The sequence below is a fragment of the Zalophus californianus genome, chromosome 1, assembly GCF_009762305.2.
Source record: "Zalophus californianus isolate mZalCal1 chromosome 1, mZalCal1.pri.v2, whole genome shotgun sequence".
In the NCBI taxonomy this organism is placed as follows: domain Eukaryota; kingdom Metazoa; phylum Chordata; class Mammalia; order Carnivora; family Otariidae; genus Zalophus; species Zalophus californianus.
The window spans coordinates 197,261,170-197,333,258 of NC_045595.1; the positions used below are offsets into that span (position 1 = coordinate 197,261,170).

A 72,089-nucleotide genomic window follows, 5' to 3' on the forward strand; every position below is an offset into this window, starting at 1 on the left:
CAACTAGACTTCTTCAATTACCTTACCATAATCAAACATCAAATTGTTTCAATATCTACAATTATTTAAATAAACGTAGTTGAAGTGAACTGTCATTGCTTAGCATCATTTGAAGAAACTGGGCTGTTTCTTCCTACTGCTTTCCCCAATTCCAATTCTGCACATCTTACTGGTTTAATCACAGCTATTATCATTAGGAAATATTTATAGGTCTTTTGGAAAAGGTATTCCTAAGTGGGTCTGATTTCAGCTAGACTGGCACAACACAGTAAAAATCTATTCTTTTGAAATGAGCTAAATGAGCCATCTACAGTAACTGAGATTTTGACATGCCTGTTAGGTCACCTATCCAGTGCATTATTTGCTGGGTCTTCCATCACTTGGGCAAAACCACACCATATGGCTTCATCTTTCAAAGGAGTTCCTTTGGAGAACCCCCACCCCACTCTCAGCTTTCCTTCCGCTGTCTGTGGAGCACAGTACTAGCCTCTGATCATAAACTGCAAGGGAAGAGAGGGCCCCGGGCTATTAGGATAAAAGCAGTTAGTATTTGAGGAGATGGTAGTTAAAACACAATGGATGCTCCTGTTTATGTTCAAACTTAACTTGAGTTTCCTGGAAAAGTTATAATAAAAGGTTTATAAGCCATTTCTTTATATTCTGGGAGCGGATGTAACATCCTTCTGCAGCAAACATTCCTTAGGTCAGAGTGGCTCTCCTCAGGAAGCCTCCACGAATAAAAGGTAGCCCTGCACAGACTAGAGTCTGGCCGGTTATGGGCAAGTTGTAGCCAATTTATCCAAGGTCTCCACCTGATTCATTGTAACTAAATGGGAGGATTTAAAAATGATGCCGAGACACAAAATTCAATACACTCAACTGTACGCCCAACATCACCAAATAATTTATTTGGAATCAGAATTAAAAGAACACTTGACAGCTGAGAAATGTATGTTTATTCTGATACAGTTGTACAACTAATCTAGGACAAGTTACCAAATAAATTTTACATTCTTTCTTCAGGACTGGGGTTTTTCGATGACTTCAAATTTAGGATCTAAGAAAAGGAAAAAAAAAGGTTCAGGCTTAGCCATATTGCAGTAAAATGCATTACATAGAAGGCTTTAATATTTAACTCATCAATCTTCTGATTTTTTTTAGTGAATACTGTTTTTAAACACCTACATGGAAACATAACAATTGCTAAAGATTTATTCAGCACTTACTATAAACCAGGCTCCCTATTAACTGATCTCACATACATTATGTCATTTAATTACAACCACCACAAAGAAGATATAATTCTCCCCAAAGATCAGGTGACAAACAGTCACCAGTTAACCAGTTAACTATCCAAGATCACACACTTCATAGGTGATCTTGTTAAGATTCAAGATCAGGGAGTTTGATTTCAGAACCCCACCATTTAACCTGTTATATGATCTCCTATACCAATGGCAAACATTTATACCAGAGCTTCTCATGCAAACGTCACTGTCCTAATAAATTTACGTGTGATTGTCATTTAATCCTCTGAACAATCCAAGTAAGTATAAAGTAGAAATATGCTCAACTTAAAATAATCTCCCACAAGACTGAATCCATGATTAAAAACACTTACCTTCAAATTTGAAGTCCGGGAACGTATTCATGTCTGCTTTACCATACATTTGCTTAAGCTTAAAAAGCTCCCTCTCTAGGTCTTGCTGGTACTCTGGGCCAATATCAACGGGTCCTCCAGATGCCCTGTTGTGTAAACGAGCTGGTAAAAACTCATCTTGTACACTAGTTTACAAAAACAAAATTACTTTTCACCATCAAGTTTCAATATATCTTTTAAAAGTATTCACATGGGACAAATACTCTTTCTGAAAAAAAGTATATCCATTTGAATTTTTTTTTTTAAAGATTTTATTTATTTATTTGAGAGAGAGAGAATGAGAGATAGAGGAGAGCACGAGAGGGAAGAGGGTCAGAGGGAGAAGCAGACTGCCTGCCGAGCAGGGAGCCTGATGTGGGACTCGATCCCGGGACTCCAGGATCATGACCTGAGCTGAAGGCAGTCGCTTAACCAACTGAGCCACCCAGGCACCCTATCCATTTGAATTTCAACTCAAACTTTTTTTATGATGTTTCACATAAACAAGGCAACTTCAAACTTCTAACATGCAAGGTTTGGATTATCAAGGATGTTTATTAAGTCAGAATCTCTTGAGGTCTAAGTTGCTGTAAGATATGATGGTTAAGTCCATGGGCTCTTGGAGTCAATGACTGCTTCTGCTTGAATCAGCTCTATAATGTATTAAAACTGCATAAACTGGAGCAAGGCATGAAGTGCTCTAAAATTTTAGTTTCCACATCTAAAACTAAAGGTCCTACCTAATGGTGGTGTTATGAGAATTAGAGAGATAATGCACATGTACTACTTAATATAGGACCTGGCACATAGTGAGATGACATAGTGGTCAATAAAAGTGTTATCTCTTTTTATTACCTGATTTAAATCAGCCATCACTAAATGGCTTCTAAAAGGTCTCAGCAAAAAATTTCCTACCTCAGAGATTTTGCTGTATAGGAAAAAAAATAACATGTTTAGAAACATTTGTGCTGTAAGAGTTATTGATAAACTTCAGGGCACATGGGTGGCTCAGTTGGTTAAGCAACTGCCTTCGGCTCAGGTCATGATCCCGGAGTCCCAGGATGGAGTCCTGCATCAGGCTCCCTAGTCAGCAGGGAGTCTGCTTCTCCCTCTGACCCTCTCCCCTCTCATGCTTTCTCCCCCTCTCCCTCTCTCTCCCCCAAATAAATAAATAAAATCTTTAAAAAGAAAAGTTATTGATAAACTTCAAAGACAGACTATCAAACAGCTACTCAAGCTGAAGAGAACGCACTTTTGCTGAGCTAATTGGGAAAAATTTCATCTTAAAAAGGTGGCATATGTGACAAATCATTCATTTGGGTCAGATTTTAATTTCATACATTCTAAGACTGAAAAAGCAAAGATATGGAGGTAATAAAGATCTAGCTGTATGTGGAGAACATAAGCCATCTAGATGGAAAAGCCAGCAGGACCCAGGTCATGAGAGGCCTGGAATGTTAAGTCTGGGAGTTTGTATTTTATTTACTAAGGAATAAAATGACAACATTAGAGTTGTGCTTTGGGAAGATAAATATAGCATCACAGACCAGCAGTGGGGCCAATGAGATGTAACTAATTCTTTGCGTAAATTCTGTTTGTCATGTTACTGCCTGCCTACCAATGAACAATAAACTTTTTAAGTGAGAATTCCAGGAAGGGTAATAATATTTTCACATATGACTATGATAAAAGTATAGGGCCTTACTTATGTTACAGAATTTCCACAAAAAATACAGAAACAGCTCTAATTTAAGAACTTGTTAATGTTTGTTGTCATGGACCCAATTTTCTTCTAGATCAGCCCATGCAATAGAACCTTCTATAATGACAAACATGCTCTGTTATCTACACTGTCTCATAAGGTAGCTACTAGCAAAATCTGGCTAGTGAGCACTAGAAATGTGACTAAAGTGACTGAGGAACTGAATTTTTATTCATACTTAATTAATTATAATTAGATTTCCATAGTCACATGTGGATAATAGCTAATGAAACAGACATTGCAGGTCTAGATAAGAGCCTTCAACCAGATACTTTAATGACTGTCTTCCAGCTCTGGGACCACAAGTTTAGAAACTGCTTTGAGAGGAGCCAGCCAGTCTCACCAATATACTGGTTACTTTTTTTTTTTTTTTTAAAGATTTTATTTATTCATCTGAGACACAGAGATAGAGAGAGAGAGAGAGAGAGAGAGAGAAGACAGAGCCTGAGCAGGGAGAGAGGCAGAGGGAGAAGGAGAAGCAGGCTCCCTGCTGAGCCAGGAGCCCGATGTGGGGCTCGATCCCACGACCCTGGGATCATGACCGGAGCCGAAGGCAGACGCTTAACCATCTGAGCCACCCAGGCGCCCCAACCAATATACTGGTTACTGATAGATGATGGCTGTTTTAACTTTAATATGTACTCTTCTGAAAAAGAGGCAAGGTATCACCTATCTCCTCAACTGTCTCCCAGCCCATCTTACTACATCCCCAGAACTTAGCATGGTGACCAGAACAAAGGAGACACTCAAAAGATACTTGTTTATTTGACTTAAAACATACTGAAGATTTATTCAGCACTTACTCTAAACTAATTTGTTGAATCACTCAATTTTAATAACATCCTATGAAACAGTGCTGTTATTATCATCCCCACTTTACTATGAATAAGGTACAGAGGTTAAATAACCTGCCCAAGGTCACAGCACTAGTAAGTGTCAGAGCTGCATTCCAGGCCAGAATCCATGCGCAGAACACTTCTCCACACCATATGCACAAATGAATGAACCATAGGCTCCTTAGACTGAGTACACCTCAGAGACACCTGGCTGTCTCAGTGGGTAGGGCATGCAACTCTTGAGGGTCCTGAGTTTGAGCCCCACGTTGGGTGTAAAGTCTACTTTGAAAAAAAATAAGAAGAGTTCACCTCAGGATTGACTTACTGGATAGCTGAAGTACAAACAGCATCAATACTAAGACACTAAAATACCTCTGGACAGGAGACACTCACATTCCCCAACCAGCCCTGCTCATCTGCTTACTGAACATTGTGATTTTAGACAAATTCTAAACTTTTAGCCTTGTTTTTCTCAAATATAAAATGAGGATAAGCTCTGTAAGATTGTTGTCAGAATTTCATTTTAATCCCTTTGCTCTCTCCCTCCTTAGTTTTTGAGAAGGACAAAACCTTTCTGTTAGTTGCCCAGTCTCAAAGTCTCAGAGTTCTTTAACGGTTCCCTCTCCTCTGTCTCTCCACCAGATAACCAAGACCAGTTCTCAGTCTCTCAGTGTCTTGACTGTCACTTTTATATTACCACTGCTATAAAGTAAGATTCTCATCAACCAATACTTGGATTATTACATTTTCCTACCCTGTCTGTCTTCCTTTTCTACTTATTGCAATTGTTGTAATACTGTGATTAAATTACCCTAATAGAGTACTCTTAATCTTGTTCCACCCCCACCATCCTGCTCAGAAACCTTTAATTCCTCATCAGTTCCTATCATATGACACCTAATTGCCCACCTATAATCAAGGCCTCTCCTAAGCCCCTCATTTCAAACCCATTCCTGTTCTTACTGCTCCCTACGCTCCCCGTATACCCTACAGTCCTGGGAAACAGCATGACACAATTTCCCAAATATACTTTGTGGTTTCAAGTTCTCATGCCTTAGCTCACACCATTCTTTCCTCCTAGAAGATGTCCTCCGCCCACTCCCATTTATCTGTCTGAACTTCACACCAATTGTTCACAACCTGAGGGAGACTGCTAGGTATGGATGTCTACTGATGGCCTTCCATGGGTTTGAGAACACTTTCAAGCTATAAGCAAAATCATGTGAGTAAATTCTTCACTTTTTTTAAACTGAGAGGATAATCCATAGCTATCCATATTCTCAAAAGGGATAAAGGACCCCAAACAGTGCTTTCAAAGCCAAAATAAAAACAATCACTCTCGCAAGCTACCTTCCAAACTGCCTCCAGCTAGAAAGGAGCATTCCTTCATGTGAACTCCCCAAGCACTGACTCGTGTCACTACCTCAGCTCTAATCCATTTTACCTTATACATTACTTTATACATACCTGTAAGCTTTCTACACTTAGATTTCAAGATTATGGAAATGCAGTATGGCTTCTTTCTGTGGCCCACCAGTTAATACCCAGTGCTTTGCACATGCTAGACAACTAAATAAAACAGAACACCGAACTGATGTATGTTACTTTTCCTAAGATTTGGGGGTTGAATTTCATGGCTAAGGTCATCATTTATCTCCAAAACTGTGTGGTTCTGCAATCATGTTTATCCCAAACTTGCTTTATGCCATTTCTGTCTTTTGTCCTTTGATCTTCCCAAAAATATGTAACTATGCAAATAGCATTAAAGAAAAAAATGCTGTGGGGGCGCCTGGGTAGCTCAGTCATTAAGTGTCTGCCTTCGGCTCGGGTCATGGTCCCAGGGTCCTGGGATCGAGCCCCGCATCGGGCTCCCTGCTCAGCGGGAAGCCTGCTTCTTCCTCTCCCACTCCCCCTGCTTGTGTTCCCTCTTTCGTTGTGTCCCTGTCAAATAAATAAATAAATAAATCTTTAAAAAAAAAAAGAAAGAAAGAAAGAAAAAAAATGCTGTGTTCATACATTCCCCCCCAAATCATGATGTCATAGAAAGGCCACTAAATTAAGAGTTAGAATACTTTGATGTTTTTCCTCTGATTAGTTTTATGACTTTGGGCTAATTAATGTCTAAGGGACTTAGTTTTTTCAAATATAGTTCCTAAATGATTTCCAAGATCCCATGTGCTTCTAAGAACTGACTCCACTTTATAATAAATGACATTATAATAACGATACATCTAAAATGACAATAGATTTAATGGAATTCTCCCTTGGAACCCATATAAGGAAAATAAAATTTGGGACTTAACATCAAGATTTTTATCTTCTTTTAGAGCACCTAATGAACCTCCATACCAGGGATCAGCTCAGTGAAGATCTCAGACACTTTGAAACACCAAGTAATTTTTACCCCCATCTCAAAACTTACATACTTTTAATATTTATATTTACACCATGGTTGATTATCTACCCACTTACTGTCGCTTAGTTCTGTATTCTCTAATCTTGTCCACGAAGAGTTTCTGTACAGGATCAAGTTCCTTATTAAATGCCACTGCTGTAACACCAATGTTCCTCCTCAAATGAACTGAGACTGCAGACTGAATGAGAGAGGAGAACCTGAAGAGCCTCTGAAGAATCATGGTGATTCTGTTACTGAAAACAAGCACCAGAATGTTAATATACTTTAAAATACATATAATTGTAAAACACCTCTAAATATATCACATAGTGGGAATCTAACTCCACTAACTGCTACAGAACTCAATCATAAATCATACCAGAACTCACTAAATGCTAAGAACAGTCAGTCACTGGACCAGAGCTCCCTTCCCCTCACCACTCCCCACTGTAAGTTTTTTGCTTCTTAACCAAAAGGCCCTGGGACCTAGGAGCAGTTAGGAACAAATCAGGCCTGTGCGCTGGGTTAAATGCAGAAAGAAAGCAAAAATCCGGGATGAGGTGTTTCTTCTCCATAAACTTAGTCTTGGACCACATGGCATAGTTGAGGTAGGATGTTAGAAAACTGCCCATCCAAGGCAGAAAAGAACACTGGCCCCCAAATTAACGTGCCAGTTTTCCCTGACCCCCTCAAAAGGCCAAAAGGGAGCTGAGCAGAGACTGGAGATAATCTGTGCCTCAGCCAGGATTGATAGCCTGGAAGTTTCTACTTCACAGGCCCCACAGCAGGGGAAACTGCTGTCTGTTACAACTGCAGGATTCCAGGCATTCAAGAATAGTTTAACAACCACATCTAAGTCCAAAAGAACCAGCCCAAGGGAGCCCACCAACAAGAGAGAATCAAGCGGTACAACCTAATCAATAAAACAATGAAAAATAAGGACTTAAAGATCTCCAAGTCCTTAGACTTCCCAAAACTAAAATACATGATTTTCTAACTAAAACACTTCAGCAGATAAAACAGAAGACAATCTCAGTTGAGATCTCATTTAGTATTATGAAAGATCAAATGCAAAAAAAAATTCCAAATTACAATACATGCAAACAAGAATTCCCAAAGAAAAGGAATAGACAAGGAAGCCATAATTAGAGAAGAAATTTCCCTCAGGTTAAGAAAGATGCTGTCTATTAAACAGAGTTTACTCAACCTTATGTTGGATGGGAATAAAAGATTCACACCTATATAGCTTGGTAAAATTTCTAAAATCACGCTAACATGATTCCCATGGCGTTCCAAAATTACCTGTTAATAATAATCATTGTCATCCTGACACTGAACTTCTGTTAAAGTGCTCAAAGTGTGGTCTGTGGACCAGCAGTGGTATACGAATCATTACTGAAACTTTTATAGCAATTTGACATAGTAATATATATTTGTTGAATAAATCAGTTTGTATTTGTGTGTCTTCACCCTACTGTCTTTCATCTAATTTTTCCAGTAACTCATTTTTATTGTATTCTTCCAAAGTAGCTGCAAGGGTTGGGGGAAAAAATGGTCCTCTACCACTAAGAGTTTGAGAAGCACTAAGTTAGAAGACTGTAGAGTAGCACAGTGGTTCTTGAGTAGGGGTGGCAGTATCCCCCAAGAGATAGTTGACATTTTTGACATTTTGGTTGTCCTGACTTGTCCTGACTTGGATGTTACTTGCCCCTAGTGGGTAAAGGCCAGGGATATAATAACAATCACAAAGATAATAATCGCCTTCCCACAACATAGAAATATCGGGTCCAAAATGTCAATAGTGCTAAGGTTGAGAAGCCCTGGACCCGCACATAAAAACCACCAAAAGAAGAGAACAAACTTGAGGGCTGATGGAGGGAGGTTGGGTTGGGGGATGGGCTAGATGGATGATAGTTATGGGGGAGGGCACTTGTTATGATGAGGACTAGGTGTTGCATGTAAGTGATGAATCACTGAATTCTACTCCCGAAACCAATATTGCACTGTATGTTAACTAGAATTTAAATAAAAACTACCAAAAGAACTCCCATAATAAACAAAATATCCTTCACCTACCAGGATGAAAGCAAGCTATCTAAAGAAATTAAAGAATTCACCATATATCACACTTACACCTCATCAGAGAAATATACTTGAGAAGACTACAAGCAAACAACAAATAACCTTAAGGTGCTACTTACTCTCATTCCCATTTTACATACAGAGAAACTAAGGCTTAGAGATTAAGTATGTGGCCCAAGGTTACACAGTAGAATCTGACTGGACACAGACCTATTTTAAAAATTGTGCTACTCAAGGTATATTTTCCCTTCTGGAAACTTAAGGACATGCTAACAGTAACCAATAAGGTCACCTAACATTTGTTCAGCCCAAAATACTTTGCAAAGCACTGACATATATATTCTCTTTGTACCATTAGGGTAATACTGTTAATAATTAGAGGAAAGTGTTCTTATCCCTCCTTTATAGGTAATAAAACCATGTCTAAGGAAAGTTATTACATTGCCCATATTCCCACAGTTAATTTGCTCCGACTCTTGCAAAAATTGTGTTATTCCTACTCGGTAAAATCCATTTTCATTTTTTCAATTTCTATCATCTACTTTTTTTTTAAGTAAGCTCTACACCCATCGTGGGGCCTGAACTCACCACCATGAGATGAAGAGTTGCATGCTCAATCGACTGAGCCAGACAGCCACCCCTCTATCATCATCTAAGTATTAATGATTTCCAAATCACGTCTCTAATTTTGGCCTTTTCCCTGAACCCCAAATCCATACAACCAACAGGTCTCTTCCCTTCATAAGTCCTCAAATTCAACTTGTCTAAAAAATGAACACATAATCTATCAAAACTTGTTCCTTCTCTTTTATTCCGTTTTTTCACTGATTAACATAGGAGTGTCCACTATCAGTCCACTGTCACGCAGAAGATACGTTATTACACAGCTAGGTGTAAAATACCAAGTGTAGTTAAGTTCTCTAATCAAGTACTATGGGGTGCCACGAGAAGCCAACAGCAAGAAAGGGTACACATGCGCAGAGAACCTGTGCTGAGAGGGTGGGCGGTTCTCCAGTTAACGGAGATGACTGACCAGCCACAGATGAGTCCTTTCGCCGCCTCTTCCGTGCATATTCCTGAGGTCAATCCACAACCCGCCTAAACGACCCGTTCTCTTTCTTCTCCTGGAAACCCTGTTTTGTCCCGCCTGCGAACTTTGGCCTCACCCCTAGTTCAAGCACCCTCTTGGCCCCCAGTCAACATCTCGTTTCTTGGCGTTGAGGTGTAGGATGTGCTGCGAAATGAGTGGAAAACAAAGCTGCACTATTTTTAGGTGGAATGCAAACTTTTAAGATTACTATCACCCATTTCCCTCATTCTGCCTTAAGCAGCTGGGCACAATCTCCCGTGCGCCCCGATAGGGCAGGCCAGGCTGCAGACCCGCCCTAAGGGAATGACCTTGGGCTGCCCCAGCTGGGCCGCGGGCCCATGAATCCCTGGTCTCCCTGCCTCCCGTGCCACCCAGGTTTGCCCTAAGAGCAGGTATTGCCAGGCCTGAATACCGAGTCCACCGCAAACTTCAAGGCCTAAAAGCGGCGAGGTCAACAGTGACCCTGGGCCAGGCGGTGAAGGTGCCCGGGACAGAGGGCTACTCTGTTCTCCTGAAGGACAGAGGTACTAGGCAGCCCAGGCGCCATAAGAAACCCAGAATCTTGAGTCCCAAGAGGCCAAGCTAGTCTAGCTACCCTCCCAGTCACCTTGCACTCAGTCCCGAGCTGCCAGAGCCTCCGCGGCCGCGACCGTTCTACTTCCGGCCCTGGCTCCGCCCCCACCCGCCCGCCATCGCAATGCATTATGGGCCGCCGTTTCAGTCGGTCGACACTCACCGGACAGGAAACGTCTCGGAGGCGGTCTACGACCGGACGGCTCTAGGTGAGACAGAAGCTAAACAGGAGGAGGAAGTAGAGGGTAAGTGCTTCCGGGTCCCTTGGCGAAGCCTCCGCCATCTTTCCTTCGCCTAACTTGACCGGCTGTCTTTTTAGCTCCTGGAAGCTTTCATGTGTACGCATGCGCACTTTGACTGGCCTTTTCCCTAGTTCAATTCTCCCGGACCCAAGTCAATATCCTGTTCTTTGGGGTTGTTCAGGTGTATGATTATGCCCGGAAAGTCAGAGTGTAAAACAAAGCCGGATTGGGGCGTTGGGCTCTCGTGTGCCTCGTGAGCCTCCGTTGCCTCGGGCGTTCGTTTCGCGCAACCTGCTGGGAGTTGTAGTCCCGGACCCGGGGGTGCCTGGGAGGCGGGAGGGGGGGTTGGAGTTTCTCAGCGCCGATTCCGCGGGAAGGGCCCAGGGGCCTCACACTTCGAATCGCGGGAGCTGCGGGTCTTACTGGGAGAGACGCTGCACGTGGAGCCCGCGCCCCTGCTGTTCTTAACCGGCTCTGGAGCGCGGGTGGGGGCCACGGGGCCGATTCCGGAGCGGGTGAGTGCGGCCGCGGGGGAGGAAGGGAGCGCGGGCCCGCGCGGGCCGGCCTCGTTCCGGGGCCTTCTCACCCACAGCGGCCCCCCCGCGGCCGCCTCTGTGTTTTGTTTCCGCTGGTCCCCGGCGCTGTGACTCCCATTTCCGTTCGTGGAGACTTGAGGGAGCCGGGTGGGGAGGGGCGGGTGAGGCAGTGCGGGGAGCGGAGGGGAGGGGCGCGCGGCGCGGGGCCCTGGGAAACCGCGCGCCCCCGGGCCCCGGGCCGCCCGTGTCACCCTTCGCTGCTCCCTTCCCTTGCTGTCCCCTCCTCGCCTGTCCGGCGCTGCCGCGGTCGGGATGAGATCCTGACGCCCCCGGGATTTCAGAGGAATGTGCAAAACCAGTCTCCTCGCCAACTCAGCGTTGCGCTCTCACTCCATCTCAGTCTTTCTAGAACTGCCCCACAGTTGCATCAAGGCCATTTATTAATGTATATGGTGTCAGTAGTGGTTTATTTTAGAAACGAGGAAGTAAGAGAAGGGGAGAACGATGGGTTAATGTAGCTTGCCAACATTTTTAGTATTTTGTGTACTGGAAGATAAATCGTTTGTGCGTGTTTGCAGTGTATTTAGTGATCCTAGTTTGATTAGGTTAATAGCAAGGAGAACAGTGCCTAATATTGCCTTGCAAGATGATGAGTAGTGATTTAGAAATAGTGTCCACTTCATAAATAGTTTTCCACTAACGAATTCTACTAGCAGGAATTCCAGGTCTGACTCATGGGAGGAGCAAAGATTTAGAAAGGTTCCCAGCAGCAAAGAGCTGGGCAGAGATAACATTCCTAGGTACTGTGTTGTCTTAAGCTTAAGAAGAAATTGGTCAGCTCTTTAGGAGCAACGTTAGGGGAATAACCTGTCTGTCTCGGAGTTTTGGTCCAGGTTTTCCAAGCTTTTTTTTTTTAAAGACATATTCTGACACTAGGTGGTCATAAGGCGTTTTTACCTGAATTGCATATATGCGTGCCATGAGGGATATATAGTGTTGAAGTAACAAAATAAGGAGCTAAATGTTAAATTGAGGTGAATCATAAGACCATGGGGAGGCTGGATCCTAAATTAAAACTGTTGTGTTAAATCTCTCTCCAACTTTTATTTATAAAACTTTAAATCCACATGGAAAACAAATTATATGGTGAAAACCTCCCCGGGCGGGGGGGGGGGGGGGGGGGGGGAGGGGGAGGTGGTCACCAAGTGTTAACCTTTCTCCACACTTGCTTTCTCACTCTCTCTACACACACAGATGTATGTACTTTATTTTTTCTTAACTGTTGATTTTATTTTTAAAAACAAAAATGTATTTTAATTTCTCGTGATATTCAAAAGTATTTATCTTGGGAAAATGTGCTGTCAGTCTTGCAGGTACTCCCATACTATACTTCTGTTTAGGAATCCTATATTTTCCTTAATTGGGCAAAGTTGTCCTAACTTCTGTAAACTAATAATGCATTCCAATGAAGAAATACAGTCCTCAAATTTGTCTGTGGCTTCAAAAGAGAATGTTATAAACATACTGTATTTTAAAGAAAACTAGCCTTTCTAGGAATTTTTAGTTAATTTGTATGCATTTTGTGAAGTGTTCTGAACCCCAGGTTAGATTTAATCTAGGAGAAACCAGGGCATCAGGGGGCAGCCCTTAGGTGAAGAGGCTCCATTTTCTTAGGTATTGACATAGAATTCTGGAAAATTGGTTCCAGAAAAAAAGCTAAGACCCACTCTGATATCAAAGATTTGGATTTTGGATAATTTCCCAAACCTCTCCACTGCTTCTCTAGACTAGATTTAGAGTGAGCGAGAAAGATGAATTCAGAGACCGTGAGTAACGTGATTTTTTTTCCAAAAGTGTGTAAGGCTCATTTTTTGCTTTATTGGGCACCTTGTGGGCAACTAATCTGTAACTTTTTTTGGAAGATCACAGGATAAATTTCTTTTAAACAACTCCATGTTTTAGTGCTTGTATTAAGTCCAGCTACGGTTATCCCTGCTGAGAAGCCTGTAGGGCCATTTCTCAGCTTCTGGTCACTTCCTCATTTCTATTTTTCCATAATTCCCAGAAATTTCACTTGTTTTCTAATTTTTCTTTTTTCAAATTGGCTATGGAGGGGCACCTGGCTGGCTCAGTTGGTAGAACGTGTGGCTCTTTTTTTTTCCCCCCAAGAGCGTGTGACTCTTGATCTGAGGGTCATGAGTTCAAGCCTTAGGTTGGGCGTGGAGCCTACTTAATTAAAAAATAATAAGTAAGTAAATAATGGAGGTAAGAGTGGATGATGAGTTAAGGCCTGAAAATAAAACATAAGTGATCTTTTTTTTTTTTTTAAGATTTATTTATTTATTTTAGAGAAAGAGCTGGGTGTTGGGAGGAGGGAGTCAGGCAGAAGGAGAGAGAGAATCCACGGACTCTTCACTGAGCTAGAGCCCGCTGTGAAGCTCGATCCCAGGACCCTGAGATCATGACCTGAGCGGAAACCAACAGTCGGCCACCCAACCAACTGAGCCACACAGATTACTCATAAGTAATCTTTTTTAAGTGTTGTTCTTCTCTAAACCTTATTCTGTTTCTCCCTTTTCCTATAGGGAATAATTTTTATGATTGTGTGTGTATACATTATTTTTTTTGTTTCTACCTGCTAATAAAGTTTCCTAGCATGTGCTGCTTTCTTACCATGGAACTCATACTGGTTTCAGCTTCCAGCTATCACCAACAAAGCTGTCCTGAACATCCTACTATCATTCAGTGTGAAAATGTCTGTAATGCTTACCTAAGGGCAATATTGCTGAGTCATAGATACAGGCATACTTGAGCAAGTGCTGCTAGATTTTTTTTCCAAAATAGCTACACTCCTGTCTGTACCCCATCACTAGTGGCAGAGGATTTTTACATCCTCACATCCCTACTAACACCTCTATAGTCAAATTTCTAATTTTTTCCATACACACATCAACACACATGGTATAGAGTTATAGTTATTTGTTTTAAATTGCGTTTTGGGGGGTGATTTGAATTTGAGCACTTCATATCCTTGGCTGTTTTACTTTTCTTTCATGTGAATTTCCTTTTCCTGTGCTTTACTTTTGTAATATGTCCTGACTTTTTTGAGGTTATCAACTTGCAGGAATTTGTTGTCTAATATTCCAGTTATTATTCCCTTGTCACTTTTGAATATTGGAAATATATTTTTCCACTCTGTAGCCTGTCTGTTGAACATAAATCTTAATTTTTATGTAATGAAATCCATCAGTTTTTGTCTTTGGAGTTTTTATGTTTGTAATTTTATTCAAGAAATCTTTTCTATCCTAGATTGCAAAAAAATCCCCACCATTTTCTTCTATTAGCTTTATAGTTTTACCTTTCATGCTTAAGCCTTGAAGGCATCTGGAGCCAATTTTATCTGATGTGTAATAGCACTTATAGCTTTTATTTTTTCAACACATATTAATGGAATTCCAACTAAGGGTAAGGCACCATTTTAAGTACTTTGTATACATCTGTAAACAAATATCCTTAAGTTGTCCTGTAAGGTAGGTCCCTACTGGGCCATCAGTTGTTTTGCAGTAGTTCTCAGTATGAATTCCACAATTTTATACATAGCATCAGTTAAGGGATAGGCTTTACTGGGGAAAGGGAAGATTCAAATAGTCCAAAGTCAACAAGAAAAGTCCTTAATCCTTTCACCATCCAAAATAAAAGTCTGCTGGGGCCTAGGCAGTCTGCTGCGTGCGCATGTTGTGTATCCACCCCCATCCCCTTACTGTTCTTCCTTTTTATAGGGCAGGTGTGAGAGCAACCTTGATAATGTGGGGAAAATCCGACCATTTTATACCAGACAGTCTGGATTTAGGTGCCAGCTGTTTAGGGACTAACTTGTCAGAAAACCTGCTCCTCAGCTGCTGGAGACTGTGGGACCTAAGGAGAGTTACAGCCCTTCTAAAGTGGGAAAGAAGATAGTTTTCTAGTACTACTTTGTGACAAATTACTATACATTTAGTGGCTTAAATATACCATCAATTATATACAGTTCTGGAAATCGAGTGTGAAATGGGTCTTTCCGGCCTAAAATCAAATATTAGCAGAACTTTGTTTTTTCTAGAGATTCTAGGAAAGAATTTGTTTCTTTTTTCAGCTTCTAGAGGTTGCCTGTGTTCTTGGCTTGTGGCTCCTTCCCTCCATCTTCAAAGCCAGTCACAGCCAGTTAAATCTTTCTAGCTTTGAATCACTCTGGATCTCTTCAGATTCCCTCTTTCATTTTTAAGGACTCTTGTGATTTTTGTTGGATCCAACTAGATAACCCTGGGTAATCTCTATTTTAAGATCGGCTGGTTAGTAACCCTAATTGCCCTCTGCCATGTAACTTCATATATTCACAAGTTTTGGGTTATTGTGCCTTCCAGAGAGTTTGGTCCCTAGAGAAATTGAGACCTGGCAAAAGTCCTATTTCAGGAAGCTGGCAAAGTCCCTAATCTAGACAAAACCATTTAAGTTCCTGAAGTCACTCTTGGACGATTTGGGTCTTTGTCCTTTGATGATAATAGAACAGAGGAAGAAAGATAATGAGTGCAGAAATTAGTGATAAAGTATGTTAGAGGGACGGGTGCTGTGGCCAAGAAGAAAGAACAAACGGGTAAAGAGGAGGCCGGTTACAGAATTAAATGGGGTGGTCGGGGTATATATACCTCATTGGGAAAAGGAGATTTGAGCAGACATCAAAGAGGTGAGGGATTTCGCCAGGAGGACAGCTGAGGGAAGTAGGTGCCAGGCAGACCGATCAGCAAGACCAAAGGCTGCAGGGCAGGAAGATGCAAGGACTAGCAAGGAGGCTGGTTTAGGAGTGGAAGTCAGGGCAGTAATGGGGTGAGGGGTAGATCTCGTAGGGCCTTGCTGGCCACTGTGAAGTCTTTAGATGTCAGTGTGACCGATATTAATCAAAGGAGCACGATGCTGTAACTTCAGTTTTAAAAAGGATCACACTGGCTGTTCTGTTGACTGAGAATGGACCGTAGTGGGTACGAAGGCACAGAAATAGGAAAACCTGTTAGCAGAGGCTGTGGCAGTATTCCAGGTTAGAGATAGTGGTGGTTCTTGCAATATAGAGCCTATCTTTGAACAAACCACAGTTCAGCCTCACCTAGAATGATGTGTAGTTAGGTTGTTGCACCTAAGGTATGACATGGAACCACATGCAGCCGAGCCTCACTGGCCTCTGGAGAGTTTTCATATGAGGGTAGACTCAAGATTGTTCTGTTGTAAAGATTATAAAGCATTTAAATGCTTGTGCCTGGTGCTCAGGAAATAGTGATTATTATTATTAGGGATGAATATTGGAAGTCTTCATTTTGTCATATCTTGTAAGTGGGAGACTCCTTTGCAAATAATAGAATACCAGATATAAGTCAAAGAGAGGCACTTAGAAAACTACGCTGGACTGAGACAATACATGGAGTCTAAAGACAAATTCATTGACCAACAATGAGAAGGAACAACCTGGAACTTAACAATTAATACCTCAGAAATGGCCACAAAGAAATACCAATATACACAGCTGTTTTTTGCATTACTTAGCATTTTAAAAATTGTAATTTTGTATCAGTGGTAGTTTAAAGCAGCAGGTAACTTTACATGAGAGAATAAAAAACTGAAATTAGTGGTTTAAAATATATAAAACTACATCTAAAAAATCAAAAAAATTCTAATGTGTAATCAGGGCAATAATAAGCATATCTATAATGATACGTTACTTTATTTTGCTGTTTTAGAATATTGTACTGGCCTTTATAAGATGTAATTTATAACACAAATACTAGCTCTGATTAACTTTGTCACTTTATTATTACAATGCTTTGTAGTAAATTTTGCTACTAAAGTACAGCTTTTAGCTGAACAACTATAATTCATCTCTCTGTTAACTTTTAAGGTGCAGGTTTGAATTCATTTTTAAGACTGAGTTGCTGTAAAGAATTAACATACCTTTCACTTGATTTTGAAGTAACTCATTGACTTAGAATTTGGGCCAGAAAATACCCTAGTAAATACAAAGAAATGATGAAAAAGTCATGTTAGGTTAATGTAAATATCATTTGTGGATTTTCTTTATTATGTAAGATTACTTCCTCTTCTGCTTACCTAACTGATTTTATTTATTGGATTTCTGCTTTTTGTATAGCATTTCTCTTTATTCAGATAATTTCAAAATGTCCTAAGTTTTAACTCTTACAGGACTGAGCTTTTGAAATACTCCAACCATGACTAAAAGAGAAGCAGAGGAGCTAATAGAAATTGAGATTGATGGGACAGAGAAACCAGAGTGCACAGAAGAAAGGTTGGTTTTTTCCTGCATTTACCACTTTTTATAATTATCAGCATAACTACTTAAAATTAAGAATCAAGTCATAGTTTTGGGGAGACTTTTTTTTTCAACTGACCTCAGCATTTTGTGGGATAATGTATTGCTTTTTTACCTTTGACTTAATTGCTTTGTAGCTGGGAGGGAAAGACAGTTTTAAAGTAAAGGTAGTAATAAATATAGCTGATAATGATGAAGCAGTTGATTGTGATGGTTCTTTCCACTAGGGCACGGTTTGATTCTTTTTCCTTTCCTCAGTGCTGGTTACTTTTATTTCAGAAAGAGTTTAATTCACAAACTGAAGTAACTTAACAAATATCTATAAGTAACTGCCCTAAACTAGTAGCTGTCAGGAATATATGAATAAGTGAGACAGTAACCTACTCTTACAGAGGCCATGTTGTATTTGAGGCATACAGGTATATGGATAATTATGTGCACAGTACTAAGTATATAGTGCAGTGAAAGGTGTTAGTTTTGGGGATAGTAATGGACTATTACTCCATTAAAGAGGTAGAGCGGTGGTAATGAGTTCAGAATCCAGGGACACAGTCTGGGTAAAAGATTTGAGAGTCAAGAAGAAGCTTGAGGAAGATGATGGCTAATGGTCCTTACGTTTCTCTATAAAGCAGGAGATGAGATAATATGTTGAAAGTAAAAGGCACTGAGTAAGAGGACTTCTGTAGAATAAATGAAGGTTTAGAACAACTCTGTTGAATGGACAAAATCACTAAGGTTGCCAGGGATGCTGAGTGTTGAGAGTCGAGCTGAGATTTAAAACCTTAAAGTTTTAATAGAGCTTTTCAACATGTTTGAGTATGCTTTCTCCTCTCAGTTATCAGATACATATATGTATGTGTGCATGTGTGCTTATACATACATATGTGGATATATTTATGTATACACAAATGGCCCACATATCCTAAAGTGTTTACTGTTTGGCCCTTTACAGAAAATCTTTGCAGATGCCTCATGTAAGAAATTGATAGTTACTATGTTAACCTGGGGAGTAGCTGTAAAGGAGCATTTGCTGCTGTGAAGCTGCAGTACATAGTTGTTGTGCAGGAATTTAGGTCCAGTGATGTGAGATCATCCAGTTTTTCAGGAGAAATTCAGATTTTTGCATGAAGTTTCCCAAGGTTTAAATGGTGACAGCAAAATATTTAAACATTTTTTAAATGTTGAGCTCACATAAAATAGGTCTTTACCTATCTATCTTAAAGTGACGTTTCTTTTAAAGAATGATTGTTACAGAAAAAGAAAATTACAGCCTATTGTACTGTCGTTAAAGAATTTGGTAGAAATACTTAGCCAAAAGACCCAATTAATTTACCTTAACAAAAATAATAGTAATAATAGTTTACTATCATTTAAAAATAATCTTTGTTTTAATGAATGGTCTACTATAAACTTTTAAAGTATTAGAAGAAATTTAGGCTATGTACATTTATTGAATATGATGCATATATCGCATTATACTTGGAATTTATGTGAAAATGGAACTGGACAAATTTTTAAATACATGGTGCTGTCTTTGACAACTACAGATGAGAATTAAATCATATTAAAAGTAAACATGGTGTGAAATTTAATTGAATTCCAGATTCACCGATTTAGTAGATATTATTTGATGTCTGTTTTCTCTTTGACTCCATATAAGGATTTGAAAAAAAGAATTATTTGCCAAAGATTTTACCTTCAAGGCACTCATGATCTCATAGAATTCAAAGTATGAAATAACAATATAAAAGAGCTTCAGAGTTTTAAGGCAGGAATGTATTTTTTTTAATGTGGAATTATACTGATTATAACCAGTAGTTCTCATATTAAATTAAATGGAAAGTATTTTATATAACTTATATTTTCATGCCTTATTATGTACATTTATTTATGTCGGGAAAGGAAATTGACTAATAGAGATGGCATACAAATTTTGAGGGGACTTTTTTATTTTCCATTCTAAAGTTTTTCAAAATAAGTTGAAAATGTAATATTTTTGTTTCCCTGTAAATGTTATATATGGAATATTTATTTGTGCATATATATACTTAGCTACATATATATATATAGCTAAGGAGATATATTTGCAGGGGTGCTTTAAATTTCATGCTAGCATTTCTCTGCAATTTAGTATTCAGTTTGGCAACACTAGTTGGTGATAAGCCTACCACTATGAATAGTGTCTATGCAGAAATGAGTTTCAAAAACCAGACTTTAATATCCAGGGTAGAAATATTTGTTAACCATTATATCCTTTAACTTTTAGTATTGTAGAACAAGCCTACACCCCAGCTGAATGTGTAAGCCAGGCTATAGACATCAATGAGCCAATAGGCAATTTAAAGAAACTATTAGAACCAAGACTGCAGTGTTCTTTGGATGCTCATGAAATTTGCCTGCAAGATATCCAGGTAATTTTTTTTCTTTTGAGATTTATATTTCAGCATTTAAGTCTGCATTGGAAATTTTTTTTTAAGATTTTTATTTTTAAGTAATCTCTACACCTGATGTGGGGCTGGAACTTACAACCCCCAGGGCAAGAGTCACATGCTCTACCAGCTGAGCCAGCCAGGCACCCAGAAATATTTTTTTGTTAGCCTTTTATCTCTATAGCTGTAGTCTTTATAACTAAATTTGACCTGTATTACAAAATTTAAGCATTTAAAAATAAAAGTTCCAGCAAAATTCCCTCCATTTAAAATTGTATCTAAAAGATTGAGTACTAGCAGCAGCTGGGTGGCTCAGTGGGTTAAGCATCCAACTCTTGATCTCAGCTCAGGTCTCGATCTCAGGGTCATGAGTTTAAGCCCCGCATCAGGCTCCACACTGGGTGTGTAGCCTACTTAGAAAAAAAAAATCTTGAGTACTAAATCAAACAAAATACGAAATAAGTTTAAATAAATGTGAATCAGAGCCTAAACATAAAGTAGTGAGAAGCACATTGACTTTGGAACTTGGAAGTGTGTCTTCCTCACACTTCATTCCTAACTAGCTTTTAGCTTCTTTGTGCACCAGTGAATTTTGGATAAGAACTTAAACACCAGTGTATACATTTCTTGGAGTTTATTGCAATAGGATTTTACGTGTGGTAGTATTTTAATAATATGTTATGTTTACAGCATATTCATAGCCATGTTTTATAGTATTCTTTCAAGAAAGGTAGTATTTTCATGATAAAAAGTAGCTTAGAGGGCACCTGGGTGGCTCAGTTGGTTGAGCAACTGCCTTCGGCTCAGGTCATGATCCTGGAGTCCCGGGATCGAGTCCCGCATCGGGCTCCCTGCTCGGCGGGGAGTCTGCTTCTCCCTCTGACCCTCCGCATCTCGTGCTCTCTCTCTCTCATTCTCTCTCTCTCAAATAAATAAAATCTTTAAAAAAAAAGTAGCTTAGATAGAATTGCTCAAAGAATTTCTCTAGACCTTCCTTGAACATATGAATAAGTACTAGAGTTTATACGGTTTTTTATCCTAACTTATGCAAATACATATTGTGTCTTCTTTTGGATTGTTTGGTTTGTCGTGCTCTTTACTTCTCCCCTTTGCCTGCCTTGTGATATAGCTATTCCATGTTACAGGATTTTTGCTTTAGTTTTTTAAAAATTCAAATCATCATATATGTATTATTTTTAAATAAGATTTTGATGTAGAATAAGTTGAAATGTTCTGATGAAATTTGTGCCTTTCAGTTTCCACTCAACCATATTTTTATCTTTTCCTTTCAGTAAATCTAGTAAATGTTGGGGGGTGGGGGGAGGCGAGGATATTGTTCTTCTAGAATTAAATAATGTATGTGGGTCTAATATTAATAATTTTATGATTTAAAGTTTTTCTTCTCTCGGAGAGAATAAATTAGCACAATCTTTTTGGAAGGTAATCTGGTATTTGGTGTGTATTAATTTTATTTTATTTATTTTTTTAAAGATTTTATTTATTTATTTGAGAGAGAGAGAGAATGAGAGATAGAGAGCACGAAGGGAAGAGGGTCAGAGGGAGAAGCAGACTCCCTGCTGAGCAGGGAGCCCGATGTGGGACTCGATCCCGGGGCTCCAGGATCATGACCTGAGCCGAAGGCAGTCGCCTAACCAACTGAGCCACCCAGGCGCCCAGTGTGTATTAATTTTAAATGCGAAATATCCAGTAGTTCACCTCAATAAATTGTTCTTACAGAGATCCTCATCTAGGTGAGCAAAGTTGTACATCTGAGATGTTCATTGCATGGTTGTACAAAAACTGAGAATAACTCAAATGTTCCAAAAACATGGAGTTAGAGAAATAACTTCTGTAGATTGGTATCTAAGGCAGCCATGACAAATTGGTGAACTGGAGCTGTAGGGGCAGTTTACCTTGAACCAAAGAATATTTGCAGAACACTGCTACGTTATCTCATTTAATATTCACATTAGTCTTTGAAATCAGCATATTCTTAATTACATTCTACACATGTAGAACTGAGATTTATAGATAAATAATTTGCCCAGTGCATAGCTACAAAGAGGTACATTGGAATTTGAACCCAGGCCTGTGTGACTTCAAAACTCTTTCTTCAGTGGTTTGAGGCAGACTTCTAAGAAAGTCAGCTCAGCATCACTGAGGCTTCACCTGATTTTCTCACATGTGAAGTGAAGAGAAATCTGGACTTGATCTCTTACTTGCCTTTCAGCTCTAACATTTGTTGCTTTTCTTAGCATACCTGATCTACCTAAAATGAAAATATTACTTGCGAAGTACCCAACGCATCATAAGTTCTCCATAAATATTAGTTGAATAAATAAGAAATAGCATAGCTCATTGTATCACAGAATTCCAAGCTAGCGTAGGATCTAAAGCATTTTGCAGTCTTCCCTGTCTCCCTTCCTCTCCTCAAAAAGAATGTGAGATTAACAACTTCTCTTCTTCACGTCAATTAACCACATGCACGTGGAGTCAGAATGCTTGCTGCTTGTGGTGATGCTTTTGTATTTTCATATGAGGGCTGACATGAAAGCCGATGGAAGGTAGCAGGGTTGTGCTAATTTGAGGAGTATGTGAACTAGCTGGTATATTTCAGTACTACCTGAGAGTTCACTTCCAGAGTTCCACATGCTGTAGCTTCAAGTAGATCATACCAGTGTCTGTTACAGAGAGGAGAAGTCTTGATATTAGGAGAGTTTGTAACAAAGCATCAGGCCGACTTCTTTTAAGTAGTAAGACTACCATGTTTGACCTATCTTTCTGCATGGTTATACAGTTTGTTTTACCCCTGTTGTTAAACCTAAAGTCATTTAAGATTTAGGTGTTTTTTTTTTTTTCAAAGATTTTATTTATTTGGCAGAGAGAGACAAAGCAAGAGAGGGAACACAAGCAGGGGGAGTGGGAGAGAGAGAAGCAGGCTTCCCGTTGGAGGAGAGGCCCAAAGCGGGGCTCGATCCCAGGACCCTGGGATCATGACCTGAGCTGAAGGCAGACGCTTAACGACTGAGCCACCCAGGCGCCCCTAAGATTTTAGGTTTTATATGACATTTTTAATATTAGAAAACATGTTTGTATCATGACTACAATATTGACTGAATTCTTGGGAATGGGAGTGGGAGGAACTTTGTACCTCCCACTGCGTGAAATGCAGACACAGATATATACGTTATTCAGGACAATTGCAATGCAAGTCTCCTTTTAAAATGGTGACAGACAATGTCTAAAAGTGTCATCAGGTTGCTTTTGTGTGAAACGCATTCACTGTAAGGGAGATGTGGAGGATAAAAACACTGATACTAAAAAAAAAACCTGATACTGAAAAGACAGAGGATTATGATTGAAGATATCAAAGCTAGGTTAAGTAGTAAGGTCATAAGTCCTTTAACTTTTTTAACTTCATTACAAGAGATTTAGAGTTAATCTTGATCTTAAATGTGTGGCATGGTTATAAGGGGGACATGGCAAAAATTATGTTAATAGATTTATATAAATCTCCCCACTAATTAAACACCCTTGCTTCATGACAGATAAATTGCATTATCTTCTGCTTAAAATATATTTACAGAATAAACAGTTGCCTTTTGGCATTATTTAAAATCCTAGACTCCAGTGCTAGAGAAAACCACCACCTCAAATAAATTTGGTTAATTTATGTTGTCCTTAGTTACTACCACAGTGGGTAAAATATGTTTAATTTTGGCAAAGAATTATAAGATGTGACAACTTGGATAATTAGATGTGTTCTTATAATTTCATTAGTATGCCTCAGTAATTAAGTCCTGTTTGGTACATCCGTTTGTATTAAACCTGATGACAAAACCAAAGTAATCTTAATCATTTTCTCATGTTTAGCTGGATCCGGAACGAAGTTTATTTGACCAAGGAGTAAAAACAGATGGAACTGTACAACTTAGTGTACAGGTAATTTCTTACCAAGGTAAGCAACTTTTATAGTTACTTAAAAGTTTAGCTCATATTTTTTAAAATATGGGAGAACTCAGTTTTACAAGTTCAACGTGTTTTAGGTGGTTGTCTAAATTACCTAATGTGATGTTGTAGCCAAACACTCATGCTCTTGGTTTAATAATTATATCTGTCAGGGTGAAGCAGATAGTATAACGTATTCTTTTTTTTTTTTTTTTTAAGTATAACATATTCTAACTAGTTTTTTCAGGAAAGGATATATTGTAAGGTAGAAAGAGCTGGAAGAGCAGGTTCTGGTTGACTTTCTCAGAATGCCTTAGCCACACTGCAGAACTGGATTGCCAAGGAAGCTGTTGCCCTGCCATGATCCAGAAAATGCCAGATCTGAAAGCCACCATTATAGCTGTCAACTTAGAACCACTCTGCCTTCACAGTGATCACACTAGCCAAAAAATGGGTTCCATGTGCCTACTTGTTCCTTCTTAACTTGTTTCCAGAAAAAGGCTTATGCCAGTGATTCTAGAGCCAGAATCACAACTGGAACCCTCGCCACAAGTAAATCTATTCCCTACAGTTTAGCACAGAGAGAGGAATTTGCAAAAGATGTTGAGTGACTCAATCAGCCATATCCATCACAGTATTTTACTAATCTTGTGTAAGTACAAAAGTTAGAAAATTAGGAAACCATTTTTGGTAGGTTGAATTTTAGTTTTTAAAAAATGTGGCTTATTAGGAGTTCTGACCAGAGTTTTACACTAATTTTAATGTTTGAACATATTATATTGCTTACAGTTGCATTTCACAAATCATACTTCTCTCAAACTATAAAAATGGTAGTTATCCCCTTCCGATCTACAATTTCCCCAGTACTATCATTGACAATAAGAAAGAAGTTCTTTGTTTTATCTTTAAAAGCCTAGTCACCTCTCAGTGTAAGTGGATTTGGGAAGAGCTGACTTGTTGAAATTTGAGTGGAGGATTAGGGAATAAATCTTAGGGGGAAATTTTTTTTAAAGTTATTTTTCTCATGTATATTTGAAAAAGTGACTTATCTTTATACCATATAATGAATGACAGCAATACATTTTATTATAGAGTTGGTTTTCAGGGAGGATTGAAGTTGAGTTTTAATCTTTCAAATACACTTTGATTAAATTTGATGCAGATTGTTACAGAATCAATGACCAAACAGTAGCTGTTAAGTAATGATAGTTTTTTAGAGCTGTCATTGTAACAGAAGTATCTGAGATGATTTTATGAAGAGCTAGTTTATTTGTTTTGAATATCTTAAGAATTCGGGTTTTTTTTTTTTCATTCAACTGAAAATGGAAATCAGAAGTTAATAATGTGAATTTAATTTTACAAACTCAGTGCCTATTCATTTTTAAACATGTACTTTGACCTTTGCAAAGAAAAGCAATCAGTAAATAATTTTAATTTGCTTAGAAGGACTTTTAAAAATTCTACAGGTGGGTAGCTACTCATTTATATTTTCCTTAGTCTGGTTTTTATTTTCTAATCCATATTGGTACTTTTTTTCTAATAAATGTTTATATGTAGCTGTGTGTGGTGATGGTGATGGTGTTTTTATATCCTTTTAGACTTACAGAAAAGTTGCAAGAGTAGTAAAAGAACTCCTGGATGTCCTTTACTCAGATTCTCCAAATGTTAACTTTTATTACATTTGCTTTATTCTCCATCCACCTGTCCCCACATTATTTTTTTTTTTTTTTGCCCAGTTGAAGAATAAGTTGCAGACATGATTTCCTTCTATCCCTAAATGCATCAGTGTATGTGTTTTCTAGAAATAAGGAATTCTTTTATATGACTACATTACAGTTATCAAAATCAGGGAATTAATATTGACACAATACTATTATCTACTGAAGTTCTAGTGAATAATTGTACTTGTGTCTAAAAGAGAGCATTTGCTCTACCATTTGAGAACATATAAATTAAGCTAAATTTTATTTTTTAGTGGCTTTTGTGTTTTCATTTAAATTTACTTTTTTTTCCCCACTCTTTAAGGAATTGAACCTAAGCTAAACATCCTTGAAATTGTTAAACCTGCGGAAACAGTTGAAGTAGTCATTGATCCAGATGCCCATCATGCTGAAGCAGAAGCACATCTTGTTGAGGAAGCTCAAGTAATAACTCTTGATGGCACAAAACACATTACAACTATTTCAGACGAAACCTCAGAACAAGTGACAAGATGGGCTGCCGCTCTGGAAGGTTATAGGAAAGAGCAAGAACGCCTTGGGATACCTTATGGTAATAAAATGCTTAATTACATGTTAGTAGAACAATAAGAATTAAGCTTGACATAGAAGACACTAGGGTGAGTAAGTTATAATCTATTTTAAATGAAAAGTTTTTAGGAAGAATACTTATTTTCTGTATCTCTCTTTTTATCCCCTTTGGACAAATATTGTCCTGGGTGCTAGGAATACAAAGAAATTAAAAAAAAAAAATTCTGTCTTTAGGGTGTTCATAGTGGAGTTGAAGAGAGAGAAGATAAATGAAAAGAGAGAATTACCCTTAAAAGTAGCATGGTTTTAAGCTGTCAGTAACTTAGATAAAGGGAATATGCTATTAGGATCTCAGAGAGATCAGGGACACCTGAGTGGCTCAGTCAGTTGAGCATCCGACTTTTGACCTTTGCTCAGGTCATGATCTCAGGGTCCTGGGATCAAGCCCCAAGTCGGGCTCCATGCCTCAGCGTAGAGTCTGCTGCTCTCCCTCTGCCCCTCCCCCACTAAAATACATAAATAAATCTTAAAAAAAAAATCTCAAAGGGATTGCAGTGGCCTGGGGAACATTGGGAAAAGGTTTATTATTATAGACAAACTATTGAGCATAGGACAGTCCATACAGGAAATGTATGTGCAAAAGTTAGACACGGGAGTGAGTATGTAGGAGTAGCGAGAAGATTTGGTGGAGTTATCTCTAGTATAGAACTGCTTTTGATTGATGGACATGACCATGGGAGATGAATATGGCAGTAGTATATGACATACGTTGGAGCAGGTAGAGACTAAATGAAGGGAAAACAGGAGCATGTTATAGTTGAGCTGTGACTAGGTGATAATGTCTAGGTTAGCCTAGACTTGATAATTTATGTGGGAAGAGTTGAATGAAACCAGTGATGGGGCTGAGCGACTGACTAATGGATTGTGTGAGAGTAGAGAGGAGAGATTCAAGTACTGATGCAACTTCTCAAGCTTGGGTGACTAGGGCAGTGATCATAGTGATCATACTAAAGAACCCTGGTTACATCTTCATTTCATATTTAGTGAACTACCTATGCCAGGCATCAGGGTTAAACGCCGGACTTTCAATGGCACATAAGAAAGAAAGGCCGTGCCCTCAAGCGCTTAAGTGGGGGAGGTGGGGAAGTCTGGTATTGGAAAGATTTTTCGAGGGAAAATGTTGGTAGTGCTTCATTTGAAGTGATAGTACATATTTCAACTGAAGGTAGCCAGGTACACAAGATTTGGACTGGAGATAAAGATGTTTTCTGAGACTTAGCTGTGTTGAGTTTGTATTGAAGCTGTGCAAGTATATACAGTCTGTGATGGAGAGAGATAAAATGGAAAGGAACACAATGTTAAAGGCTGGAGCTCGTCGGCATTTCAGGTTGAGGAAAAGGAATGGAGACATGGAATAGCTGAAGAGATAGAAGGAAAATAAGAACTGTATATAGTGTCTCTGAAATTGAAAAAGAGTTTTAGATGGACAAGAGTGGCCACGTTGCTGACAAAGTAAAAAAAATGCCAACTGAGTAGTATCTATTAAATTTGGTGATCAGAGGCTCATTGGTAGATTTAGAAAAATAACTGTAGAGTTAGACAAAGCTGAATTATAGGAAAGAATAGACATTATAGAAGTAGAGAAGACAATATTAAGCTTTGGGGGGCAAATGGGAGGAGTGTTGGGGGATAAATATTATTGAAGTTTCATGAGTTGTTAGTAACCTGAGTATTTGTAGATAAAATGGTGTGGCACGAGCAGGAGGATAGATGAAGGAAGCCAGGAGAGGGGCTTTTAATTGGAACCTAAGAAGGTAAGCCCAATTTGAAGGATCAGATAGAGCCATTCCTCAGCTATGTGATTGACAATATTGTTATTTATTTTTGACTTGTAAAAGCTAGCATAGATGTCATGCTTGACCTTATTGTTAGTGAGTTTGAAGTCACCTTTGAGAGGGGAAATGCTCAGAAGGAAAGAAGAGAGCATAAAAACATTTGAAATAATATTTTACGTAGTTTACTAGACTTTCAACAAGAACCCTTCAGTAATAGGATCTTGTATGGAGAGTAGTATATAATAATGAATTGTAGAGAGCAAGATTATAAACTCTGACTCGAGTACCTACCAGGGGTATCATTTACTTAGAATAAAGCTCTTTTAAAACACTTGGGGTTTATTTAGGTACAGGAAGACTTTTTAAATCATTGATTTTTTTTTTCTGTCATGAAATTGTTAGCAACTGGGAAGTTTTAGAAATTTGATTACTGTTTTCTTAGGAAACTATGATTTCAGGTTTCTGTGTCTGTACCTAAGGGTAGTCATTTTGAAATTGCTTAATTCTCTGCAAAATTGAAATATGGTTAACTGGTCATAGCTACTTTAAATCTCTTTGAAATACTGATTCACACTGGACAGTTCCCTAAAGTTCGTTTTACACATATCAACTTTGTATCTTGACAGGAGCTTAGAGCCACCTCTTCATATATATATATATATAATCCCTTCACTTTTATATTTTTCCAGGACTCTAATTCTTTTTCATGCTGATTGATGGATTGTTTTTACTATTTCACATTTAAAAACTACAGATGAAACTTAGTGAATTCATAGTAGTTAGAAGTCTGGCCAAATGGGAATGTTAAAACTGACTAAAAGTAAAATTAAAGTCAGTATTCATTCTTGTCCTTTATTAAACAATATTGAAAAGATGGCTCTGCTTTTTAATTTTTTTTTATTTTTTATTTTTTAGTCCAAAACTTCACAGATATTTTAAGAAAGAGGACAGAACTAAATTTATTTCCAGTGTTGGAAAAAAATCATAAATATACCCAAGTTCAACCACACTACTGACAGAATTGCTACTGAGTTTCAAAAGAGGGCAATGTGTTACCTGTAAAAAAAGTTGCTCTTATTTTAAGGTTGATTTTACTTTCCCCTACCAGGGTATCAATTGTAATGTAAGTTGCATATTGTAGCAGTTTAACGGTTTAGTGCCACCTCTGCCAGGCATCCTGTTAAAGGCTGGACTTTCAGTGGCACATAAGAAAGATAGGCCGTGCCTTCCAGTGCTTAACGGAGGGAGGTGGGGAAGTCTGCTTTTTTATTTTTATTTTTTTCTTCCAGTTGTTTGAATAATAAAAAAGAAAGATACATACTTATGTTTTTGGCTCCCAGAATTGTTAGATATTCACATTTAAAAATATTATATATTCACACAAAACTAAAGTTTTACAGATAGAGTTGATTTGTATATAACTAGCTCTCCAGTTCACAGTTCTCCCCCAGTCTCACGGGGGAGCTCTCATTGTGTATCTGTCACGTCTGGTTTAAAGAAAGTCAGTCTTACGAAAAACAGTTTTCCTTTCTTTAGTCCTGCTCCCCACTTGCAACCACTTTCCACTTCACTGCTTTTAATCATTATTAACTTCTTGTTACAGTACATGAGGTTTAGTTCTTTTATATTGTTTTCCCCTGCAAAGCAAATAAAACCTTATCTTTCCCCATTTTGTGAATATTCTTACATAACTTTTATTTTAAGTCGTTAGTTATTTGTGTGTATTGTGAGAATTTTTCATATAAATGTGACTGCATTTTGACAACTTCTGGTTTTCCTGAAGTTCCACGTTGACTTAATTTTTAGTTTGTGGGTTTCTGTATATACCAAGACTGACTTTCTCCCATTTCCATCACTCTGTTTTGTGCCTATAATTTTTCCCAAATTCTCAAGTATTTCTAGATTGGTTCTTTTGTAATCTGCCACAGCGCTGTCTGTCATCCTCGGACATCCTTGACTTTCTCTGGTGCTGGATCCATTTTCCAGGATCTTTTATTTTCCTTTTTCCTAGTTTTATTCTCACATTTACTCATTATTCTCTCATTTCTCCTTACAGGTTTCCTTAGAAAGGGCACCTAGGAAATAAAAGTTGTTTTTATTTTTGGTTTGGTGGGGTGTTTTTTGTTTTTTGGTTGTTTGTGGGTTTTGTTTTGTTTTGTTTTTTTGGTGAGGGAGACTACAAATCTGGAGAATTGGTCAAACACTGACAGGAGTAGAAGGTTGGGCTGAGGATTTAGGGTTGCCATGTATGTGAATGCTGCGTTCTAGAAGTGGAAAGGGAAGTGCAAAGGGTCTCACTCTTCAGTTTGTAGACTTTTATTACTGGGATCAGTATCCATTTCATGTCTGTCCCAAAAGTTCTGGGATGTAGGGATGTGGAAGGGGGGTTGAGGGGGGGATATGGACATATGTGTGGGGATGCTTCTGTTCAGTTGGCTCCTGAGAATGAAGGAGAGGCCCTGGAGGTTCTGACCACACCATACACTTTAAATTAGTCCCTCGTTTTCCATTTACACCTCTCCTGCTACCTGGAACCAATATTGACATGAGTCAGTAAAGGGGTTCTGCAGTCAGGAAACGCTTACTTCTTACTATATCCTCCTTGATAGATATTTTAGGTCATAGCTTCTACTTCACTTGATTTTCACTCTGCTGACTATCTTCACAAATTAGTTGAAAATCTTCCATCCGTTTATCATTTTCACTCATGTTCCTATGAGTTTACTTCATTTAAAAATTCCTTTAGTATCATTTTACTAGGATCTTAGAGAAATAAGCAGGGAGAATATGCACAATTAGTTATGTTACACCAGAAGTCCTGATATTATTTAAGAAAACAAATCAGACTGATTGTATTTGCCCCAACTTTTTTGATCAAAAAAGTTGGGGCAAAACCACTTTTTTTTGGTTCATATTTATGTAAAATGAGGTTACTTGAACCTTTAAAGGGCAGCGTGGTTCAGGATAGCTGTTCTAACTTTCTATAACTCTTTCCTCTGTTATTTTCAAATAGTGTTAAAAAACAGAGCCAGTAGAGGCATCTGGCTGGCTCAGTCAGAAGAGCATGTGACTCTTGATCTCGGGGTCGTGAGTTCAAGCTCCATGGTGGGTGTAGAGATTTTTAAATAAATAAAACTTCAAAAAACAAAGCAAAACATAGCCCCTGGCTTTCTCAGTTCCTGTCTGTTCCCTTATTCCACTTTTATCTGGACTTCCTCTTTTTCTTTGGTGTTCCTGTGCTACTCAATTTAGATCCCATTCCCTCCAGTTTCTCATTGTGCTCCACTCACCTGGATGTGATCTGTGGCTCAGTTTGAAAAATCCAAAGGTGGTGCACTGCTCCAGCCCCTTAAACTTTACCATGGACCTTTGTACTCAGCTGCTGTTGGATTGGGCAGAACTATTTGAGCTACTCCTTTGAGCGTGGCCTGTTGTGCTTTCAGTGAAAACTTCTTGGCCGTGTTCAGGTTCTCCTGGGCTCAGAATGAAGAATGGGTCAGGTTTCCCTTTGCTTCCCCCTTTGCTTTCTCCTGAATAGATATTGATACCATGAAGGTCTCTGACTGTTACTGCTTTGTCTTCACCTGTGTGTATTTGGCTTCCATGGGGATATATTGTCACCTGGTTTTATTGTAAATGTACATGGATTTTTGGTTTTGTTGTCTTTTGCTTTTAGTGGTTTTTTTCTTTAATGTGTGCATTCAGAGACATTAAAAAACTTTGCTACCATCTTAGAATCCTTCTCCCTTCTCTTCTTTGTGAAAAGATCAGATAAAAAATCAGTTCTGTGGCTGTCAATCCTGTATTTGTTTGATTCATCTTTTGTTATAAATTGACTCTTAATAAGTACCTAAATGTCTTTTTCTTGCTTATTCCAGTTGAATAGCATGCGTCTTGGGGAGCATGTAACCAATACTATTTGGATAGATCATCTTCTCCATGCAGAAATACCTATACCAAAATTAATTCAGTTTTAATTACATTTATATGGGTAGAATACTCCATTAGGTGCCAGGGATACAACAATGACATATTTATACATGTTGGCCATCTTTTTCATTTGTGAACTCAATTAGATAGTAAAGAAATGATGAGGAAAATGACTATTTGGATTTACTTATCATGGATTTAACAGATTATGCTATGCATAAGGCATTGTGGTAAACTCTGAAGATACAGTGGTTTATAAGACACAGTCCTTATATTTAAGACCTTAATGTATTACAGGGAAAGACAGCTGAGTAAACATGCAATTTGCATGTTGTATTATAAGTGCCACTAAAGGGTAAATATAGGAACACCAGCTTTTTATAAGAAGCAAAAGGGAGGAAAGATTATGTTGTGCACATTTTGGAGAATAAGACTAGCTCCTCAGAAACCCCTTACAGTTTTCTTTTTTCTTTTTTTTTTTTTTTTCAGTGCACCAAATTATACACTGCTACAAAGTAATGTTTAAAACTTGGAGAACTTATTCCATTCTCTCCAGAGTAATCCCATATTTTATTCTTTCAGTTAACGCATTGAATTTTACATTGTTTTTCTTGATAAAATTCCAGACTAACTGATGTAAAACCAGGTGAATTCATTAAAAATTTAGATTGAGAAATTGAAAAGGAGCTGAGGAGAAAATACAGTATTAAAAACCTTTTTGAGTTTATTTACTTCACTTACTTGGGAAAAAAAACCTGTCTGGACTTTTCTCCATATGTATGTGTGTATGTATATGTGTACTGACAAATTAACTGTGAATTTATACATATCTGAGATAGGACTAGGCTAATGGTAATATTTTTCTCTTTAGATCCTATACAGTGGTCCACAGACCAAGTCCTACATTGGGTGGTTTGGGTAATGAAAGAATTCAGCATGACTGATATAGACCTGACCACACTCAACATTTCTGGAAGAGAATTATGCAGTCTCAACCAAGAAGATTTTTTTCAGCGAGTGCCTCGGGGAGAAATTCTATGGAGTCATCTGGAACTTCTTCGAAAATGTATAAAATTTGAATTGTTATCTATTTGCACTGTAACTTGAATTTAACTTTATTTCTTTATAACTTTGTCTTCATTGTGATCATTGATAATAGCAATAATAATTAACACCTATTAATTGTATAAGGCTGTGCTGGGAGCTTTATATGTATTATCTCATTTAATCCCTCTGCTAATGCCACAAATCATTACTTTCCTTATTTTTTAGATAGGATACCGTGGCTTAGAGAGCCAGCCCCACAAGGGTACAGGGCTAGGGAACGGCAGAGCCAAGATCCAAAACCAGACTGAAGAACATCAGAATCCAGGCTTTTAAGATGCTGTGACCTACGCTTAGCTCTCTCCATAAATTCCAGTCGTTGACTTCTGTTTCATCAGTCAGTTCTTTCATGTACTCTTCATCTTCTGGAAATTTAAGATTGTCCACAGATTTCTTCCCTCTTGTTCTTTTCATCATTAATGGAATTAAACCTTCTAAAATTTCTTTTAATTGAATGGGATCTTAAGAGAAAAAGAAGTGTAAGTGTGCAGTCCTCTGTTTTGAGGTCTGCTAATTATAAGTATTTCCAGGTTGGTTCCACAGACATTATTATTATGATTAAGTGACTGTATATAGAAAATAGAAACTACTTGGCTGACCAACAAAAAGCTCAAAGAAATGTAAATTATTTTGTTTGAATTTTAATCCATCTTATATTTCAGTGACTATCTGTTAAAGTATTGTAGCAGTAACCTGTTCCCTAACACCATTCTACAGGCCAGAAATGCTAGCCAGACCCACGTACTTTTCAGAATGTGTGAATAAGACAAACTCTGACTTTGTTTTTATAATGGTTATGGATTAAAAGGTAACCGGTAGGGTTGGTTCTATTATGTGCCCAGTAAAGGAACAGCTCTGGTTGGAGGGATTTTCCGCAGGTATTTGGAGGCTTAGGGTTTTCATCTGGGGTGCATTCTCTGCTGCTGAATAAGAAATGAGCTCTGGAAAGAAGCTTTCCTTCATTGATTATAGTTTCTCTTTCATGGAATCTCTTAAATATTAGAGAGGAAAAGTGTATATTGACACTGGAAGTCTTACTGCATTCATTACATTTACAGGGTTTATTTCTAGTTTTTCTTATTAGATAAATAATTTAAATGTTCTGATTAAAGTTTTGTCCTTGGTTTCACAGGGTTTTTTTTTTTTTTCTACATTTCAGATAAATAAGGAAAACTCTTGAATTGTTTCAGGTTTTTAACATGTGAGTCATGTGTACTGAGAGGTATCCTTGTAGGAACTGTCAAGATTAGGGCAAAGACAGTGTTTAGACTACAGTTTAAAATTGGTGGGTTTTGCTCTCTCCCCCACGGCAGCACTTTGTTGTGGTTGTCTCTGGTTCTCCTAGCGCTTCTCAATCTTTCAAGCTTTTTCAGACTTTTCCTAGTATGGGGAGCGGAGGAATCTTGTGTATCTATTCATTTGCTTGAAGTGGGGAGAATGCTCAGAATTAGGAATCTGGATGAAGCAGTAACATCTCCAGTTTACTGAAAAGTTAAGCTATGTTTCAAGCACTGTGCTTTTTGAAAACATTTTCCTTTAATCCTTATAGCAGCCTCATGAGGTGGTAGGTGGGGATATCTCATTTAAACATGAGGAAATTAATGCTTAAGTTGGTTGAATAATTTACCAAAGTCACACAGCCAATAAGTGAGTGCTAAGATCAGAACCAAGATCTCAGGCTAGTCCCATATAACTGTATAAACCCCCAAAGAAAGCCCCCATCTGACAGGTAGGGTTTAGACTTCTCTTTAAAAGTTTCTCAGTCCTTTCCAGCTGTGTGTGTCTGGAACTGGATCCTGGCATGGCACCACAAGTAAAACTGTGCTCGGGGGCCAGGCTAGGACTCACTCAGTACACGGATGATCGCTGGTGGGTACAGCTTCACGAGAAAAGCATCTAATCTATGATAGGCACTAAATAAATAGGCTGAAGTATTAGAGACTGGGAAATAGGAATTCTCATTTAAGAAATAAAGAATAGCATTTGAGTAGGGGATAGCAACAGATGAGTAAAGAATGGATCTCTAAGGAGTTTATATTAGGACCTTTTACAGTGTAACTCTCATGTTGAGAGCTATATTTGTAGCCATCGTTACATTATTTCATTCACTTGTGACTTTTAGGACGACTACAGTTTTATTGAAAATTTAGCTATCTTTAAGGAGCATTATAAAGTTAAAGCAGTCTTGTGGGGCCTGGGTGGCTCAGTCAGTTAAGCATCCGGCTCTTGATTTCAGCTCAGGTCCTGATTCAGAGTCATAAAATCGCGGGGCTCTCTGCTCAGCAGAGTCCGCTTGAGATTCTCTCTCCCTCTGCCCCTCCCCTGACTCACTCTCTCCCTCTCTTTCTCTCTCTCTCAAATAAAATCTTAAAAAAAAAAGTTAAAGCAGTTTTATTCAAATCTTTTATTCAATCTGTTAGATTAGTAAGTTATGACCATCTCTCCGTCATCTTGACTGCAAATGCATATCTAACAAATGTATAAGCAATTTCAGTGTGGTATACGTGCTCATCTTTGATTTGATCTTGAAGATTTCCATGTTTTAAATGGTTTTATACAGATAGATTTAGATATAGATGTTTATGTTATGGTACTATCCAACTCGGAATCTGAACTGCTCTTTTATACTGTAAATTGTAAAAAGTAACTCCATTTTCCTAGTATTTCTTAACATTAAAAGAATTAGAGCTCTCCATCTGTTATTTCTCTTAAAAATATCTTTGCAAAGTGACTATCGAGTATTTTTTAGGTTATTGTGCCAGTAAGTTTTATTTAATGTTTTGCTTTTTAGTTTATTTGGTTGGTCATTTGAATTGAGTTTTACTAACTTGAGTTTGCATTGCTGGGGTAGATGTAAACAAAAATTTTTATGTGTGTTCTTCAGATGTGTTGGCAAGCCAAGAACAACAGATGAATGAGATAGTTACAATTGATCAGCGTGAGTATTCATGCCCATAATATATGGCCCATTTGTCAATAAGAAATTTTCTTTTAAAATTCAGCACTGCAAGGTAATAAAATTAGTTTTTAAACTTTTTATGAAGTATTTTAGATATACCAAGAAATAAAGTATAGTAACTAACATCTGTGTACACCATAAGAACCTAAAACTTTATATATCAACTTTACCCTGTTGTAGATCTCATTTTAAATGACTATCCTGAATTTGATGTTTATTATTCATTCTGTGCATATTTTATATTTTTACCAATGAGGCAACCACACTTTATAGCATTGTTTTACCAGTGTTTAAACTTTTTAGGTAAAATGATAATTAACTGTACATATCCATTTATAACTTGCTTTTTGTGTAACAGTTATGAGACTTGTGATGATTTCATTTTCACTGCTGTCTGTTATTTTTAAAACTCTGTGAATATCATGGAATGAGTATTTGTAAGAATGTGTGTGAGATTCTCTGGTTTATCACAGGGGTTCCACCCTTCCAACCTGAATAGGGATTACCACAGCTTTTCACCAAGTGGTGGTAGGTGTTGGTGTTCTCACCAGGAGTGTGAATGAGTTCTCATTTGACCATATTTTCTCCCAACATTTGATAAACTACTTCTAATGAAGAAATATTCTTAAAGCCAATGTTTTTATAATTCTTTGTCTAATGTGTATACACCACTAAGTTAATTGAAAATAAGACCAACTCTTATTCCCCAAGTTAAAGATTCACAACCCATAATGCAAACATCATACCTTATTCTTGGAACTTCTTTGGTAATTTTGTTCAAAACTGCTGTGGATTAAGGCTTTTTTTAAATGAGGCCCCTTTGTTGAGCTAATTAGAGGGGCATCAGTAAAACTAATAGCATTTTGTTTTTCAGTAATTTTTTTCACTGCTTGTATTAGAAGGGAAACAAAAATTTTCCCTCCGTTTTTCTTTGCAGCTGTGCAAATTATTCCAGCATCAGTGCAGTCTGCTACACCAACTACTATTAAAGTTATAAATAGTAGTGCAAAGGCAGCTAAAGTACAAAGAGCTCCAAGGATTTCAGGAGAAGATAGAAGTTCACCTGGGAACAGAACAGGTATTTTTACGGTATTTATAAAATTTGTCAATCATGTGTATTTTGTTTTATTTCACTGTATGAAAATATGAACATAGATTATTTCTCTGTCAATATTTAAACAGCATTTGTTAAAAAAAAATAATTTTGTTTTTAGCATGGTTGAGGGATGACCCAGAGAAGAACCTATTTGTTGCCTTTTGCCTGCTATTAATCCATGGCACTGTGGTCAACGCTTGTCCTTCTTGTCAATTTAGGAAACAATGGTCAAATCCAACTGTGGCAGTTTTTGCTAGAACTTCTTACTGACAAGGATGCTCGAGACTGCATTTCTTGGGTCGGTGATGAAGGCGAGTTTAAGCTAAATCAGCCTGAACTAGTTGCACAAAAATGGGGACAACGTAAAAATAAGCCTACAATGAACTATGAGAAACTCAGTCGTGCATTAAGGTAACCATTTATCATTACTATCGTTTATTATTTCTTTTTATTATCAAGCCTTTCTAAAAAATGACTTATTCTAGGTTTAACATTGTTATAAAACATTAAAAGACTTGTTCATAAGATGTTTATTTCATTAAACAGAGCTAAAAGTTTCACACTTACGTTAAAAGTGACTTTTTTTTTAAGATTTATTTATTTTATTTCTTTTTCCTTTTTTTTTTTTTTTGGGAAGGCGATGGTGGTTCCTTGTGGAAAATAAGATTTATTTATTTTAGAGAGCTTGTGTGTGCTTGAGCATGCAGGGGTTGCGGGGGGGAGCAGAGGGAAAGGGAGAGAGAAACTTTAGCAGACTCTGCACTCAATGCGGAGCCGGTGCGGGGGGAGGGGGCTTGATCCCCTGATCCTGAGATCACGACCCAAGCTGAAACCAAGTCAGACACTTAACCGACTCTGCCACCCAGGCACCCCATAAATGACTTTTTACAAAGATCTTTAGTAATAATTTTGAGGCACGTATTTTTTTTTAAGATGATTCCAAGATTATTTGCTTTTATCTGGTTGAAAAGCATATATTACTCTGTTTAAAACTTACATGTTTAATCTCTCAGTTTTCTGTCATTGACATAACAGATAAAGATGCTGTCATTTGCATAGGTGAATCGAGTATAAAATTTTAGCAAAGATGCAGATATTTTCTGTTTTTATAACTATGTGCAAAATGTCGACCCATATCTCTGTTATTTCTTTCCCTTCAGCCTGCCTGTATCTGAATATCCAACCTTTACACAGATTGAAATGAAATAGAATAAAATTATTTGTAACATAAGTAGTATGAATTTTTTTGACATAATTACTCTCAGAAATTATGCTTACCCCAGTGATGGAAATTCAATATGTACATTTAAGTAAAAAAGCAGGATATATGAATATATGGAACTAATGTCTTTTTTTGGAGAGTGAACATAGTGTGAAATAGCTCTGTAATTTATCTCTATTTCTAAATAATATGCTTTTACTGCTACTTCATGTTTCATTTGGACATTGTGAATTTCACACTGAGAGATTATGATTCACCTCTCATCACTACACACACACTCTTTCTCCCTTCATCCTAATGTAATTACATAATTATATGGAAATGGTGGTTATATCAGTATTCATTGTTAGGATCATGATCATGTAAGTTCTGTTACATATTTTAGCATGATTATTTTTCTCTTCCAAAATCACTGTTTTCTTTAGCACTCATGAGTAACTAAAATGCTTTCTTTTCTTTTCTTTTTTGTAAATTTTATTTATTTGAGAGAGAGCAAATGAGAGAGAGAGTATGAGTGGGAGGCGGGGGTGGGGCAAAGGGAGAGGGAGAAGCAGACTCCCTGCTGAGCAGGGACTCGATCACAGGACCCTGAGATCATGACCTGAGCTGAAGGCAGACAAACCGACTGAGCCACCCAGGCGCCCCCAAAATGCTGTATTTTCAGTGTGTTTATCACTTATTTAATCTCACATACTTTGCCAACTATCTAAAGATCATTTCCATATAATGAAAATTAAAGCTCTCATTTTTGGCAGTTGATATAATTGCATATATACAAGCCCCTTCAAAATTATAGATAAATTATTAGAATTAATCATTAAGATGCCAGGTCTCCTCAGATTGATATGTTTCAATGCAGAAAGTTTTTTTGTAGAACTTAACATGGTGATTGTAAAATTTATGTGGGAATATAAAGTTCCACAGTAGCTAGGATACCTGAAGATTAACAGAGTGGGAAGACTTGCTCTCCAAGCTACAACAATAAGACAGTGTGTCGTTTGCTTAGGAGAGACAAATAGGCCACAGATTACAATAGAGAGCCCAAGTAGAACCAAGAATATAAGAGTATTTGACTTAAAGATGGCGTGGGGAAAAGACATGAGGAAAAGACCTGCTTTTCAATCGATGGATCTCGGACAGTTGACTGTCCACATGGAAAAAAGTGAAACTCGACCCCTTCCTCATACCATACTAGATATCGGGTCCATGTAGCTTGTAGCTCTAAATGTGGAAAGTAAAATAGGAAAGCATCTAGAAATATCTCCATGATGTCGGTAGGTGAGGAAAGACATCAAACAGAATGGACAGCACTAATCCTGATGGAGAAAATTAAGAAATTTAATTAAGCACTTTTTGGTCAACGAAAGCCATTGTCGGGAGAGTGAAAGGCAAGCCACAAACCTGACATAAAAGTCATGTCTGAAGTAACTTAAGAACTCTTACAAATCAGTAGAAGAAATAGAAAAAATAGTCAGGAGACATGAATAGACACTACGGACTGGAGATTATCCTCATGGCCAGTGACTGTTCGCCCTGGCACACAGCCTCTTTCATAATCAGGGAAACTTGGTTGGAAACCACAATAAAATGGCACAATGTATATCTCAGGATGACTAAAATTTAGATGCTTGCCGATGTATCAGGTGTTGTTGAGGATGTAGAGGACCAGGAATGCCTCTACATTTTTGATAGGAATGTAACCTGTAACCCAGCAGTTTCTCTCAGTATCTACCAAACAGAATTGCATGCATATGCCCGCACTCATGCTTATAGCAGTATTATTTATAATATCCAAAAACCAGAAACCAAATACCTAACAACAGGAGAGTGAATAAATGAATTGTGGTAAACAAGAGTGGACTGTGTGTCCATGGAAATGAACTGGGCTACAAGCACTGATATGGATGAACCTCACAAATGCAATGTTCAGCAAAGGAATCAGACCCGAGAGAGTATATATTGTATGAATGCATTTATAGTGTAAAGTTCAAGAAACAGGAAGAGTAAATTACAGCATTTAGAGATGCATGTTTGGGTGACAAGCAGTGAATTACCATCATGGAACAGGATTGTTTTTAACCTTTTAGAGTGAAGCAGGGGTAGTGATTGGGAGGAACCTTGGATTCTAGGGAAATATATTTCACAATTTAAAAGGCTAAAAAAACCCACAAGTTTAAAAAAAAGGGGCAAAATCATACCCATGAAAACACAGGTACCGTGTACCTTTCTACTTTCTTCATTTTAGAGCGTGTACAAATGTGATGAATGCTATTATATGTGGTTGTATGACAGCATCTAGTAGATTGAAGGACATACTAAGTAAAATTAAAACTTAGTGTTCGTACTCTTTATCACCTCGTACCAAGAGACATAAGATTATACCAACTCCATTTTCCTCCTTGAAATATAAAACCACTTTCTTCCTTTATCTTACTTTTTTCTCAAGTGTCTATTTGTTACAGCCTTATATATTATGTAGAAATTTTCTTAAGAAATTAAAATACCAATCTCATTTTAAACTGGATGACAGACAATTGGTGGTTTGTGGGCTAAGATCTAAATTATGTATAAACGTAATTGGCACAAAAGGAAACACACGAACTCTGTCCACTGTGTTGTATCTCTCACTGAGAAAGTGAACATAATTGACTGTTAGACTTTCACTGTTCAGAAATTAAGGAAAAGGGACTTAATTTTCTGCGTATAGATCCACCTTTTCATTAATGGACTCTTGATTAAGTTGAATGACTTTGATAATAAGATCCTGCCAAATGTGGTAGTTTACAGCATTTTGGTACTTTGGGAAATAGTCGTTCCTTTCATAACTGCTTATTGTCAAATTGGTACAAATGGGTAGTGCAGTTTTAAAATAAAGGCTTCGAGGAGGTGGGGAAAAATATAATAAAAAACAAAACAAAATACAAGGCTTTAACAGTCCTCCTGCCTATAAAAGTCTTGACTTACCTTTTTTCCTTTTATTGGAATTGGCAGCACATAACAGTAAATAAACTCTGTTTTCCAAAGTAAATGTAAATCCAGCTCTATTCCCATCTCCATACATAGCAGCAGTAAACCAGACATCTAGAGGGGCTTCTCCAGATTTGTCTGTGTAGGTATAGAAACCTTGTTTCTTTATGATCTCCTCTTCCTTGGTTTTCTGTATCCTGTCTTTCTTCTAGCCCTTTACTTAAACTTTTGAGGCTCCATATTAGATTTGGAGAATTTCACTGAAAGGAGAGCCTTTACATATTAAATGACGGCAAAGGCGTGGCTACAACATAAGGGATTTTGTACAATGCAGAAAAGAAGTGGACATTCCCACAGTCCATAGAATATATGTATTACAAATTTCTCCTTTTATGTAGGTTCTTAATTATTAACATATTTTATAGAGGGCTATGTGCCAGTCATTGTGTGCTTAAGTGAGCACTTTGCAGAGACAATCCTTTTAATTCCCAACAATTCTATGAGGGTAAGTAATGTTTTTGTCCTCATTGTATAGACGAGGAATAAAGTCTTAGAGAAAATGTGACTTTCATGTGGACAAAATCACAAAGTTGAGACACTGGATTTTGAATCTTGACATTCTGACTCCAAGCCCATGTTCTTAGGTTCTATTACTGCACCCAAGGTTTTTTGTTTTGTTTCAATAATGTTCATTTTTAAATCAATATCTTATCATAATTGTTGAAATATGGTTTGAAAATTCAGCATATAGAGTTTTAGAATACTGAACATTGAAATTTTAGTAAGCAATGCTTTGAAGTTTCCTTGGATACTAACATTAAATATTTCTATATAACTTCAGTGTTAATTGCTATCAGGGAAATACAGTACTAGGCTCCTGCTTATGGAAGGATTTGTGAACTATTCTAAGAAATCCAAATTCTGTATTTTTTGTATAGTCCTAACATGTTTTTCTTTTTAAAGGTATTATTATGATGGGGACATGATTTGTAAAGTTCAAGGCAAGAGATTTGTGTACAAGTTTGTCTGTGACTTGAAGACTCTTATTGGATACAGTGCAGCAGAGTTGAACCGTTTGGTCACAGAATGTGAACAGAAGAAACTTGCAAAGATGCAGCTCCACGGGATTGCCCAGCCGGTCACAGCAGTAGCCCTGGCCACTGCTTCCCTGCAGACGGAAAAGGAGAATTGAGCCCAGGATCTTCTGGGAGCCCGAGGTCTTTCTTAAATATTAGAGCAAGTATTGCTCTTACCTTTATTACTGAATTTGAATCTTCTTTTATTTCTAGACTGTACAATCTGACGCATGATTTTTTTATAAATATTTCATACTCTTGTGAATTTGGATCTTTTTACTTTGAGCATATATTTTAGAATATGTGTATGTTAAGGATCACCACAATGTCTTCAGCACGAAGTCAGGTTCATTGTGGGATAGTTTGTTAACAGTCAGGAAAGCTAAACTGGTCAGTATTAATGTCTAGCCCTACCAAAAATAGCCAGTAGCATCTGAGGATGAAAAATAAATGAAGTATCTCCAGGAAACAGTCTGGCTTAACTATTTTTGAAAATATAACTGTTTCCCCTCTCTGCTGCTTTAGATGTTGCTTTACATAGAACCAGAAAATGGAATTTTTCATAGCTAAAGCATGTGTGCCTGTTTCATCTAATCAAGCAGAGCTAAAATATTCATATCAAATAAAATTATAATATTAATAAATTACTAAACTGAGAGTATCAAGTTATTAAAATAATTTATATATTTGCAAGCAAAGGACAATACGAAGTCGACTGGCAGAAGAACATTGCTGCAGAAGGAGATCCAGGTTGAAATCTGGCTTAACTCAAGCTAATTTTAAGGATTTTCTGTATAGATTATTCATAATATCAGGCCAAGAATTTAAATTATTTTAAGAGAGGCATTTAATTCTAATAAACCAGCTATTAACAAAAATTCTGAAATGATCTCTGTTTTTCCTGTCAGAGATTTAAAAAACTGAAAAGGTATACCTCAGCCAGAAAATAAAAGTTTGGTTTAGTTTGGTTTGGTATGGCTTTCTTTCTTTTTTAAAATTGCCCTATACTGCCAGTATATTATGCAGAAGCAGCTTATATAGTCATTGTGTTTCTGATGAAATGAAGACTTTAAATCAGTAAGCAGTACTTTACCTTTCAAGACAAGAGCAAATTACTTGCCAGTAGTTTTTAAAAAGAAATTCTCCAGTATAGGCAGTCTTCTCTCAAAACAAAATTTCCCATTTACTTAATTTCTTCCTTTTGAATATTATATATATGTGAGTATAAATATCTGTATACAATGTCCAGTTGACCACTATACACATATATATGAAGATATAATGATAGTCAAAAGGAAAGATATATTAAAACATAATAACTCATTTAAAAAATGTTTTAATTATATGATTCTCATATATGAAACTCTTTACTTATCACCAGCTAACACTAAACAGAAATGGCTAGAAATGTCCTTCTTTTTTGCTTGCTTGCTTTTTTTCTTTTTGTTAAAACAAAAAAGGTATTATACACGAATCATGAGATACTGACAAAGAGCTTTTAATCCTCTTATGGCAGAAGATTGATTCTCACACATTACTTTATGCATCTTCTCCCTCATCATTTCCTTTAAATCCATCCCCCTAAACAGCTTTATAAGAGCTCAGTTGATGCTTCTGACTAACTGGAGGAAAGGGCCATGGTTCTAAGTCAAGGAGGCATTGCTAGCGGTCTCTGTACTGGTCCCAGATGGTGGTTTGGAATGAACCATAAGGCAGGGATCCTAGGAGCAAGCAGGAGAGGCAGGATCTCTGGTTTTCTTCCCTGGTAACCTCAAATCATAACTTGAAGTGCTGGGCTGTAGGACTGCAATGTGTAATGTCAGTTCATTTATATGCTTAAGTCATTTAAGACCCTGCAGTGGATGCCTAAAAAGAGTAAAACTTATAACTTGTATTTTTACCTTTCTATAAACACATATGGAATAGACTGACAAACTATTAGTTTAATTTGGGCACTGACTACAAGAATATCTGAGTAGAATAAACCATATGAAATAATATATAGAAGCTCTATGTTCAGAACAAGTAGATCACCAAAAAGAAGGTTTTACTGCACCGTCTTGCAGTCTGGGGAGTTGGCAAGTCGCTTATAGTTTTAAAAAATACAATAAAATAAACTCTTCTGGTATGTTAGCAAGAGCTTAAAATTTTTGACTTTAATATTTAAAATGCTTTTGGGAAGACATTATTTTAATGTTTTAGCAAAGGTGACAGACTTTATGTTGCAACTATATGTATTATGTATATATTTTAAGGCAAGGAACACCCACATTTCTTTTAGATCTCCAAAGTCAAACTATTGCTGTTTCTCCTTTAAGCATTCCTTAGATTCCTTTTTCCGAGAACACATTCTCTCCATTTTTCTTCCTTTGGCAGTTTTTCTTTTATTCCCCATTATAACTTGAACAAAGATCATTCTCATACAGGATCAGGTGCTGCTGCTTTTTTCTTTTTCTTCTTCATCTGTCACCATCATTTTATGCACCAGAATGTAGGTGAAGTCATGAGACTGATTTCCCCAACTGATTCAAGAAACTTCAGTTACTTTTTCTCAACTTAAATATTAAACTATTTTCATTGTCCTTTTTGAAGTATGATCCTCAGAAAGCCAGGAGTCTTTTCTTTTATTGAAAGAGAACTTGCGTTGTAAAAGAAAATATAATTCATGATATTCATTCTTTGCTGTTTTTATGAATAAATTTTCCATAGGGGAATTTACAGTGTATTTAAAGGAAGAAAGATAAAATGATTGGTCATCTTTTGTACCGTCTAAGTACAAAAATAAGGAAATGTCCATTTTTGTTTTAAAACTTCTTTTCCATATGAGGTTCTCATTGAACCAACTTTCATAAGTATCTAGCCTGAAGTTTGGAAATTTGTGTTGATATCGGAAGATCAGACATATTAAACAGAATTGCTGTGTGTGGTTGATCTTCACATGGATTGACTCATCACATCACATTAATTTTTGTATCAATCCATGTCAGTTAATTAGGGAAATGGTTTGGTTGTTTTTCTCTCCCGATTAATGGTGAAACTCAAGTGTGATATTTCTTTAAAGGGTTGTGCCTCCAAATATTTTTGGTGAGGTCGGCTGTTTTCCACGTTCATCGTTTTATGCTACTGCCTTTTAAAAAGAACTAGTGTATCTTTGAAATAGCACAAAAATGTTTTAAAATTCACAATTATAAAACAACCTGTGACTAACTTAATGTCTTCACATCTAGGAGGTGTAAAAATACTGATATTTCAGTGATATTTCACTTGCTGCCAGAAAAAAATATTCTCAGTCTTTTGTAAAAGGAAGGAGGATTTTTGCATACATTTTTACTCTTTAAATAAAGACCCTTATACAGTCATAATAACAATTATGTATTGCTTTGTGGTTTTTATTTTTTTTGTAATTTTACATGAAACAGTTATTTTCTATTTTTACTCAGATAAAAAATATTTGTGCATAAAATGTAAAAATAGTAAAATGAGAAAAATAAAACTATTATACAGTATATTTCTGCGTTTTTGGAAGTTTTTTTCCTGCATAAAAAAATAGTCTCAAATTCCTGGAGTATTAGGTTGGATGAAAATATGACAGTCTACATCTGCTGTATTATACATGAGAGTCCCACATACTTAAAAACTATGCATTTGGGAAGAACAGATCCCACTGAACTAAAATTAGATATTAGAGTTTAGTCTTTAAGAAAATAAATGAGGGACTCCTGGGTGGTTCAGTCGAGCATCCAACTTTGGATTTTGGCTCAGGTCATGATCTCCCAACAGTCTTGGGATTGAGCCCCTTGATGGGCTCTGCACTCAGCAGGGAATCTGAGATTCTCTCCCCCTCTCCCCTGCTTGCACGTTCTCTCTCTCTTTCAAAATAAATAAACTTTTAAAAAAAGAAATAAAACCCCATCCACAGAGCCGAACTGTTTTAGAATAGGAACAGGAGAAATGGTAACACTGAGTACTTGTCAAAAGGCAAGCAATGACTGTTAAGTAGAAATTTTTAATAAACCTTTTTTAACTAAAAAAAATTACCTATTTATGTTGTCTGCATAAAAACAGGATGCTTCAGCCAGGACCAGAGTATATGGAATCAAAGGGGTCAGGGGAAAAGGTGCTCTATGTTACTTACGGTCAAGCAATGATCAAACTCTGATTAACATGTTTACAAAATTATGGTTTGAGTGAAACAAACTGCTTTAAGAACACAACCTAATTTTATCTAGTTTGAAGTAATGAAAATAATCAGAAAATTAGGTATATTTGTAATCCCAAAACACTGATTTTTTTGGTGTGTGTATGACTTTAAAGCTTAATTTGCAAGCTAAGCACATGTTTTAAAAGGCTTTTTACTACAGGTAAACTGATTTAAAACACTTAGACTGATTTTAAAACCCATGGTGAAGGACAGCTTTTTTATTTCCAGTGTGTCACAGACTGAAACTCTTAGAAAACAGATGATTTCCCAGTGGGGGAAATGGGGAGTTGTTTAATAGGTATAGAGTTTCAGTTTTGCAAGATGAAAAATTTCTGGATATTGATTACACAACAATGTGAATATACTTTCCATTACTGAACTGTACACACTTAAACAAGGGTAAGGTGGTAAATTTTATGTATATTTTACCACGATTTAAATGATTTTTAAAAAATCACTAGGAGAATTTAGTAATTCAGTGTAACTCACCAACTTAAACAATACAGGGAGACAAAGCTGATTATCCCAATAACTGTAGGAAAAGTATACAGTAAAATTTCACCTTCATTCATGATAAAAATTGAGCAAACTAGAATTAGAAGGGAACTTCCTTAACGTGATAGAGTGTCTGAAAAACCTGCAGCTAACATCATAACCGTTTGTCTTCCTTCTAAAATTTGGGGAAAGAAAGGTATCTGCCGTCACCATTTCTATTCAACACTATATTGAAGATCCTGGCCTGTGAAATAAAATTAGCGTACATATTGTAAGAAGGAAAACTGCAGAAGACATCAAATGTTGAAAATCCTAAATAATAGATTTTTTAAAAAAACTAAAATTGAGGGGCGCCTGATTGGCTCAGACGGTGAAGCGTCTGCCTTCGGCTCAGGTCATGATCGCAGGGTCCTGGGATTGAGTCTCAAATCAGCCTCCCTGCTCAGTGGGGAGTCTGCTTCTCCCTCTGTCTGCCGCTCCCCCTGCTTGTGCCTGTGCTTTCTCTCTGTGTCAAATAAATAAAATCTTAAAAAAAAGACAACTAGAATTGATTAGTAAAGTAAGGTACAAGGTCAATACACAAAACTCAATTTTATTTCTACATGCTACCAACAAATAATTGAAAATTGAAATTTAGAAGTTACCATTTACAATAATATTAAAAAACATGAAATAATTAAGAACCAATACAACAAAATTTGTGCAAGACTTGTCCAATGAACCATGGAAATTGCTAAGAAATGAAAATCTGGAGAGTTATACCATAATTGTGAATTGGAAGACTTTAATTTTGTACGTGTTAATTGTCTCTAAATTGATCTATGAATAGTGCAGTTCAATTCAAAATTCTGGGAGTCTTTTTTTATAAACAAGCTGATTATAACATTTTTTTGTAAACGCAAATGATCCAGAATAGTCAAAACAATTTCAAGAAAAAATTAGAGAACTTGCACTATGTAAAGATTTGCTATTTAAAGCTACAGTAAGGAGTGCCTGGGTGGCTCAGTCGTTAAGCGTCTGCCTTCAGCTCAGGTCATGATCCCAGGGTCCTGGGATCGAACCCCATGTGGGGCTTCATGCTCTTCAGGGAGTCTGCTTGAGATTCTCTCTCTTCCTCTCCCTATGTCCCTCCCGCCACTCTTTCTCTCTCTCTCTCTCAATTTTTTTTTTTAAAGACACAGAACATACCCATTGAAGGACTCGCACTAAGGTTTACAGCAGTTTTATTCAAAATGGCTCCAAACTGAACAATCCAAATATCCATCAACTTGTAACTGAATAAATAAATTATGGAATACCCATACAATGGAAATACCATTAAACAATAAAAAAGAAATGAGCAACTGCTTCACCAACAACTCTAGGAAAGGTGTATCTGATCTGTAAGAACAGAAGACAGATCAGTGGCTGCCTGGGGTTAGGGATGGGGGGTAATTTTCTATATTGGAAACAATGAAATTTTGAGGGGTGATGAGTATATTCTACATTATCCTTTGCCGATGATTACATAGGTAGACAAATTTGCCGAACTCATTTAAATGTACACTTAAAATGGGGGGGGAGGGCATGAGAGTATGTAAATTATACCTCAACAAAAAACTGAGTTACTAGAAAAATAAAATGAAAAAGGTTAAAGTACATATCCACTTTTTAAAAATTATTAGCCTTCACAGACATGAGATTACTCTAATTGCTATAATTGTTTCAGTGTCTGTCCTTATCCACCTGTGGACAGATAGCAAAAAGGTCACGTACTGACACTCATCGGCAGACCACACTGATATAGAGTGTTTTGTCATTAAATGATGAGCATCAGTTTTAGCTAAATAATTATGGCAATGTCAGTGGTATATGAAAATTTCTATGTAATATGAGAAAAGCACTTGCTCATATCTGCTAACAAGGTAATTGATTTTGGGGTCTTCATGACACATCTAACACCCAATTAACACCCATGCTATTTTTATAAGTGATATGACAGTGACTAGATGGGAATGGAATAGAACACTTAAAGATAACTATTGATCCTATCTATGAGCAACTCTTTAGTTCACTTGCTTAGAAATCTATGCAAAAGATTTGTTCTAATATTCCCCATTCTAAAAGGAAAACTGAAGTTTCCTACCTCTAATGTTGGTGTCACTTTATAGAAGTAAGGGTATGATCCACATTTCATTAGCACATTGATCAACTTAACATCATGGCATAAATGAACCAGGATGTTCACTTGCGTTAGTGGTTTAAGAAAATGGCTATGTATTAAGAATCCCGTAGGAGGATTCTTGTCTTCAGGTCTCAGATTACAAAATGAAGAGGATATTTTATTTTCAAGAAAATTCTTTAAGTACAAAAATCTACCCTATTACTATTGGCCTGAAGTGTATTGATCAATTGATTGAACAAATAGGAAGTACCTAACAGTGGAGGATATGTAAGGTGGTGTGTCAAGTAAAGAACCAGAAGAAATACGTGATAGTCCCAGCTCTACCACTAACTAGGTACGTAATTTAGGGCAAGCCATTTAGCCTCTCTTTTCCTCCATGGCCTCCTTTCTAAGCTAGGATAGTCGACACGTTTGCCTGCAGTGCATGTCTATTGAGATGATTAAATGAAATCATGTACGTGAAAACATCTTACAATTATGTAACATGAAATAAGTGCAAGGGTCTGGAAAAGAAAAACTACCCTCCACAGAATCCAGTTCTCTATTGTGCAAATTGGCACTCATCTCATTTAATGATAAAATGATAACACATTGTAAAATGATCAATTCTTTTAAAGATGATAAAATGTCGTTGAATGGCTGAATGAGTGACTAACTAAATAATGGCTAAATCTGATCCCTTATGCTATGCCAAGCCCTTTATTTGCATTCTTGTTTATTTCTCTCAACCCTTTGAATTAGGACTATTACCCCTTTTATAGATGAAGAAACTGAAGCACAGACTGGTCAGACGAGCTGATCAAGGTCAATTGTATAAAACCAAGCTAGACTTGAAGCCAGTGCTGGTGCTTTTCACTGAGGAGCGTCTCAACAGCCGTTTGCTGTCACATCTGTAGTCACTGCAAGGGAGATGTGTTTAATACTTCTAACAAAGAAGAATTGCAAACACTGAGTACCTTTCTCATTTCTCCTGGCTTTTAGTTGTCTTATCCAAAGTGAGAGATTTAACACTAAATTTTTTAGAGGTCCACGCATCTCTAAAATCATATAAGTCAATAATGTTTTAGGGGCACCTGGGTGGCTCAGTCGGTTGAGAGTCCGACTCTTGATTTTGACTCAGGTCATGATCTCAGGGTTGTGGGATCAAGCTCTGTGTAGGGCTCTTTGCTGAGCATGTAGTCTGCTTAGGATTTCCTCTCTCCCTCTCCCTCCCTACCTCTTCCTGCTCCCCCCAAAAGTCAATGATGTTTTATAAAATGCTGTTATACAGCCCTTTGTAAGGTAATGGATCTAGGCAATCATCACCAACAAATGCTGAAAACATTAAGTGAAAAGTTGGTGAGGCATTTGATAAAGGACAATACCTGAAGGCACGGATCTATCTTAATATCACACAAAAAGAGATAACCAGCTATGTGCCCCGAAAAGACTGTTCTTGACAAAAAGTAAGTTGAACCTAAATCTGATAAATCTCCTAGAAATAAGTCTCAGTTTATAGGAAACATATGAAACAGAAATCATCATTACATGGATACAATTAGCAAAATACAAATGAAAACAACAGATAGAAGCAAAGAAAAAATTAATTATATGAAAAAAAGAGGAAGGAGAATGTATAGATTAAAAGAGATTTAAGAGTTTTTTTAAACTGAGGTATAATTGACATATATTAAGAGTCTTTTAATCAACGAAATGAAATGTGTGGTTTTGTTTGGATCCTAATTTCAACAAATAAACTGTAAAAGAAATTGAAGCAATCAGGGAAATTGGATTGGATATTTTTAAATATTATGGAATTTCTGTTAATTGTTTAAGGTGTGGTAATAGTTTTGTGGTTATAGGGAGGGAAGGAAGGAAGGAAGGAAGGAAGGAAGGAAGGAAGGAAGGAAGGAAGGGAGGGAGGGAGGGAGGGAGGGAAGAAGGAAGGAGCAAGGGATGAATGGATCTTTATTTTTTAAAAATGTATACTGAAGTATTTAGAGATGAAATAATGTGTTATCTAGTATTAACTTAAAAATATTTCGGTGGGGGAGGGCCTGGGTGACTCAGTTGGTTGGGTGACCAATGCTTGATTTTGGCCCCCTTCCTCTTCCCTCCCTGACCACCTACTGTAAAATTGCCCACCAAAGGGTTGAATCAATTTATACTGCCATGAACAAGGGATGAGAATGCCTGTTTCTACACACGTTGTCGAACACCACAAATAATCAGACACTCAAATCCTTAATGTAATAGGTCACAAATTATATTTCATTATTTTGATTTCCATTTCTTTAAAATGGATAAATAAATGTCAGGAGAGGTTAAGTGATTTGATGAGGGTTACATTGAACACAAGGGGCAGGGTGAGGGTGAGAACCCGGTCTCGTGACTCCTAATCTAGGACCATTTCATTTGATATAAAAAGTTCCGGTTTCCCTTCTTCCAGTAATTGTGTGTTGGGGAAGGGGGGTGGCGCTGGTGGAGAGCAAGGGGACTGAAAGTTACAGGCAATAATGTGTGTGAGGATCATCTTTCACTGAATGGAAAATTGGGGCAGAGGGGCAGGCATAAATGAGAGAAGAACTGTATGAAATAGACCTCAACGTATAAGAAATGCTTTGTTAGTGGCCCTGGTCCTCAAAATACATGGTGAATGGCATATCACTTTACTTATAGATCAAGAAAAATTATTATACTAGAAAACTGCTTTTTTCCTGTGGTTATTTAGGTTATATTCCATTGAAGCTTGGATCTGCTGAAACCCATTATTGGTAGCATCAATATGGCATCAGGAAATAGATAAAAAAGAAATTGAATATATCAGAAATAATCTTATTGATCACGTGTTTATCTATTTAATAGGAAAATTATGTCTACTTGTTGATTTAAAAAATCCATTTAGGATGGGGTGCCTGGGAGGCTCAGTCAGTTGAGCAGCCAACTTTTGATTTTGGTTCAGATCATGATCTCAGGGTTGTAGTGATCCAGCCCCGTGTTGGGCTCTGTGCTCAGTGAGGAGTCTGCTTGTCCTCTCCCTCTGCTCCTTGCCCTGCTTTCTCTCTAAAATAAATAAATAAAATCTTAGAAAAAAAATCCATGTAAGACATTTTCTCTTTCTGACATAAGACACAAAATTTGCGAGGAAATCTTTTCTTTCTTTCCTTCTTTCTTTTTCTTTCTTTCTCTCTTTATTTCTCTCTCTCTCTCTTTTATTTATTTATTTATTTTTAAAGATTTTATTTATTTATTTGACAGAGAGAGAGAGATAGCGACAGCAGGAACACAAGCAGGGGGAGTGGGAGAGGGAGAAGCAGGCTTCCCGCGGAGCAGGGAGCCTGATGCGGGGCTTGATCCCAGGACCCTGGGATCATGACCTGAGCCAAAGGCAGACGCTTAACAACTGAGCCACCCAGGTGCCCCTCTCTCTCTTTTATTTAGAAGCATGTTAAGGTGTGGACCATGCTCAATGAAGGGATTCATATTTGGATAACAGTAATCACAGGAAAACAGCATTTCACCACTTTAATGCTTAATTCTTTTTCTTTAATATATTTGGCTTTTATACACCTTTTAAAATCAACCTTAGAAGTAACTTGGTAGAAACTATTCTGCATCAAATATTTTCTCCTAAATAGAAATTTTAGGTTGTTGTATTGATTGATCCCATATCTCCTTATGAAAACATCTTGACTGATATCACTGGTTTAGGTTTGAAAGGGATTAGACAATCTGTGGTAATCCATTTTTTAAGTCAAGACTTTTAAAAGGCACGGATTTCTAGAAATGGCAGGATTACCCTCCCGCTAAGATATATTCGTGGACTCAAAATTCATCTTAACCTTTCTTGTTCCACAAGCTGGAGAAAAAGCAGCTGTCCAGCAGAATCCTAATGACAAGCTCTTGTCAAATTCTCAGTACCGAAGCAAAGCAATGAACTCTAAGAGCCATACGCTTCAGAAGAATTTAGCAAACAGGAAGTCAGAAAGCTTTCAGAGGTGAAATCTTTCAGCTGCGGGGATTTAGGTCTGAAATATTCCATGATACGTATTTGGTAAACTTTCATGCTGCTGGGGAAAAAAATTCTCTCCTGTTTCCTTCTTGTGTAAAAATTAGCTCATCTCATCCCTGTTGAGAAATAAATAATGCCAAGTATCTTTGCAAAGATAAGCCAAGTAAGCTTATTTTCTACATTTTCACGTCATCTGTGAAGATATCGGAATGCCCTTTGGCTCTTTGGTTTTCAAGTCATTGGCAATTTCTTTGAAACAGAATGATCCTGAGTGTTCTCTCTCAGATGAGAAATAGCTGAACTTGGTCCCACCCTGTGGGACCTACTCAGAGTAAATCAGATACACCGTGGAAGCTGGGTGTACTCCTTCTGAAAGTCCATGATTATCTCAGCTTATTAAATATCATCCTAGAAATCTGAAGGAGTTAATGTTGTGCTTTGGAAATCTTTACTCCAGATATACGATACTGGTTTCCTGGAGTAAATCTTCCTATATTTTCTCCTTTCCCCAAAAGCTGATAGCCAGATCACTTTAGTGTCTCCTTTTGGGGTGGAGTGTGGTTAGGGGCTCTATTTCTTCACTCTGTTCCCTTTGATTGACAAGTTTTTTCTTTTTATCCTTCCTTTTCCTTCCACTTCTTTTTACTCTCTTCAGAATCTTCATGACTTTGGGCACTTGAAAAAAGGTCTAGAACGGAGCCTAAAGGTGGGTTTTGAGGACAGTGGAAGTGCTCTGTATAAGCAGATAAAATTCTGTTGTTCTTGGCCCAGAAAATAAGAGAGAGAGGAAAGCTGAGCATGGTGTCTGTGAAGGCTGAGTTGCAGAATCTTGTAGCAAGTTGAATACTCAATGTGCAATTCTAAGAGGCTGGCATTGCTATAGGATATAGCCCTCCCTGTCCCCTGCGTGCACCTGCAGTCGCCGCCTCAAGTACAGGTGCACGGAATAGGTAGATTTGGAGGCAACCAACCAAGAAACATACCTGAATCTTAGGAGTGGAAAGCCTCCCAGCTGACATTGTGTGTTTGTGTGTGTGTTTACATTTCAGTATATCTGTGGATGACTTTTGAAGAATTAGAAAGTAATTCATTAAAATATAAACATTCATTATCTCAAGATGATAGAATTATGATTTTTACAAATGTGTATATTCCAAATTTTCTACAGTGAAAATATATTACTTTAGTCGCATTTCCAAACACGGTCAAGATGGAGTCAGAGGTACTATGGTCTGAATGTTTGTGTCCTCCCCAAATTCATGTGTTGAAATCCTACTACCCAAGGTGACGGGATTAGGAGGTGCAAGTTGAGTAGGTCATGAGGGAGGAACCCCCATGAGTGAGATTAATGCCCGTATTGGGGCTGAGAGAGCTCGCTGGCCCCTTCCATCAGGTGAAGACACATGGAAGAGGGCCCTCTCCCAACCATGCAGGCACTCTGGTCTTGGACTTCCAGCCTCCAGAACTTTGAGAATAAATTTCTGTTGTTTATAAGCCACCCAGTCTGTGGTGCGTTCTTTTTTTTTTTTTTTAAAGATTTTATTTATTTATTCATGAGAGACACAGAGAGAGAGAGAGCGAGAGAGAGGCAGAGGGAGAAGCAGGCTCCCAAGGAGCAGGGAGCCCGATGCGGGACTCGATCCCAGGACTCTGGGATCATGACCTGAGCCGAAGGCAGACGCCCAACCATCTGAGCCACCCAGGCGCCCCTGTGGTGCGTTCTTATAGCTGCCTGAATGAACTAAGACACAGGGACTGGAGTTATCATCCCTCCTTAAACAAATGTAAAAGCAGGGGAAGAAAAAATGTGAAACATTTTTCAGATTTGGACATGAGGCAGCACAAGACAAGGATCATTTTTTTTTCTTTAAGATTTTATGTATGTATGTATTTATTTGACAGAGAGAGAGAGAGAGCGTGCAAGCAGGGGAAGCAGCAGAGGGAGAGGGAGAAGCCGACTCCTGCTGAGCAGGAAGCCCAATGCAGACACTTCACCAACTGAGCCACCCAGGTGCCCCACAGGACCCAGATCCCAAGAGGAGGAAACAGAGGAGGTAAGCTGGAGGATTGCCCAGTTTACTGCTCGGGCTGAGAGGCAGGCACACAACTCAGGGCGGGGCATGGGAACACAGAGGGACGTGACTGGGAAGCTGAGACAGAGCACCCTCCCAGAGAGAACAGGGCTGCCCTGAGACAGACCATGCAGGGAGCCCCAGGCTCTTCAGCTGAGCACTGGTCTCCTGTGTGGGGGCTCCCCACGCTGAGGACAGAGCCACCTGACAGGAGCACAGAGAACAATCTTCAGAGTTCACGCAGGGCCAAAGGAGGGTGGTGCTTCCACGAGCCATAGAGGTGGAATTCGTGTAACTCATGAGACTAGCAACTCAAGGCTGCCTTGGTCCCGGAAAACAAACTTCGAAAGCACGCCTCATTCCAGGATGAAGCTTAAGATTACCTACGGGAATTAAACATAATAGAGCATTGCTTAGTTGCATGATTAAAAAAAACAAACAAAAACTTAGTCTTCAAGTTCCAACTCAAATGCTAACTGATTTTCTTCTTTTATGGCACTTGACGCACCCTATATTTTTTGGGTTTTCTCCAGTTGTGTTGTAAATAGCTTTCTCTAGTTGTATTGTAAATTCCCAGAAGACAGAGAACACCCAAGATTCGTGCATATTTGTAGCTCTCTTGCATTTTTGATACCTTACATATAAGCTGATTTCAAAATATGTATTTGCCTAAAAGTGGCTATTCCAATAAAGTTATCCAAAAGTATTAATTGCCTGCTAATTTGTGTGATTCACTTATTTAGAAGTCTACTTTTTAAAAAATGTGAGGGTCAGGGATGACTGGATGGCTCTGTCGGTTAAGCATCTGCCTTTGGCTCAGGTCACGATCCCAGGGTCCTGGGATCGAGTCCCGCATTGGGCTCCTTGCTCAGAAGGGGACTTGCCTGCCGCTCCCCCTGCTTGTGCTCTCTCTCTCTCTGACAAATAAATAAAATCTTTTTTAAAAAACATAAAAAAACATGAGGGTCAGCTTAAGAATCTCTCATCTCATTGTTGCTAGTCTGTTTTCCAAAGTATGAGCCAAAAAATATGGACTAGTTAGTTCTCGTGGTCATTTTTATAATAAAAAATATTTTTATTATTTATATTGGCATTTAAAAGGTCCCTTTTTCAAATCCAGCTGGGAGTATTTTTGTGGTACTTAAATGGGGATTATTTGAGTAGTAGTTCTAAATAACATTGAAAAATATGAACTTGGAGTTTTCTGTGATCCTTTGAGATTCCAGTTCCAACTATTTCCAGTTGATGTCACTATGGCAAAGGTATCTCAAACATCTGGTGTAAAAGCAGTAGAGAGGGGAGAATACAAATCTAATAATGGGGCTGAATCAAGAGGAAGCATCTATTTTGGGGGCTGCTGCTAAAATGAGGATGGGGAACAGGGCAAAACATCAGAATTCAGTTCTTGGAATCAGAGTGGCTGAGTGAACACATTTGTCTGATCTTACCTGAGTCAGCAAGCAACAAACAAATCTGTGATGAGTTTGGAAACTGCTGAAACTGCTTCTCTTTGCGGTGACATAGCAGGTAAATCTTTGGTGGCTTGGAACAGCCATGAGGCATGGAGGTAGCCGATTACAGCCTTTACTGCCTTTTCTAGGCTCTTTAGAAAGAAGTAAATGGACCTTTTAAGGCTACATGTCTGGCAATAGGCTGGTGTAGTGTCTCCCTCCCCCGTAGGAAGTCCCGACAGATAACCCAGGAAGTCTAAAGCAAGGACAGCCTTGTTTATCAATAAGAGTAGTAATGATTCCCAGTGTCTGAAAATGAACAGAAGTTGGGATAAAAAATGTCTACCTGGGTACTTTATAGCTCCAAAGTAAACAATATGTCCTTGAATTCCAGCAGGTGTTGAGGGACTCCTGAATCTTTCAGTGTTAGTTCAAGAGGCCAGGTGAAGGAACTTACATAACTCAACACTGTTCATCAGCGAGCATTCACTGGGTCTTTTTCTGAAATGGGAAAAACAGAGCTGTTTTCAGATATTATTCAGCTGTGCAGGGAGGCAAACAGATGTATTCGTTAACACTCCCCACAGAGCATACCATGATATTCACAAGTGGAAAGTGCTCGAGCTGAGGTTACACAAATGTTTTCTGTTATGAAACCCGCCTTGACGGGACCATGATTTTCAAGGAGATTCTCATTTTAGACCATTTCCTGTTGTTGCCCTTAATGTGGAAGGTGATTTTTCCAATTAAGACAATAATAAGTTTCATTCTTACCTTGTTTTAAAGAATAGATATTCTTGTGTGTGTAGTTTTTTTTTCATTTTTTTTTTTTTGGTTGGTTGTTTTCTTTCTGCTGAAAGTAGGAAATCTAACCTGTTTAAGATTCCATTTTCAGTATCAAGATACTCAATGCCCCCCAGGGAAGAAAAAGGTTTTTGCAAAGTTGAAGGAAATTCAAGACAAGACTGTGAGATACCATTAGTGCTAAAGCCAGAACTAAACACATCAACTAAGAATTGCTTTTCCTGTTTTAAATCTATGAATCAGTAATAATGATGAGCATGGAGAAGAACCTGTATTTGGAATTCTGCTGGAGAAAATCAGGATTGTGTGGCCCTTCCTTGTCATCTGCAGCTTTGGATGCTGAGGTTCTCTGTTGGTCAAGTCATGATGCTCAGGGAGAAGCTGGAGGCAGGGATATCTGTGGAAGGCTCTCAGGCCTGAGATGGAGAAATGGGAGGAAATCAGTCTCTTAAAGCTCTCATAGGTATTTCAAAAACAGGTACTAAAACAACATGAGTGGGCTGTGCGCCCTGGGGTTTGGGTTTCTGTCTTCTATTATCAGTTGTTAACTAGGTGGTAAAATATTCATTACTTGGGGTGGGGATTTCTTGGAAGCAGAGATTCCTGCCTTTCCTTCCTTATTTGGTCAGGGGTTTCCTGTCATGGTGCCCGCAGCCATCTTGGGCATGATTGGTTTGATCGGCTTCTTGGGGAGCACTGCCAGGACAGGCCTCTGACTCTCCCCGGTAGCTGGCCATGACTTCCCCTTTGCTGGTCCCTGGGTGTCCTGTTAGAACCTAACTAACTGCCTCCTCTAACAAGTGGACCTTGAATGGGATTGCTAGGAACACATCACTGGTTCCCAGAAAGTATCTCTGAAGTAACTTCATGGCGTGGAGGAGGTGGAGAGAAAAATCCCCGGAAGTGGGGCAATAATAATGACAAGAGTGAAATGGAGAATGACAAAAAGAGAGGAAATGATGATCCCTGTTCACAGAATAAAATCTATAAAGAAAAATGGTCCTTTGTAAAACAAATTCTGTCAAAATGAATCTTGTTTTTCAAGTTTGGCTTTAGTATCAACAGTCAGACAGTTGCCAATTTGTCTGTTGGGACTGTGTTGAAGTGTTTTCTTGACCTAGAATTTCCCAGTGGTCTTTCTGGCAATTTCTTCTGTATCCCTAGGTTTCAACAAATATTGATTAAATGTCCGTATTGTGCTAGGAGGTAAAAAAGAAGCATGTTTTACCCTCTTGCAAGACAAAACTGCACCATAATAAATTGAAACGATATTCCTAAGAATTTGAGATTCATGGAAGGGTAAAATTACAAAAACAATACCAACAATAATATCTTATTTTGCTGGGGCTGCCTTAATAAAATACCATCGATTGGGTGGTGTAAACAATAGAAATTTATTTTCCTATAGTTCTGGAGGCTGGAAATCCAAGAGCAGGGTGTCACCAGGGTTAGTTTCTTGTGAGGACTTTCTCTCCTTGGCTTATGGATGGCTGTCTTCTCTATGTCTTCACACGGTCTTTCTTCCACATGCATGCGTGTCTGTGCCCTAATCTTCTCTTCAAAAGGACACCAGTGATATTGGGTTAGGGTTCACTTTAATGACCTCACTTTAATTCAGTTACCTACTTAAAGACCTCATTTCCAAATATGGTTATTTTGAGGAACTAGGAGCTAGGATTTCAACATATGAATTTGGGGAGGGGGATACAATTCAGCCCACAGCAAACAATGAAAACAACCCCACAAACCAATAATCCAGGTGGATGACACATGGTTTCAGACTTTTTATTTTGCCAACTCAGGAGTTTAAAAACACGGACATATGATATTGTAGGGAAGGAAACATTTTCCCTCTTCATTTCTAGGCTCTTTGGATGGCCCAATCATTAAATTGACATGAGACACCCTAACAGGAAAAAAAACAAATATAATTTTCATACATATGAGAGCCCCATAAAAATGTGAGGCTGAAGAAGTGACCAAAGCAGGAAGTTGATGTCCTTTTAGACAAAAATTGTTAACACAACAGGGTTTGGGCTTGGAGTAGTAAATTAGTGAAGAAGTAACAAAATTTACTTACACAGACTTCTTGGTCCTAAAGTCTACCTCTGATGATAAGGTTGCCTTCTAACTTCCTGGTACAGGGAGGGTATTTTTCAGATGAGAGATTTACTTCCTGCTCTCAGGGGGATAAAGGAGGGTCAGAGTGTCCTTCAGGAACTGGCTATTTCTCAAGTAACTTTAATTTGAAATAATCAATATGCCAAAGTGACATATTTTGGGGTGGCATATTCTGCTCCCCTTCACTATTAACATAATTTAATAAAGGAAATAATCTATTAACAGAAAAATAGAATAAAGAATAAATTTGGGTGCCTGGTTGGCTCAGTCGGTTAAGCATCCAACTCTTAATTTCAGCTCAGGTTACAGTCTCAGGGTTGTGAGCTCAAGCCCTGGGTCAGGCTCCACACTCAGCAGGGAGTCTGCTTCTCTCCCTCTCTCTCCCTCTGTCCCTCCCTCCCACTCCCTCTCTAAAAAAATAAAACATAAAAAAAGACTAAATCAAGAATAAATGATGAATTGTTAAATCATTTCTTAATGAAAGAATAATTATTAAAGAATAATCAAGGAACAAAAGAGTTTTCTTGAAACTAAATACATTCAGGGATGCTTGGGTGGCTCAGTTGTTTAAGCATCCACCTTCAGATCAGGTCAAGATCCCAGGATCCTGGGATTGAGTTCTGTGTCAGGCTCCCTGCTCAGCGGGGATCCTGTTTCTTCCTCCATCTGTCACTACCCCTGCTTGTGCTCTCTCTCTCTCTGACAAATAAGTAAATAAAATCTTAAAGAAAGAAAGAAAGAAAGAAAGAAAGAAAGAAAGAAAGAAAGAAAGAAAGAAAGAAAGAAAGAAAGAAAGAAAAGAAAGAAAGATCTGTGTAATATAACCAAAGAGAGAGAAGGGACAAGGGGGGTCAGAATTAAGGCAGGGTGGCATCTGTAGGCAGTGTATCCTATTTCTCTGTTTGAATTTAACTGCACATGCCTATGATTTGCTATTCATGTTTATAGACATGTGTGTGTCTTGTTGCTTCTGTCATTTGAGAAATTGTTCATAAGAGATGAAGAGCCAAGACTTGATGTTGGTGGAAACCCTTGGAAGCCCCATCTTCATCTCACACAAAGAGGGAAGTAGACAGCCCAGATGGAATTCAGCACAGACTATGCTGTTGAGCTGCTGCTTATAGAGCTGTTAAAACAGAATCATCATATTTGGAGAAATGTTCTGATGTTGTACTCGTGTTCTAATGTAATTCCCTACAGAGGCTTATGGAAAATCTAAAGCCCTGCAGGCAAGGGATAGTTTCACATTAATTATACCAGGAAGAAGTGTATTCTAAAAGAGGAAATTAAAACTGATAATTCAGTGTCAGATTGGCTTGGAATCTAAACCAATCTAGAGGAATACTTACAGAGGAAGTAGATGGAGTCTGGTTCTGTCGTGTGGATCTTCTGCTGGTAAGATGGGACACTGATGTCAGGAGACAAGCTCAAGGATGCTCCAGTGGAGGATAAAATATTCTATGTTCATACACGTTGGGCCAAAACATCTAGTAAGGGTGATTCTCCATTGAGAACTAAAATAAAACAGCTTGTCTGTTGCATTGAAATGACTTTCTGTAACCCCTGAACCTTGAGTTAAGTCTTATTAAAAACTGTAACCTGGGACACCTGGGAGGCACAATTGGTTAAGCTGGTTTCAGCTCAGGTCATGATCTCAGGGTCATGAAATCGAGCCCCATGTCGGGCTCTGCACTCAGCACAGAGTCTGCTTAAGACACTCTCCACTCTCCCTGCCCCTTCCGTTTGCATGCTCTCTCTCTCTCTCTAAAATAAATAAATAAAATCTTTTTTAAAAAAGATTTTATTTATTTATTTGTGAGAGCAAGAATGAGAGAGAGAGAGAGAGAGAGAGAGCAGGTGGGGGGGGGGTCAGAGGGAGACACAGACTCCCTGCTGAGCAGGGAGCCCAATGCAGGACACGATTCTGGGACTCCAGGATCATGACCTGAGCCGAAGGCAGTCGCTTAACCAACTGAGCCACCCAGGTGCCCCAAATAAATAAATAAATCTTAACAAAAAAAAAAAAGTAAAATCTGTAACCTGTTTCAATTGTGCTGTGAGGGGGTGCCTGGGTGACTCAGTCAGTTAAGTGTCTGTCTTCGGCTTGGGTCGGGATCTTAGTCCTGGGATTGAGCCCTGCGTCAGGATCCCTGCTCAGTGGGGAGTCTGCTTCTCCCTCTGCCTCTGCCCTTCCCCTCACTCATGCTCACTTTCTCTCTCTCTCAAATAAATAAAATAAAATAAAAATCATGCTGTGAGCAAATAGTTGATTCTGCGCTTGCCCCACAGGTGAAGGATTTGCCACCTTTAGACAAGACAATATACTGATCCTGATGTTATTTAAAACTTTTTATATTTTGTTCATCATGGATTTTTTTTTGTATCCATTAAAAAATAATGCATCAAAATATTGTTTACTTCAATTACCAGGTGTTTTTGGTGCTCCTGTAAACTTTGCATCTCAGTATCAGTTCTGATTCCTTCAAGTCCTGAAATTCCAGGGTCTGTTTTACAATGGGATAGAGAGTTTTAAGTTTCCAAGCTCACAGAAAATGAAACAAGAGATGTAACAATAAGGTTTTATATCACAGTAGGAAAAAGCTTAACAAAACACATAAAAGTATTTCATGACCCTAAGAGCTGTCAGTATATACATCAGAACTTCCTCAGTAAATGATACTCGATGCCGGACATAGTAGAAAGAAGAGAGAAGAAGAAAAAACTACAGGGTGGTGATGGCAGTCCAAATATGACAGTCACATCAACAAATCACTGGCACCATGAACTCCTTGGCCTAAAACCATGCAATTTGATATGATGTGTTTATGCTTATTTTTGGACACAGTACTAGAGCAAATTGAAAATATTTCTACTTACACTTGGGAATAAATCATTACTGTGGGAATATTATGTCACCTTCACAGCATCTTCTTCTTGGCTTTAGCATATAAAAATTAAAATGAAATATCCGGAGACCTTCTGGCTTCAGTTCCAACACGTAAAGAGCTTGGAAGTCATCTCTCCTGTGCTTGTGAGAAGGAAACAGCTGAACCAACTGAAAACCTATGACTTTGCTTGGATCCATCGAGAGCTGAAGTTACAGGGCAAACTGCCACACTAAATGTGGAGAGGCAAGTGAATCTGAAGTCACAGCCCATACCTGCCCAGCTGGAATGAAAGTGGGTGGAGCTGTATACGCTGGTAACATGTGAACTAGCTTGTCCATTAAAAATGGCTGGGGCCCAGCCTAAAGGGGCCTTCCACACTTTCCTATGTTTTTACTTCAGGAGTCCCATCAGGTTCTCACGAGGAAGAGCCAGGAAAGATCCCCTCTGACTCTGGTGGAGAGAAAGCATAGCCACCGTAAAACAGGCCCAGAGCATTCTCCATCATGAAGGAGAACTCAATGGAACAGACTTCCCCAAAGCATCATCTCAACTGGTAAAGGGCATCTCTGCTGCTCCAACCGCCTCCAGACTTCTTATTTAAGGAGGGCAAGATAAGAAACATTTGTGAAATGTTTCTCAAACATTTGATGAAATCAAAGCCAAGAGATCTACAGAAATACTGGGATTTTATCAAAAGATAAAAGAATGTTTCTCTCCCCCCACACCTTATCACCACACCAATAGCCCTCCAGTACCATCAAAGTGGACTGCTGTCACAGTGTCTTCAATTCCTAGCATTTCCTTTTGATTCCTTTCTTAGAATAGAAAAAACTGCAAGATGAAGACTACGGAGTAGTTCTTAAGGAGTCCCAGAGTCAACAGGGGAGACAAAAACAAGGACACATGGGGCACCTGGGTGATTCAGACAGTTATTAAGCGTAGACTCTTGATTTTGACTCAGGTCATGATCTCAGGGTTGTGAGATCCAGCCCCGCTCCTGGGGAGTCTGCTTGAGATTCTCTCCCTCTCCCTCTGCCCCCCCACCCGTTCACACTCTCTTAAATAAATAAATAGATCGTAAACAAACAAAACAAAACAAGGACACTAGAGGAATCTGAAGGCATTCAGTTACAGTAAACTTTAACATAGCCCAATTTCTAATCAAATTAACATAAAAACATACTGTAAAGCTTTTAAACTTAGGTTTATTACCTAACATATCATGTCTGGCCTTCAATAGAAAAATTCCCAGACATGCTGAAAGGCAAAATGCAAAAGACAAAACAAAACAAAAAAAGAAGCAAAGCCCAAAAGACAACACAAACATTAGAACAAGACTCAGATATGTATGACACAAGGTTTGGAATGATCAGACGGAATTTAAAATGACTATGATTGATATGGCAAGAGCTGTAATAGGAAAGGTAGACGATGTGCAATAGCGGATGGGAACTGTAAGCAGAAAGATGGGAACTCTAAGAAAGAATTAAAATCAAATGCTAGAATTCAAAGCCCTATAACAGAAATGCAGGATGCTTTGGGTGAGTTTATTAGTAGACTGGATATAGCAAAGAAAAGACTCAGTGAGTTTGATTTTTCAGTAGGAACTTCCCAAACTGAAATACAAAAAGAAAAAAGAATGAATATAATGGAACAGAACATCCAACACATGTGGAATAATTTCAAAAAGCATCATTTGCACATAAGTAGAATACCAGAAAGAGAATAAAGAGAGTGAAGAAGGAGAAATATTTGAAGTAATTATAGCTGAGAATTTCCCAAAATTAATGAGACATAAAACCACAGATGTAAGAAGCTCAGAGAACACCAGCTAGATCACTACCCAAAAATCTATACATAGGTATATCACATTCAAACTGCAGAAAACCAAAAATAAAGAGAAAGTCTTGAAACAAGTTTGAATGAAAAAAAAAGCATATGGAAGAACAAAGAATTACAGTAGACATTTCATCAGAAAACATGCAAACAAGAAGAGAGTAAAGTGAAATATTTAAAGCATAGAGAGAAGGGGCTCTTGGGTGGCTCAGTCGGTTAATTGTCTGCCTTCGGCTCAGGTCATGATCCCAGGGTCCTGGGATTGAGCCCTGCATCGGGCTCCCTGCTTGGCAGGGAGGCTGCTTCTCCCTCTCCCTCTGCCTCTCCCCCCAGCTTCTGTTCTCTCTCTCTCAAATAAATAAATTAAATCTTAAAAAAAAAAAAATAGAGAGGAAAAAACCCACCAAACTAGAAATCTAAATCCCACACAATTATCCTCTAAAAATGAAAGAGAAAGACTTTCTCAGACAAACAAAAATTGAGGGAATCCATTGCCAGAATGCATGTCCTACAAGAATGTTTAAGAAGTTCTTCAAGGAGAAGGAAGCTGATATGGATGTAGAAACTCAGATCTGCAAGAAGAAAAGAAGACTGTTGTAGAAGAAATAAGTGAAAATAGAATAAAATCTTTTATAAAAAGGAGGAATTAGGATACTCTGTTTACAAAGTATCTGCATTATGTGTGATAGAATGCTATCTGAAGGTTGACTTAGATTAGTTAAAAATGTATATTGCAAACTCTAGAGCAACTACTAAAAATTAGAAGCATAGCAGATATGCTAAGAAAGGAGTAAAATGGAATCATATTAAATACCCAAATAAAGACAAAGGAGGCAGAAAATGAGGGGAAAAAGAAAGAACAAAGGCAACAAATAGAAAACAGTTACAAACATGGTAGATATTAATCCAAATATATCAGTAGTTATTTTAAATGAGAATGGTCTAAATATATGAATTAAAAGACAAAGATTGTCAAAATGGATTAAAAATCAAAACTCAATTACATGTTGTCTATAAGAAACCCACTTTAAATAGAAAGATTCAGATTAAAAGTAAAGGGATAGAGAAAGGTATATCATGCTACCATTAATTTTTTAAAAGATGGAATAGCTATATAAATTTCAGACAAAATAGACTCTTCAGGGTAAGGAAAAATTTCAGGGATAAAGAAGGGCATTACATAAAAATAATGGTCCTCTCCAAGAAGACAAAATAATCTTTAACATTTATGCATCTCACCACAGTGTCAAAATACAAAAATGAATAGAACTTCAAGGAGAAATAGATAAATCCACTATTATAGTTGGAGACTTCAGCACTCCTCTCTTTGAGTAATTGATAGTTGAAGGCAGAAAATCAGTAAGGATGGAGTTTATTTGAACAGCATCATCAATCAACCGGATCTAATTAACAGTTACAGAATTCTTCATCCAAAACAGCAAAATACACATTCTCCTCAAGCTTTCATGAAACATATACCGAAACAGCCCACAGAACACACCTGAATAATTTTTTAAAAAATAGATATCAGGGGCACCTGAATGGCTCAGTCGGTTAAGCGTCCAACTCTTGATTTCAGCTCATGTCATGATCTCAGGATCCTGGGATCAAGCCCCGTGTAGGGCTCCAACCTCAGCAGAGGATTCTCTCTCTCCCTTTCCCCTCAGCCTCTGCCTCTTCTCTCTCTGTCTCCAGAATAAATAAACCTTTAAAAAAAAATAGAAATCAGACAAAGAATGTTAAGTGTATATGTTAGAAGAGAAGAAAGATCTAATGTCAATAATCTAAGCTCCCACTTTAGGAAACCAGAGAAAAAAGAGCAATTTAAGACAAAAGCAGGAAAAAAATAAAATAAAAATTAAGAGCAGTAACCATTGAAATTGAGAACAGGAAATCAATAGGAAAAATGAATGAAGCCATTTGAATGAAAGGAATGACAAGCTGGGCTTTAGTAAGTAATATTGTATCACAACTGGTTCAATAGTTGTAACAAATTATACCATACTAATGTAAGATGCTACTAAGGGGAAACTCAGTATACAATATGTATGTCTCTCTGAATTCTCTATATTATTTTTTCAGTTCTTCTGTAAGTCCAAAATGATCATAAAAGTAAAATGTATTTTAAAAAAATTAATTATGCGGCTTGAGAAGGTGACCCCATTACTAAGCAAATTGGCAGAGCCTGCCTTTAAAAAAAAAACAAACTGTGAGAATAACACTAACACCCATATATTTGGGATGGCTCAGGTCAGACCTTGCCAGGGCTCAGGCGAGGCATATTTTGGGTTCCTTGAGTATGAAATTGTCTAAGATCTCTAAGCAGTAACCTGCCATCCATTTCCTAATGGACGAGGATATAAATAGGTGTATAGCTTTTAAAAGATCATGTGTAAAAGGGATACAAAAGGAAGGATAAAGAGAAAAGACAGAAAGGTTAACTCTGGAAATAGCATTTAAAAAGTGAGAGTTCAGCATGACCGGAGACTTGCAAAAACTGCTTAGGTTAACAAGAGCCGGCTTTTTTTTTTTTTTTTTTTTAAGTAGTTTTGAAAGAAAGGGGAAAAGGATCATGGATCACATAAAATCAGCGTTAGAAAAGATGAGGTATTATATTGCTGTATCTCCTAGTTTGGGCTTCTAGGAACAGGGACATACAAATTAAGAGGTTTTAACAAGATAAATAATGTATTTTATTTTCATATCTAATTTGGAGGCAGATGGACCAGGGCTTGGTTTCCTCATCCATAAAATCAGTGCCAACAGTATCTGATTCATGATGGGTTGTTGGGGTGATTATTTTTTTTAAAGATTTTATTTATCTATCTGAGATGGAGAACGAGCACAAGTCGGGGGGGGGGCGGGGGACGGCAAAGGAAGAGGGACAAGCAGACTCCCTCTGAGCAAGGCGCTCAATGCGAGGCTTGATCCCGGGACCCGGAGATCACGACCTGAGCCAAAGGCAGACGCTTAACCAACTGAGCCACCCAGGCGCCCCTGTTGTGGTAATTATTATCCTCACCATTTTAACTACCACTCAGACTTTGTGTGAGGAATGTATTGGGCATAAATGTAAGGGACAAATGCAAGTCTCATTGGAGGGTCTGTGTTTATACCGTGTTTTGTCCTGGGGTACTGGTAAGGGTTGAGAGCAAGATAGTTGGGGAGGTGATTCTGGAAGGCACCACAAGTGTCTCCTGGGTTAGGGCAGAGGGCAGACCATGACTAATATTCCCATTTCATCTTCTTTCTTACGGTTTGTGGTTATCTTTGAGATTCAGGCAGCTGGTTGCATGTCAGTGTTGGTTGCCACGTGCTTTGAGTTTATATCGTTGTCAGTGTTTGCACAGATGTTCCACAGTTTAGCAGTGACTATAGTAAGAGTTCCTCTCCCAGTGCCATTTTCAATGTGAAGTTCATTTGTAAAGCTCCTACAAGGATGCTTTGCTATAGTTACAAAAGGGCTCCTAACACCCTAAAATGCGTTGACCTGCTATGTTTCTTAATCTTCTAACAAATGTTGGGATAAGTGTCCCGCCCCTGATACCAAGTCAGAAAACATGTGAAAACTAATAACCTGTAGGAGTTTTAGTAGGTTACAGCTAGGGGGTCTGGAGAAGTGAGGAACAATGAAAGAGCTCAGGACACATAATTTCGTGACCGGTATCCACCATCTAAAGCTAAGTTACCTCAGATAGGATTGCTTTTCTTAGACAGGAACTAACAACCCATGTGTTTTTAGACATCTTGTTTGCATTGCCTGCCACTTGCTTTGAAACATATTTTCATATTCATAATCCTCATATTTTCTTATTCTAATAGCATCCTTGTGCTAGTTTCTGGATACATTATTGGTCAAAGAGTGTTGACATCACACAAGTGTTCAGGCCAGAGACCATCCTCTCTTTATAGGTGGGGAGATGCGTGGAAAGAAGCTCACAAGTCCCCAAGGTTACACAGTGAATTGGTGGCTGAGAAGGGAACAGTCCAGATCCACCTGGCTCCATAATCAGTGCTTTCTTTCTCCCAACAAACTTCCTTCCCAAAGGGCTGCTTTAATTTGGCTTTCAGTACGAGATGTCTATGGGTTTTACCATTCCTCTTAATGGCGAGCAACTTTATAGCATTCTTTGCACAATTAGCAATTCTAGCGCTAAAAACAGATGTTAAAAGAAATCTGGGGGTGCCTCGGTGGCTCAGTCGTTAAGTGTCTGCCTTCAGCTCAGGTCATGATCCCGGGGTCCTGGGATCGAGCCCCGCATCGGGCTCCCTGCTTGGCGGGAAGCCTGCTTCTCCCTCTCCCACTCCCCCTGCTTGTGTTCCCTCTCTTGCTGTCTCTCTCTCTGTCAAATAAGTCAAATCTTAAAAAAAAAAGAAGAAAGAAAAAGAAAGAAAGAAAGAAAGAAAGAAAGAAAGAAAGAAAGAAAGAAAGAAAGAAAGAAAGAAAAAGAAAGAAAGAAAAAGAAAGAAAGAAAGAAAGAAAGAAAGAAAGAAAAAGAAAAGAAAGAAAGAAAGAAAGAAAGAGAAAGAAAGAAAAAGAAAGAAAGAAATCTATAAAGGCCACCCTAAGACGGGGCACCTGTGTGGCTCCCTGCTCAGCGGATAATCTGCTTCTCCCTCTCCCTCCACTCCTACCCCCTGCTCCTGCTCTCTCTCTCTCTCAAACAAAACAAAACAAAAAACCCAAAAAACAAAGCTTTAAAAAAGAAAAAGGCTGTCCTAAGAGAATGGAGTTTAGGATGTTTATTTACAGAGTTCTCTCGGCCAATATATGTGTTGTGTATGTAAATGTTTGTGTGTATATTCAGAATCACATGCATGCACACAACATCCACAAAACTCCCTTTGAAAAAAGTGCCAATATTCTTTCTAATGGGCAACATATAGAAACATAGAGCTTATTGCTTATAAAAGAAATAAAAACTCTTAAACCCATTATGGGAAAATAAAAGAGGTGATACCTCTTGATCATTGGAACCAATAGCCATGCAATATTCATCACTTTATGTCTCCTGTTATTTGTATAGTAACTCGTTCAATATAGTTAGATTAAACACACACCATCACCATCACTGATATGCTAATAAGATAGGAATCAATATGATGAACTCCAGCCTGAAAATTCCTCAAATATACAGCTTTGAGTTATGCACAAGCCATTTTTATTGTATTCATGCTTTAAAATTTAGACTCTAGGGTTGCCTGGGTGGCTCAGTCAGTTAAGCGTCTGCCTTCGGCTCAGGTCATGATCTCGGGGTCCTGGGATCAAGCCCTGCATCGGGCTCCCTGCTCACTGGGGAGCCTGCTTCTCCCTCTCCCGCTGCAGCTCCCCTTGCTTGTGCTTTCTCTCTCTGTCAAATAAATAAATAAAATCTTAAAAAATAAAATAAAACTTAGACTCTTAACATTCCATTAATTTAATGTAAGAATGCATCCTTCAAGAAGAGCTTCCATTCTGGCATGAATTTTGTTGAAGAAAATGTCAGGGGCATCATACTCAGAAAGAATTAAAAATAGCATGAAACTAAAACTAAAAATATGTTTTTAGAAAAAAAATTATTCCCTGTGGCATAGATTTTTGTTTTCTCCCCATAACCAATTGCTATTCAGAAATTAGGTTCTCTTCCATTCTCTTATCAACCCCCGAGGAATAAGATCATCTTTCCATCAGGGAATGGAACTAGGAAAGATAAAGTTACTCTTTGTGCTCTGATATTCTATTTTTCTTCTGCTTTCTGTACCTGCCATTACTAGTTTGGCAACATTTTTTGCCCTTTGAAGTTTTAATTTTCTTCATTGATTGCTGCAATTCTCAAGAAAGTGAAAAGACTCTGAGCCTGGGCATAAATCTGGGGAAAGTCTCAGTTTTCAAAATGAAAAGAAATCACAAGACAACAATAAATGCTTAGTGGGTTGTTGACATACAGAGTCTTTAAAAATACCACCTATTGGCAATGGAAGGCAGCTTTGTTACAAGCTCTTATTTATCAGTGCACATAGTTACTATGCCTTGCAACACTTTCGAGAAGCTGCAATAAAATATTCTAACCATTAAAGCCATATTTTTCCTTTTAAGTCCTTTGAGCCTGAATTAATACAGAATCTCCATTCTAGCGAGCGTTAACTTAATTCTTTGGGACGTTCCTTCCGTTCCAAGCACAGCAGTGGTGGACAAAGTAGAAGACGGAACAATAAGAAGACAGAGTTATATTAAAAAACAAAATAAAGATCAATGTAGACTAGGAACCAGCAAGAAGTGAGTGAGTTGTAGACCAGAACTGTGCTTCTGGAAGGGGGTTAGAGAGAATTGGAAGGTTGGCTCGGTAGGGTAAATTGCTCCACCAAAGACTGAGGCCAGAGTTAGTTCACTACGGAAGTAAAGCCAGGTGTGGATCCTCTGGCTCTGAAATAGAATTCAGAATTTCTGCTGTGGACGTTGCTCGGCAATAGGGGTTCTGTTGCACTGCGGGCATAAAGGGGCAGGGCATAAACGCGTGAGGGAGAGCCGCACGAAGCAGGCCGCCTAGCGGCTCAGTGATTGAACTGCAACAGCTCCCGTGGTACCTTCCTGCAAGGAATGGTTCCGCACGGGGTCCCAGGGAGTGGGTGTGAGCAACCGCCCAACCACGGGACAGTGTGGGGTGAACACACGGGGAGAAAAAACAAAAACAGAAACAACATCCAAAGAGACCGACAAGGCAAATATTCACAATGCATATAGAATTATAATGCCAAGAAAGACAACTGGCAAGATCATGAAGTAAACACGATTCAGAAGAATTAAAAATAATAGGAATATCTGAAAAGGCTTTAAAACAAATATTTTAAGATACTTAAAGAGAAAATAAACGGAAACATCTTCCTCAAAAAAAAGTAAAAGGGTGGGAAAATATTATGAAACAAAATAGGCATAGATGAACCAAGAATGGATGGATATGAAATATAATGAATTATAAATATTAGAAATGAAAAAATGTGGTCATAAATATACCTTAACAAATGGGATAAACTATTGTACCTAATGGAAGGGAAAAATTAGTTAATGGAAATATTCATCCAGAAATAATGATTACATTGAGAAGCCTCCCTGAGTTCTTGTTGGAAGACACAGAGAAAGAAACTGAGGGGATGGTAGACAAATTATATTTAAAGAGATTAGTAGAGGCTTTTCCAGAATTGAATCCAAACATTAAGGTTTTAAACGAAAAGGATAGTTAGTCAAAGTACCAAGGAAGATAAATAAAAAAAAATCCAAACAAGACATATTATAGCAAAACTCTCTTAGGAAATTTAAAAGTTTTCAGGCAGAAAGACTTCCACATTTTATTTTTTTTAAAGATTTTATTTATTTGACAGAGAGAACACAATGAGAGAGGGAACACAAGCAGGGGGAGTGGGAGAGGGAGAAGCAGGCTTCCTGCCGAGCAGGGAGCCCGATGCGGGGCTCTATGCGGGGCTTGATCCCAGGACCCTGGGATCACGACCTGAGCCAAAGGGAGATGCCCAACGACTGAGCCACCCAGGCACCCCTCCACATTTCAATGACTAGAAGTATCATCAGCAAAGAGAGATGCATAGAGATGTATCTCAAATGTCCTAAAGGCAAATAATTATCCACCTAGACTTTTATACTCAGAATATTAAGACTAGAATTTACCACACACATCTTCTCAATTAAAAAGAAAAAAAAACTATTAAAGAATGTACTTTAGTGGGGAGAAAATTGAACTCAGAAAAAAGGAATTGG

General features: G+C 38.1%; 2 protein-coding genes across 9 annotated transcripts; one reads left to right on the forward strand and one right to left on the reverse strand.

Annotated features, from left to right (window-relative positions):
• Positions 1-880: 880 nt before the first annotated feature.
• On the reverse strand, positions 881-10,675 carry ATP5PF (ATP synthase peripheral stalk subunit F6). Of its 6 annotated transcripts, none has more exons than XM_027582875.1 (5): positions 10,412-10,490; positions 9,748-9,948; positions 6,710-6,886; positions 1,622-1,785; positions 881-1,057 (listed from the first exon to the last, which is right to left on the reverse strand). In XM_027582875.1, exons 3-5 carry the CDS (start codon positions 6,871-6,873, stop codon positions 1,020-1,022), a joined length of 366 nt encoding a protein of 121 aa, XP_027438676.1. In that variant the 5' UTR covers positions 6,874-6,886; positions 9,748-9,948; positions 10,412-10,490; the 3' UTR covers positions 881-1,019. The 6 variants fall into 6 exon arrangements, with proteins under 6 accessions (XP_027438676.1, XP_027438677.1, XP_027438678.1 ...); XM_027582876.1 differs by having other exon boundaries at positions 9,701-9,948; XM_027582877.1 differs by lacking the exons at positions 9,748-9,948; positions 10,412-10,490 and adding an exon at positions 10,541-10,675.
• GABPA (GA binding protein transcription factor subunit alpha) lies at positions 10,519-45,684 on the forward strand. 3 transcript variants are annotated; one of them, XM_027582871.2, is made up of 10 exons: positions 10,519-10,622; positions 17,378-17,480; positions 19,771-19,915; positions 23,807-23,891; positions 25,907-26,152; positions 32,767-32,961; positions 35,884-35,937; positions 36,896-37,036; positions 37,273-37,465; positions 42,207-45,684. In XM_027582871.2, the coding sequence occupies exons 2-10, from the start codon at positions 17,404-17,406 to the stop codon at positions 42,433-42,435; spliced, it is 1,365 nt and encodes a 454-aa protein (XP_027438672.1). In that variant the 5' UTR covers positions 10,519-10,622; positions 17,378-17,403; the 3' UTR covers positions 42,436-45,684. The 3 variants fall into 3 exon arrangements, with proteins under 3 accessions (XP_027438672.1, XP_027438671.1, XP_027438674.1); XM_027582870.2 differs by lacking the exon at positions 10,519-10,622 and adding an exon at positions 10,897-11,134; XM_027582873.2 differs by lacking the exon at positions 10,519-10,622 and adding an exon at positions 10,957-11,134 and having other exon boundaries at positions 17,363-17,480.
• Positions 45,685-72,089: the final 26,405 nt, after the last annotated feature.

What these genes read in the sequence shown, in the direction of transcription:
- GABPA (XM_027582871.2), top strand. Translation starts at nt 17,404, where the DNA reads ATGACTAAAAGAGAAGCAGAGGAGCTAATAGAAATTGAGATTGATGGG. An exon ending in TTTGCCTGCAAGATATCCAG is followed by an intron (nt 19,916 to 23,806) that starts GTAATTTTTTTT and finishes TCTCATGTTTAG; the next exon opens with CTGGATCCGGAACGAAGTTT. An exon ending in ACAGGTAATTTCTTACCAAG is followed by an intron (nt 23,892 to 25,906) that starts GTAAGCAACTTT and finishes CCACTCTTTAAG; the next exon opens with GAATTGAACCTAAGCTAAAC.
- ATP5PF (XM_027582877.1), bottom strand. Translation starts at nt 6,873, where the DNA reads ATGATTCTTCAGAGGCTCTTCAGGTTCTCCTCTCTCATTCAGTCTGCA. An exon ending in GAATACAGAACTAAGCGACA is followed by an intron (nt 1,786 to 6,709) that starts GTAAGTGGGTAG and finishes TTTGTAAACTAG; the next exon opens with TGTACAAGATGAGTTTTTAC. An exon ending in CCCGGACTTCAAATTTGAAG is followed by an intron (nt 1,058 to 1,621) that starts GTAAGTGTTTTT and finishes TCCTTTTCTTAG; the next exon opens with ATCCTAAATTTGAAGTCATC.